The sequence below is a fragment of the Oncorhynchus nerka genome, linkage group LG27, assembly GCF_034236695.1.
Source record: "Oncorhynchus nerka isolate Pitt River linkage group LG27, Oner_Uvic_2.0, whole genome shotgun sequence".
In the NCBI taxonomy this organism is placed as follows: Eukaryota; Metazoa; Chordata; class Actinopteri; order Salmoniformes; family Salmonidae; genus Oncorhynchus; species Oncorhynchus nerka.
In genome coordinates this window covers 619,286-691,374 of record NC_088422.1, presented here as the reverse complement: position 1 = coordinate 691,374, position 72,089 = coordinate 619,286, and the positions used below count along the sequence as shown (strand labels likewise).

At 45.3% G+C, this 72,089-nt stretch overlaps 1 pseudogene; it reads left to right on the top strand.

Moving 5' to 3' along the window:
• Window positions 1–36,588: 36,588 nt before the first annotated feature.
• On the top strand, window positions 36,589–60,498 carry LOC115118631 (doublesex- and mab-3-related transcription factor 3-like; annotated as a pseudogene).
• The last annotated feature ends 11,591 nt before the right edge of the window (window positions 60,499–72,089 follow it).

Sequence of the window (72,089 nt, the reverse complement as noted above, 5' to 3'; positions counted from 1 at the left end):
GAACGGTGGGAACAGGCTACCTAAGTATGGTTCTCAATCAGAGACTACGAACGGTGGGAACAGGCTACCTAAGTATGGTTCTCAATCGGAGACTACGAACGGTGGGAACAGGCTACCTAAGTATGGTTCTCAATCGGAGACTACTAACGGTGGGAACAGGCTACCTAAATATGGTTCTCAATCGGAGACTACGAACGGTGGGAACAGGCTACCTAAGTATGGTTCTCAATCGGGGACTACGAACGGTGGGAACAGGCTACCTAAGTATGGTTCTCAATCGGAGACCACGAACGGTGGGAACAGGCTACCTCAGTATGATTCTCAATCAGAGACTACGAACGGTGGGAACAGGCTACCTAAGTATGGTTCTCAATCAGAGACTACGAACGGTGGGAACAGGCTACCTAAGTATGGTTCTCCATCAGAGACTACGAACGGTGGGAATAGGCTACCTCAGTATGGTTCTCAATCAGAGACTACGAACGGTGGGAACAGGCTACCTAAGTATGGTTCTCAATCAGAGACTACGAACGGTGGGAACAGGCTACCTAAGTATGGTTCTCCATCAGAGACTACGAACGGTGGGAACAGGCTACCTAAGTATGGTTCTCCATCAGAGACTACGAACGGTGGGAACAGGCTACCTAAGTATGGTTCTCCATCAGAGACTACGAACGGTGGGAACAGGCTACCTCAGTATGGTTCTCAATCAGAGACTACGAACGGTGGGAACAGGCTACCTAAGTATGGTTCTCAATCAGAGACTACGAACGGTGGGAACAGGCTACCTAAGTATGGTTCTCCATCAGAGACTACGAACGGTGGGAATAGGCTACCTCAGTATGGTTCTCAATCAGAGACTACGAACGGTGGGAACAGGCTACCTAAGTATGGTTCTCAATCAGAGACTACGAACGGTGGGAACAGGCTACCTCAGTATGGTTCTCAATCAGAGACTACGAACGGTGGGAACAGGCTACCTAAGTATGGTTCTCAATCAGAGACTACGAACGGTGGGAACAGGCTACCTAAGTGTGGTTCTCAATCAGAGACTACGAACGGTGGGAACAGGCTACCTCAGTATGGTTCTCAATAAGAGACTACGAACGGTGGGAACAGGCTACCTAAGTATGGTTCTCAATCAGAGACTACGAACGGTGGGAACAGGCTACCTAAGTATGGTTCTCAATCAGAGACTACGAACGGTGGGAACAGGCTACCTAAGTATGATTCTCAATCAGAGACTACGAACGATGGGAACAGGCTACCTAAGTGTGGTTCTCAATCAGAGACTACGAACGGTGGGAACAGGCTACCTCAGTATGGTTCTCAATCAGAGACTACGAATGGTGGGAACAGGCTACCTAAGTATGGTTCTCAATCAGAGACTACGAACGGTGGGAACAGGCTACCTAAGTATGGTTCTCAATCAGAGACTACGAACGGTGGGAACAGGCTACCTAAGTATGATTCTCAATCAGAGACTACGAACAATGGGAACAGGCTACCTAAGTGTGCTTCTCAATCAGAGACCACGAACGGTGGGAACAGGCTACCTCAGTATGATTCTCAATCAGAGACTACGAACGGTGGGAACAGGCTACCTAAGTATGGTTCTCAATCAGAGACTACGAACGGTGGGAACAGGCTACCTAAGTATGGTTCTCCATCAGAGACTACGAACGGTGGGAACAGGCTACCTAAGTATGGTTCTCCATCAGAGACTACGAACGGTGGGAACAGGCTACCTAAGTATGGTTCTCCATCAGAGACTATGAACGGTGGGAACAGGCTACCTAAGTATGGTTCTCAATCAGAGACTACGAACGGTGGGAACAGGCTACCTAAGTATGGTTCTCAATCAGAGACTACGAACGGTGGGAACAGGCTACCTAAGTATGGTTCTCAATCAGAGACTACGAACGGTGGGAACAGGCTACCTCAGTATGGTTCTCAATCAGAGACTACGAACGGTGGGAACAGGCTACCTAAGTATGGTTCTCAATCAGAGACTACGAACGGTGGGAACAGGCTACCTAAGTATGGTTCTCAATCAGAGACTACGAACGGTGGGAACAGGCTACCTCAGTATGGTTCTCAATCAGAGACTACGAACGGTGGGAACAGGCTACCTCAGTATGGTTCTCAATCAGAGACTACGAACGGTGGGAACAGGCTACCTAAGTATGGTTCTCAATCAGAGACTACGAACGGTGGGAACAGGCTACCTCAGTATGGTTCTCAATCAGAGACTACGAACGGTGGGAACAGGCTACCTAAGTATGGTTCTCAATCGGAGACTACGAACGGTGGGAACAGGCTACCTAAGTATGGTCCTACATCAGAGACTACGAACGGTGGGAACAGGCTACCTAAGTACGGTTCTCAATCAGAGACTACGAACGGTGGGAACAGGCTACCTAAGTACGGTTCTCAATCAGAGACTACGAACGGTGGGAACAGGCTACCTAAGTACGGTTCTCAATCAGAGACTACGAACGGTGGGAACAGGCTACCTAAGTACGGTTCTCAATCAGAGACTACGAACGGTGGGAACAGGCTACCTAAGTATGGTTCTCCATCAGAGACTACGAACGGTGGGAACAGGCTACCTCAGTATGGTTCTCAATCAGAGACTACGAACGGTGGGAACAGGCTACCTAAGTATGGTTCTCAATCAGAGACTACGAACGGTGGGAACAGGCTACCTAAGTATGGTTCTCAATCGGAGACTACTAACGGTGGGAACAGGCTACCTAAATATGGTTCTCAATCGGAGACTACGAACGGTGGGAACAGGCTACCTAAGTATGGTTCTCAATCGGGGACTACGAACGGTGGGAACAGGCTACCTAAGTATGGTTCTCAATCGGAGACCACGAACGGTGGGAACAGGCTACCTCAGTATGATTCTCAATCAGAGACTACGAACGGTGGGAACAGGCTACCTAAGTATGGTTCTCAATCAGAGACTACAAACGGTGGGAACAGGCTACCTAAGTATGGTTCTCCATCAGAGACTACGAACGGTGGGAATAGGCTACCTCAGTATGGTTCTCAATCAGAGACTACGAACGGTGGGAACAGGCTACCTAAGTATGGTTCTCAATCAGAGACTACGAACGGTGGGAACAGGCTACCTAAGTATGGTTCTCCATCAGAGACTACGAACGGTGGGAACAGGCTACCTAAGTATGGTTCTCCATCAGAGACTACGAACGGTGGGAACAGGCTACCTAAGTATGGTTCTCCATCAGAGACTACGAACGGTGGGAACAGGCTACCTCAGTATGGTTCTCAATCAGAGACTACGAACGGTGGGAACAGGCTACCTAAGTATGGTTCTCAATCAGAGACTACGAACGGTGGGAACAGGCTACCTAAGTATGGTTCTCCATCAGAGACTACGAACGGTGGGAATAGGCTACTTCAGTATGGGTCTCAATCAGAGACTACGAACGGTGGGAACAGGCTACCTAAGTATGGTTCTCAATCAGAGACTACGAACGGTGGGAACAGGCTACCTAAGTATGGTTCTCAATCAGAGACTACGAACGGTGGGAACAGGCTACCTAAGTATGGTTCTCAATCAGAGACTACGAACGGTGGGAACAGGCTACCTAAGTGTGGTTCTCAATCAGAGACTACGAACGGTGGGAACAGGCTACCTCAGTATGGTTCTCAATCAGAGACTACGAACGGTGGGAACAGGCTACCTAAGTATGGTTCTCAATCAGAGACTACGAACGGTGGGAACAGGCTACCTAAGTATGGTTCTCAATCAGAGACTACGAACGGTGGGAACAGGCTACCTAAGTATGGTTCTCAATCAGAGACTACGAACGGTGGGAACAGGCTACCTAAGTATGATTCTCAATCAGAGACTACGAACGATGGGAACAGGCTACCTAAGTGTGCTTCTCAATCAGAGACCACGAACGGTGGGAACAGGCTACCTCAGTATGATTCTCAATCAGAGACTACGAACGGTGGGAACAGGCTACCTAAGTATGGTTCTCAATCAGAGACTACGAACGGTGGGAACAGGCTACCTAAGTATGGTTCTCCATCAGAGACTACGAACGGTGGGAACAGGCTACCTAAGTATGGTTCTCCATCAGAGACTACGAACGGTGGGAACAGGCTACCTAAGTATGGTTCTCCATCAGAGACTACGAACGGTGGGAACAGGCTACCTCAGTATGGTTCTCAATCAGAGACTACGAATGGTGGGAACAGGCTACCTAAGTATGGTTCTCAATCAGAGACTACGAACGGTGGGAACAGGCTACCTAAGTATGGTTCTCCATCAGAGACTACGAACGGTGGGAATAGGCTACCTCAGTATGGTTCTCAATCAGAGACTACGAACGGTGGGAACAGGCTGACTAAGTATGGTTCTCAATCAGAGACTACGAACGGTGGGAACAGGCTACCTAAGTATGGTTCTCAATCAGAGACTACGAACGGTGGGAACAGGCTACCTCAGTATGGTTCTCAATCAGAGACTACGAACGGTGGGAACAGGCTACCTAAGTGTGGTTCTCAATCAGAGACTACGAACGGTGGGAACAGGCTACCTCAGTATGGTTCTCAATCAGAGACTACGAACGGTGGGAACAGGCTACCTAAGTATGGTTCTCAATCAGAGACTATGAACGGTGGGAACAGGCTACCTAAGTATGGTTCTCAATCAGAGACTACGAACGGTGGGAACAGGCTACCTAAGTATGATTCTCAATCAGAGACTACGAACGATGGGAACAGGCTACCTAAGTACAGTTCTCAATCAGAGACTACGAGCGGTGGGAACAGGCTACCTAAGTGTGGTTCTCAATCAGAGACTACGAACGGTGGGAACAGGCTACCTAAGTATGGTTCTCAATCAGAGATTACGAACGGTGGGAACAGGCTACCTAAGTATGGTTCTCAATCAGAGACTACGAACGGTGGGAACAGGCTACCTAAGTATGATTCTCAATCAGAGACTACGAACGATGGGAACAGGCTACCTAAGTGTGCTTCTCAATCAGAGACCACGAACGGTGGGAACAGGCTACCTCAGTATGATTCTCAATCAGAGACTACGAACGGTGGGAACAGGCTACCTAAGTATGGTTCTCAATCAGAGACTACGAACGGTGGGAACAGGCTACCTAAGTATGGTTCTCCATCAGAGACTACGAACGGTGGGAACAGGCTACCTAAGTATGGTTCTCCATCAGAGACTACGAACGGTGGGAACAGGCTACCTAAGTATGGTTCTCCATCAGAGACTACGAACGGTGGGAACAGGCTACCTAAGTATGGTTCTCCATCAGAGACTACGAACGGTGGGAACAGGCTACCTCAGTATGGTTCTCAATCAGAGACTACGAATGGTGGGAACAGGCTACCTAAGTATGGTTCTCAATCAGAGACTACGAACGGTGGGAACAGGCTACCTAAGTATGGTTCTCCATCAGAGACTACGAACGGTGGGAATAGGCTACCTCAGTATGGTTCTCAATCAGAGACTACGAATGGTGGGAACAGGCTGACTAAGTATGGTTCTCAATCAGAGACTACGAACGGTGGGAACAGGCTACCTAAGTATGGTTCTCAATCAGAGACTACGAACGGTGGGAACAGGCTACCTCAGTATGGTTCTCAATCAGAAACTACGAACGGTGGGAACAGGCTACCTAAGTGTGGTTCTCAATCAGAGACTACGAACGGTGGGAACAGGCTACCTCAGTATGGTTCTCAATCAGAGACTACGAACGGTGGGAACAGGCTACCTAAGTATGGTTCTCAATCAGAGACTATGAACGGTGGGAACAGGCTACCTAAGTATGGTTCTCAATCAGAGACTACGAACGGTGGGAACAGGCTACCTAAGTATGATTCTCAATCAGAGACTACGAACGATGGGAACAGGCTACCTAAGTACAGTTCTCAATCAGAGACTACGAACGGTGGGAACAGGCTACCTAAGTGGTTCTCAATCAGAGACTACGAACGGTGGGAACAGGCTACCTAAGTATGATTCTCAATCAGAGACTACGAACGATGGGAACAGGCTACCTAAGTATGGTTCTCAATCAGAGACTACGAACGGTGGGAACAGGCTACCTCAGTATGGTTCTCAATCAGAGACTACGAACGGTGGGAACAGGCTACCTAAGTATGGTTCTCAATCAGAGACTACGAACGGTGGGAACAGGCTACCTAAGTATGGTTCTCCATCAGAGACTACGAACGGTGGGAACAGGCTACCTAAGTATGGTTCTCCATCAGAGACTACGAACGGTGGGAACAGGCTACCTAAGTATGGTTCTCCATCAGAGACTACGAACGGTGGGAACAGGCTACCTAAGTATGGTTCTCCATCAGAGACTCAATGGGAACAGGCACCTCAGTATGGTTCTCAATCAGAGACTACGAACGGTGGGAACAGGCTACCTAAGTATGGTTCTCAATCAGAGACTACGAACGGTGGGAACAGGCTACCTAAGTATGGTTCTCAATCAGAGACTACGAACGGTGGGAATAGGCTACCTCAGTATGGTTCTCAATCAGAGACTACGAACGGTGGGAACAGGCTACCTAAGTATGGTTCTCAATCAGAGACTACGAACGGTGGGAACAGGCTACCTAAGTATGGTTCTCAATCAGAGACTACGAACGGTGGGAACAGGCTACCTCAGTATGGTTCTCAATCAGAGACTACGAACGGTGGGAACAGGCTACCTAAGTATGGTTCTCAATCAGAGACTACGAACGGTGGGAACAGGCTACCTAAGTGTGGTTCTCAATCAGAGACTACGAACGGTGGGTACAGGCTACCTCAGTATGGTTCTCAATCAGAGACTACGAACGGTGGGAACAGGCTACCTAAGTATGGTTCTCAATCAGAGACTACGAACGGTGGGAACAGGCTACCTAAGTATGGTTCTCAATCAGAGACTACGAACGGTGGGAACAGGCTACCTAAGTATGGTTCTCAATCAGAGACTACGAACGTGGGAACAGGCTACCTAAGTACAGTTCTCAATCAGAGACTACGAACGGTGGGAACAGGCTACCTAAGTACGGTTCTCCATCAGAGACTACGAACGGTGGGAACAGGCTACCTAAGTGCGGTTCTCAATCAGAGACTACGAACGGTGGGAACAGGCTACCTAAGTATGGTTCTCAATCAGAGACTACGAACGGTGGGAACAGGCTACCTAAGTACGGTTCTCAATCAGAGACTACGAACGGTGGGAACAGGCTACCTAAGTATGGTTCTCCATCAGAGACTACGAACGGTGGGAACAGGAAGTATGGTTCTCAATCAGAGACTACGAACGGTGGGAACAGGCTACCTAAGAATGGTTCTCAATCAGAGACTACGAACGGTGGGAACAGGCTACCTCAGTATGGTTCTCAATCAGAGACTACGAACGGTGGGAACAGGCTACCTAAGTATGGTTCTCAATCAGAGACTACGAACGGTGGGAACAGGCTACCTAAGTATGGTTCTCAATCAGAGACTATGAACGGTGGGAACAGGCTACCTAAGTACGGTTCTCCATCAGAGACTACGAACGGTGGGAACAGGCTACCTAAGTATGGTTCTCCATCAGAGACTACGAACGGTGGGAACAGGCTACCTCAGTATGGTTCTCAATCAGAGACTACGAACGGTGGGAACAGGCTACCTAAGTATGGTTCTCAATCAGAGACTACGAACGGTGGGAACAGGCTACCTAAGAATGGTTCTCAATCAGAGACTACGAACGGTGGGAACAGGCTACCTCAGTATGGTTCTCAATCAGAGACTACGAACGGTGGGAACAGTCTACCTAAGTATGGTTCTCAATCAGAGACTACGAACGGTGGGAACAGGCTACCTAAGTATGGTTCTCCATCAGAGACTACGAACGGTGGGAACAGGCTACTAAGTATGGTTCTCAATCAGAGACTACGAACGGTGGGAACAGGCTACCTAAGTACGGTTCTCCATCAGAGACTACGAACGGTGGGAACAGGCTACCTAAGTATGGTTCTCAATCAGAGACTACGAACGGTGGGAACAGGCTACTAAGTATGGTTCTCAATCAGAGACTACGAACGGTGGGAACAGGCTACCTAAGTATGGTTCTCAATCAGAGACTACGAACGGTGGGAACAGGCTACCTAAGTATGGTTCTCAATCAGAGACTACGAACGGTGGGAACAGGCTACCTAAGTATGGTTCTCCATCAGAGACTACGAACGGTGGGAACAGGCTACCTAAGTATGGTTCTCCATCAGAGACTACGAACGGTGGGAACAGGCTACCTAAGTATGGTTCTCCATCAGAGACTACGAACGGTGGGAACAGGCTACCTCAGTATGGTTCTCAATCAGAGACTACGAACGGTGGGAACAGGCTACCTAAGTATGGTTCTCAATCAGAGACTACGAACGGTGGGAACAGGCTACCTAAGTATGGTTCTCCATCAGAGACTACGAACGGTGGGAATAGGCTACTTCAGTATGGTTCTCAATCAGAGACTACGAACGGTGGGAACAGGCTACCTAAGTATGGTTCTCAATCAGAGACTACGAACGGTGGGAACAGGCTACCTAAGTATGGTTCTCAATCAGAGACTACGAACGGTGGGAACAGGCTACCTAAGTATGGTTCTCAATCAGAGACTACGAACGGTGGGAACAGGCTACCTAAGTATGGTTCTCAATCAGAGACTACGAACGGTGGGAACAGGCTACCTCAGTATGGTTCTCAATCAGAGACTACGAACGGTGGGAACAGGCTACCTAAGTATGGTTCTCAATCAGAGACTACGAACGGTGGGAACAGGCTACCTAAGTATGGTTCTCAATCAGAGACTACGAACGGTGGGAACAGGCTACCTAAGTATGGTTCTCAATCAGAGACTACGAACGATGGGAACAGGCTACCTAAGTGTGCTTCTCAATCAGAGACCACGAACGGTGGGAACAGGCTACCTCAGTATGGTTCTCAATCAGAGACTACGAACGGTGGGAACAGGCTACCTAAGTATGGTTCTCAATCAGAGACTACGAACGGTGGGAACAGGCTACCTAAGTATGGTTCTCCATCAGAGACTACGAACGGTGGGAACAGGCTACCTAAGTATGGTTCTCCATCAGAGACTACGAACGGTGGGAACAGGCTACCTAAGTATGGTTCTCCATCAGAGACTACGAACGGTGGGAACAGGCTACCTCAGTATGGTTCTCAATCAGAGACTACGAACGGTGGGAACAGGCTACCTAAGTATGGTTCTCAATCAGAGACTACGAACGGTGGGAACAGGCTACCTAAGTATGGTTCTCCATCAGAGACTACGAACGGTGGGAATAGGCTACCTCAGTATGGTTCTCAATCAGAGACTACGAACGGTGGGAACAGGCTGACTAAGTATGGTTCTCAATCAGAGACTACGAACGGTGGGAACAGGCTACCTAAGTATGGTTCTCAATCAGAGACTACGAACGGTGGGAACAGGCTACCTAAGTATGATTCTCAATCAGAGACTACGAACGATGGGAACAGGCTACCTAAGTACAGTTCTCAATCAGAGACTACGAACGGTGGGAACAGGCTACCTAAGTGTGGTTCTCAATCAGAGACTACGAACGGTGGGAACAGGCTACCTAAGTATGGTTCTCAATCAGAGATTACGAACGGTGGGAACAGGCTACCTAAGTATGGTTCTCAATCAGAGACTACGAACGGTGGGAACAGGCTACCTAAGTATGATTCTCAATCAGAGACTACGAACGATGGGAACAGGCTACCTAAGTGTGCTTCTCAATCAGAGACCACGAACGGTGGGAACAGGCTACCTCAGTATGATTCTCAATCAGAGACTACGAACGGTGGGAACAGGCTACCTAAGTATGGTTCTCAATCAGAGACTACGAACGGTGGGAACAGGCTACCTAAGTATGGTTCTCCATCAGAGACTACGAACGGTGGGAACAGGCTACCTAAGTATGGTTCTCCATCAGAGACTACGAACGGTGGGAACAGGCTACCTAAGTATGGTTCTCCATCAGAGACTACGAACGGTGGGAACAGGCTACCTCAGTATGGTTCTCAATCAGAGACTACGAACGGTGGGAACAGGCTACCTAAGTATGGTTCTCAATCAGAGACTACGAACGGTGGGAACAGGCTACCTAAGTATGGTTCTCCATCAGAGACTACGAACGGTGGGAATAGGCTACCTCAGTATGGTTCTCAATCAGAGACTACGAACGGTGGGAACAGGCTACCTAAGTATGGTTCTCAATCAGAGACTACGACGGTGGGAACAGGCTACCTAAGTATGGTTCTCAATCAGAGACTACGAACGGTGGGAACAGGCTACCTCAGTATGGTTCTCAATCAGAGACTACGAACGGTGGGAACAGGCTACCTAAGTATGGTTCTCAATCAGAGACTACGAACGGTGGGAACAGGCTACCTAAGTGTGGTTCTCAATCAGAGACTACGAACGGTGGGAACAGGCTACCTCAGTATGGTTCTCAATCAGAGACTACGAACGGTGGGAACAGGCTACCTAAGTATGGTTCTCAATCAGAGACTACGAACGGTGGGAACAGGCTACCTAAGTATGGTTCTCAATCAGAGACTACGAACGGTGGGAACAGGCTACCTAAGTATGATTCTCAATCAGAGACTACGAACGATGGGAACAGGCTACCTAAGTACAGTTCTCAATCAGAGACTACGAACGGTGGGAACAGGCTACCTAAGTACGGTTCTCCATCAGAGACTACGAACGGTGGGAACAGGCTACCTAAGTACGGTTCTCAATCAGAGACTACGAACGGTGGGAACAGGCTACCTAAGTACGGTTCTCAATCAGAGACTACGAACGGTGGGAACAGGCTACCTAAGTATGGTTCTCCATCAGAGACTACGAACGGTGGGAACAGGCTACCTAAGTATGGTTCTCAATCAGAGACTACGAACGGTGGGAACAGGCTACCTAAGAATGGTTCTCAATCAGAGACTACGAACGGTGGGAACAGGCTACCTCAGTATGGTTCTCAATCAGAGACTACGAACGGTGGGAACAGGCTACCTAAGTACGGTTCTCAATCAGAGACTACGAACGGTGGGAACAGGCTACCTAAGTACGGTTCTCAATCAGAGACTATGAACGGTGGGAACAGGCTACCTAAGTACGGTTCTCCATCAGAGACTACGAACGGTGGGAACAGGCTACCTAAGTATGGTTCTCCATCAGAGACTACGAACGGTGGGAACAGGCTACCTCAGTATGGTTCTCAATCAGAGACTACGAACGGTGGGAACAGGCTACCTAAGTATGGTTCTCAATCAGAGACTACGAACGGTGGGAACAGGCTACCTAAGAATGGTTCTCAATCAGAGACTACGAACGGTGGGAACAGGCTACCTCAGTATGGTTCTCAATCAGAGACTACGAACGGTGGGAACAGTCTACCTAAGTATGGTTCTCAATCAGAGACTACGAACGGTGGGAACAGGCTACCTAAGTATGGTTCTCCATCAGAGACTACGAACGGTGGGAACAGGCTACCTAAGTATGGTTCTCAATCAGAGACTACGAACGGTGGGAACAGGCTACCTAAGTACGGTTCTCCATCAGAGACTACGAACGGTGGGAACAGGCTACCTAAGTACGGTTCTCAATCAGAGACTACGAACGGTGGGAACAGGCTACCTAAGTATGGTTCTCAATCAGAGACTACGAACGGTGGGAACAGGCTACCTAAGTATGGTTCTCAATCAGAGACTACGAACGGTGGGAACAGGCTACCTCAGTATGGTTCTCAATCAGAGACTACGAACGGTGGGAACAGGCTACCTAAGTATGGTTCTCAATCAGAGACTACGAACGGTGGGAACAGGCTACCTAAGTGTGGTTCTCAATCAGAGACTACGAACGGTGGGTACAGGCTACCTCAGTATGGTTCTCAATCAGAGACTACGAACGGTGGGAACAGGCTACCTAAGTATGGTTCTCAATCAGAGACTACGAACGGTGGGAACAGGCTACCTAAGTATGGTTCTCAATCAGAGACTACGAACGGTGGGAACAGGCTACCTAAGTATGATTCTCAATCAGAGACTACGAACGGTGGGAACAGGCTACCTAAGTATGGTTCTCAATCAGAGACTACGAACGGTGGGAACAGGCTACCTAAGAATGGTTCTCAATCAGAGACTACGAACGGTGGGAACAGGCTACCTCAGTATGGTTCTCAATCAGAGACTACGAACGGTGGGAACAGGCTACCTAAGTACGGTTCTCAATCAGAGACTACGAACGGTGGGAACAGGCTACCTAAGTACGGTTCTCAATCAGAGACTATGAACGGTGGGAACAGGCTACCTAAGTACGGTTCTCCATCAGAGACTACGAACGGTGGGAACAGGCTACCTAAGTATGGTTCTCCATCAGAGACTACGAACGGTGGGAACAGGCTACCTCAGTATGGTTCTCAATCAGAGACTACGAACGGTGGGAACAGGCTACCTAAGTATGGTTCTCAATCAGAGACTACGAACGGTGGGAACAGGCTACCTAAGAATGGTTCTCAATCAGAGACTACGAACGGTGGGAACAGGCTACCTCAGTATGGTTCTCAATCAGAGACTACGAACGGTGGGAACAGTCTACCTAAGTATGGTTCTCAATCAGAGACTACGAACGGTGGGAACAGGCTACCTAAGTATGGTTCTCCATCAGAGACTACGAACGGTGGGAACAGGCTACCTAAGTATGGTTCTCAATCAGAGACTACGAACGGTGGGAACAGGCTACCTAAGTACGGTTCTCCATCAGAGACTACGAACGGTGGGAACAGGCTACCTAAGTACGGTTCTCAATCAGAGACTACGAACGGTGGGAACAGGCTACCTAAGTATGGTTCTCAATCAGAGACTACGAACGGTGGGAACAGGCTACCTAAGTATGGTTCTCAATCAGAGACTACGAACGGTGGGAACAGGCTACCTCAGTATGGTTCTCAATCAGAGACTACGAACGGTGGGAACAGGCTACCTAAGTATGGTTCTCAATCAGAGACTACGAACGGTGGGAACAGGCTACCTAAGTGTGGTTCTCAATCAGAGACTACGAACGGTGGGTACAGGCTACCTCAGTATGGTTCTCAATCAGAGACTACGAACGGTGGGAACAGGCTACCTAAGTATGGTTCTCAATCAGAGACTACGAACGGTGGGAACAGGCTACCTAAGTATGGTTCTCAATCAGAGACTACGAACGGTGGGAACAGGCTACCTAAGTATGATTCTCAATCAGAGACTACGAACGATGGGAACAGGCTACCTAAGTACAGTTCTCAATCAGAGACTACGAACGGTGGGAACAGGCTACCTAAGTACGGTTCTCCATCAGAGACTACGAACGGTGGGAACAGGCTACCTAAGTACGGTTCTCAATCAGAGCCTACGAACGGTGGGAACAGGCTACCTAAGTACGGTTCTCAATCAGAGACTACGAACGGTGGGAACAGGCTACCTAAGTACGGTTCTCAATCAGAGACTACGAACGGTGGGAACAGGCTACCTAAGTATGGTTCTCCATCAGAGACTACGAACGGTGGGAACAGGCTACCTAAGTATGGTTCTCAATCAGAGACTACGAACGGTGGGAACAGGCTACCTAAGAATGGTTCTCAATCAGAGACTACGAACGGTGGGAACAGGCTACCTCAGTATGGTTCTCAATCAGAGACTACGAACGGTGGGCACAGGCTACCTAAGTATAGTTCTCAATCAGAGACTACGAACGGTGGGAACAGGCTACCTAAGTACGGTTCTCCATCAGAGACTACGAACGGTGGGAACAGGCTACCTAAGTATGGTTCTCCATCAGAGACTACGAACGGTGGGAACAGGCTACCTAAGTATGGTTCTCAATCAGAGACTACGAACGGTGGGAACAGGCTACCTAAGTATGGTTCTCAATCAGAGACTACGAACGGTGGGAACAGGCTACCTAAGTATGGTTCTCAATCAGAGACTACGAACGGTGGGAACAGGCTACCTAAGTATGGTTCTCAATCAGAGACTACGAACGGTGGGAACAGGCTACCTAAGAATGGTTCTCAATCAGAGACTACGAACGGTGGGAACAGGCTACCTCAGTATGGTTCTCAATCAGAGACTACGAACGGTGGGAACAGTCTACCTAAGTATTGTTCTCAATCAGAGACTACGAACGGTGGGAACAGGCTACCTAAGTATGGTTCTCCATCAGAGACTACGAACGGTGGGAACAGGCTACCTAAGTATGGTTCTCAATCAGAGACTACGAACGGTGGGAACAGGCTACCTAAGTACGGTTCTCCATCAGAGACTACGAACGGTGGGAACAGGCTTCCTAAGTACGGTTCTCAATCAGAGACTACGAACGGTGGGAACAGGCTACCTAAGTACGGTTCTCCATCAGAGACTACGAACGGTGGGAACAGGCTACCTAAGTATGGTTCTCCATCAGAGACTATGAACGGTGGGAACGGTTTTAATCTCTTTATCTCTGTTGTAATCTTTCATCTCTATTTGAATCTCTTTATCTCTGTTTTAATCTCTGTTTTAATCTCTTTATCTCTGTTTTAATCTCTCATCTCTATTTTAATCTCTTTATCTCTGTTTTAATCTCTTTATCTATGTTTTAATCTCTTTAATCTGTTTTAATCTCTTTAATCTCTGTTTTGATCTCTTTATTTCTGTTATAATCTCTTTATCTCTGTTTTGATCTCTTTAATCTCGGGTTTAATCTCTTTAATCTCGGTTTTAATCTCTTTATCTCTGTTTTAATCTCTCATCTCTGTTTTAATCTCTTTATCTCGGTTTTAATCTCTATTTTAATCTCTTTATCTCTGTTTTAATCTCTTTATCTCTGTTTTAATATCTTTAATCTGTTTTAATCTCTTTAATCTCTGTTTTAAACTCTTTAATCTCTGTTTTAATCTCTTTATCTCTGTTTTAATCTCTTTAATCTGTTTGAATCTCTTTATCTCTGTTTTTATCTCTTTAATCTCTGTTTTGATCTCTTTAATCTGTTTTAATCTGTTTATCTCTGTTTTAATCTCTTTAATCTCTGTATTAATCTCTTTAATCTCTGTATTAATCTCTTTAATCTCTGTTTTAATCTCTTTAATCTCTGTTTTGATCTCTTTAATCTCTGTTTTAATCTCTTTCATCTCTGTTTTGATCCTGTTGTTGATGTTTACTACGTCAATTCTGATGTTGGCATTTTGCAGACATTACAAATAGTCTATAATTTTGAAGTATGTTAGTAGTGCTCTCACTTTCTCCCTCACTCAGTAATAATCAGGTAGATTTGGGAACACATGAGATACAGCAGAAAAGAAGAGGCGAAGCGAGAGGGTTTACTCCGCCCCAAATCTGTCCACGTCAAGCAGATCATTAATTATTAAGCAAGTGAGGATTTTTTGTATGAGCGCAATGAGAGTGTTGAATTTAGTCAAGATATACATGAATTGCTATTTTGATATGTGAGGCTTTTTTTAATCTAATAGATGTTCCGTAGTGGTGAGGTTGTTATGGTTGTACTGATATACATCCCTGCAACGTTTAAAAAAAAACACTTTATCAGAGTTGTCCCTGTTGCAATTCCAGACGGTATATAAATATTCATGAGGCTAGCGTAGCATCTCTTTCCATTGAATACAGGCGGTTGACGTCAACACCCCTCATCGAATATTCAAAAAATTATTCAAATAATGAGATGTATCCACCAATCCAAAGAGAGGTATATGCAGGAGCTGGACAACAAATCCCATTGTCAGGGAGGAGACACAAGCATCTCATCATTATATACATATGCCTGGCTACAGTCCTCTGTCAGTTTGAAAGATATTTGGAAGACAAGTGAGGTTAACGTTCTCCACGTGGTTTAGTATGGAATGCCAGCACCAGCAGGGTTTCATTAATAAGTGAATGGGTGCTCATAGATGTGTGATTATAGAGGGAGTTGAGGAATCTCCCCACCTGCAGTGTTTTCCTGTGTTTGTTTCAATCCTTTTTGTTTCCTTTTTGTTTACTAAGATTCGTCACTATCTATGAACGTTGCAACCTGGCTGCTCCACAACCGAGCTTAACTACGACCCCTGGTTAGTACATCCAACACATTCTCACACGATTAAGAAAAATGTTCTGCGAGTTGACTCAGTGAGTTGTTTCTGTAAAGTAGTAATGTCCAGTACCCCGATAGGGCTGTGGGTTAGGTGTGTTGTGTTCAGTAGACCAGGAGGGTTGTAGGTCAGTAAAGTAGACCAAGAGGAGGGTTGTAGGTCAGTAAAGTAGACCAATAAGAGGGTCGTAGGTCAGTAAAGTAGACCAATAAGAGGGTCTTAGGTCAGTAAAGTAGACCAATAAGAGGGTTGTAGGTCAGTCAGTAGACCAATAAGAGGGTTGTAGGTCAGTAAAGTAGACCAATAAGAGGGTTGTAGGTCAGTCAGCAGACCAATAAGAGGGTTGTAGGTCAGTAAAGTAGACCAATAAGAGGGTTGTAGGTCAGTCAGCAGACCAATAAGAGCGTTGTAGGCCAGTAAAGTAGACCAATAAGAGGGTTGTAGGTCAGCAAAGTAGACCAATAAGAGGGTTGTAGGTCAGTAAAGTAGACCAATAAGAGGGTTGTAGGTCAGTAAAGTAGACCAATAAGAGAGTTGTAGGTCAGTAAAGTAGACCAATAAGAGGGTTGTAGGTCAGTAAAGTAGACCAATAAGAGGGTTGTAGGTCAGTAAAGTAGACCAATAAGAGGGTTGTAGGTCAGCAAAGTAGACCAATAAGAGGGTTGTAGGTCAGTAAAGTAGACCAATAAGAGGGTTGTAGGTCAGTAAAGGAGACCAATAAGAGGGTTGTAGGTCAGTCAGTAGACCAATAGGAGGGTTTTAGGTCAGTAAAGTAGACCGATAAGAGGGTTATAGGTCAGTAAAGGAGACCAATAAGAGGGTTGTAGGTCAGTCAGTAGACCAATAGGAGGGTCTTAGGTCAGTAAAGTAGACCAATAAGAGGGTTGTAGGTCAGTCAGTAGACCAATAAGAGGGTTGTAGGTCAGTCAGTAGACCAATAAGAGGGTTGTAGGTCAGTCAGTAGACAGTGGTTTATCAGGCTAGCTCCGCTCGCTGCTCGACGGCTGTGTTGGTTTGCAGGACATAAAACCAGAGTGCCAAGTACCAATAAGCAGTACGAGACAGACTAAACCAATTTATAGCTGTCTCGAACATTGTCCATCATCTGCCATCTCTTCCTCTCCTCCTCCCCTTATCTCCTCTCCTTCTCTTCCTCTCTTCCTCTCCTTCTCTTCCTCTCATCCTACCCTTCTCTTCCTCTCCTCCTCCTCCCCTTATCTCCTCTCCTTCTCTTCCTCTCATCCTACCCTTCTTTTCCTCTTACAAAACTAGAGCCTCCAGGGCTTTTTGGAGTGCTGTGTCAAAAGAGCAGAGCATCTCTTTATTATGGACAGACTTTTCTCCATCTTGTTTCTCCCCATCTTCTCCCCAAGACAGTTTACAATCTAAGGTAACACTAAGTAATTTAGTCTCCTCAGCTTGTTCAACAGCCACACCATTCATTACCCCATTCAGTTGAGGTTTAGAACTTAGGGAATGATTTGTACCAAATGCAATGCTCTTAGTTTTAGAGATGTGTATTACTGACCACCCATTCCATAACAGACTGCAACTCTTTGTTAAGGGTTTCAGTGACATCATTAGCTGTGGTTGCGGATGCGTATATGGTTGAACCATCAGCATACATGGACCCACATGCTTTGTTTAATGCCAGTGACAGGTCATTGGTAAAAATAGAAAAGAGTAGAGGGCCTATAGAGATGCCCTGCGGTACACCACAGTTTACATGTTTGACATTAGAGAAGCTTCCATTAACTTGTTAGAGAAGTGGTCCCGCTTTGGGGATCAAATCAGCGGAAATTTCAAGTGCGCCAAAGTGCGCCACGTATAGTTTTTGATAAAACTCAAACTTTCATTAATACACACATACAACGTACTGAATTAAAGCTACACTCGTTGTGAATCTATCAACCAAGTCAGATTTGTAAAATGCTTTTCGGGGAAAGCATGAGAGGTTTTTATCTGATACCATGCACCCTCAAATACAGCAACTTCACCTAAAACGACAGATTTTGCGTTATCTGTCGCTACCCAAAACGCTGGAATAAAATATAAAACATTCATTACCGTTGACGAGCTTCTTTCTTGGCACTCCTATATATCCCATAAACATCCCAGTTGGGTCTTTTTCCCGATTAAATCCGTCATTGTATAGCCAAAATGTCATTTTCTGAAGACCGGTCTGATGCTGTAACGGTTTTCTAATGGTGAAGGAGAGTCGGACCAAAATGCAGCGTGTATATTTACGATCCATGTTTTATTAAACAAACGTAACACGAATCTAAATACAATTACTACAAAAAACAATAAACGTAATGAAAACCAAAACAGCCTATACTGATGTAACCTAACCTAGACAGGACCAAGGACATCAAGACACTAAGGACAATCACCCACAATACAACCAAAGAATATGGCTGCCTAAATATGGTTCCCAATCAGAGACAACGATAACCACCTGCCTCTGATTGAGAACCACTCCAGACAGCCATATACTTTCCTAGAACACCCTACTAAGCTACAATCCCACTAACATACACACCAAAACCCCCAGACAAAACACACCACAATACAAAAACTCCATGCCACACCCTGGCCTGACCCAATACATAAAGATAAACACAAAATACTTAGACCAGGGCGTGACAGAACCACCCCCCTAAGGTGCGGACTCCCGAACGCACCTCAACACAATAGGGAGGGTCCGGGTGGGCGTCTGTCCATGGTGGCGGTTCCGGCGCGGGACGTGGACCCCACTCAGTTAATGTCTTAGTCCCTCTTCCTCGCGTCCCTGGATAGTCCACCCTCGCCGCCGACCATGGCCTAGTAGTCCTCACCCAGAACCCCACTGGACTGAGGAGCAGATCGGGACTGAAGGACAGCTCGGGACTGAGGCAGCTCGGGACTGAGGGGAAGCTCGGGAGTGAGAGGAAGCTCGGGAGTGAGAGGAAGCTCGGGAGTGAGAGGAAGCTCAGGAGTGAGAGGAAGCTCAGGAGTGAGAGGAAGCTCAGGCAGGTAGATAGATCTACCAGATCCTGGCTGGCTGGTGGTCTCAGCAGATCCTGGCTGACTGGCAAAATCCTGGCTGACTGGCGGATCCTGGCCGACTGGCGGATCCTGGCCGACTGGCAGATCTGGCAGATCTGGAAGAGTCTGGTTGACTGGCAGATCTGGAAGAACCTGGTTGACTGGCAGATCTGGAAGAACCTGGTTGACTGGCAGATCTGGAAGAACCTGGTTGACTGGCAGATCTGGAAGAATCTGGTTGACTGGCAGATCTGGAAGAATCTGGTTGACTGGCAGATCTGGAAGAGTCTGGTTGACTGGCAGATCTGGAAGAGTCTGGTTGACTGGCAGATCTGGAAGAGTCTGGTTGACTGGCAGATCTGGAAGAGTCTGGCTGACTGGCAGATCTGGAAGTGTCTGGCTGACTGGCAGATCTGGAAGAGTCTGGCTGACTGGTGCTACTGGCAGATCCTGGCCGACTGGCACTTCTGGCGGATCCTGGCTGACTGGCACTTCTGGCGGATCCTGGCAGACTGGTGGATCCTGGCTGACTGGTGCTACTGGCAGATCCTGGCCGACTGGCACTTCTGGCGGATCCTGGCAGACTGGTGGCGCTGGGCAGACTGGAGACTCCGGCAGCGCAGGAGAAGAGAAAGGCTCCGACAGCGCTAAACAGGCGGAAGACTCCGGCAGCGCAGGAGAGGAGACAGGCTCTGGCTGCGCTAAACAGGCGGGAGACTCCGGCAGCGCAGGAGAGGAGACAGGCTCTGGCCGCGCTAAACAGGCGGGAGACTCCGACAGCGCAGGAGAGGAGACAGGCTCTGGCTGCGCTGAACAGGCGAGGCGCACTGAAGGCCTGGTGCGTGGTGCTGGAACTGGTGGTACTGGATCGAGGACACGCACAGGAAGCCTGGTGCGGGGAGCTGCTACCGGAGGACTGGGGTGTGGAGGTGGTACTGGATAGACCGGACCGTGCAGGCGCACTGGAGCTCTTGAGCACCGAGCCTGCCCAACCTTACATGGCTCGATGCCCACTCTAGCCCGGCCGATCCGAGGAGCTGGAATATACCTCACCGGGCTATGCACCCGCACTGGGGACACCGTGCGCACCACTGCATAACACGGTGCCTGCCCGGTCTCTCTAGCCCCCCGGTAAGCACAGGGAGTTTGCACAGGTCTCCTACCTGGCGTAGGCCTACTCCCTGTGAGCCCCCCCCAAGAAATTTTTGGGGCTGACTCTCGGGCTTCCTTGCCAACCGTGTTCCCTCATATCGCCGGCTCCTCTCTCCAGCTGCCTCTGCTCTCCTTGCTGCCTCCACCTGTTCCCATGGAAGGTGATCCCTTCCCGCCAGGATCTCCTCCCATGTGTAGCAACCCTTGCCATCCAATATCTCGTCCCATGTCCAATCCTCATTGCGCCGCTGTTGCTGCCTTTGTTTCTTCTCCTGTGGCTCCTGCCTGTTGACACGCTGCTTGGTCCGTTTGTGGTGGGTGATTCTGTAACGGTTTTCTAATGGTGAAGGAGAGTCGGACCAAAATGCAGCGTGTATATTTACGATCCATGTTTTAATAAACAAACGTAACACGAATCTAAATACAATTACTACAAAAAACAATAAACGTAATGAAAACCGAAACAGCCTATACTGATGTAACCTAACATAGACAGGACCAAGGACATCAAGACACTAAGGACAATCACCCACAATACAACCAAAGAATATGGCTGCCTAAATATGGTTCCCAATCAGAGACAACGATAACCACCTGCCTCTGATTGAGAACCACTCCAGACAGCCATATACTTTCCTAGAACACCCTACTAAGCTACAATCCCACTAACATACACACCAAAACCCCCAGACAAAACACACCACAATACAAAAACTCCATGCCACACCCTGGCCTGACCCAATACATAAAGATAAACACAAAATACTTAGACCAGGGCGTGACAGATGCAGGAATATTCTGTTTTCCAAGACGCAACGTCACTTTTTAAAATGACAAAAGGTGCCTATATACTTTTACAAAACACTTCAAATTACTTTTCTAACCCAACTTTAGGTATTAATAAACGTTAATTAGCTATACAATTCATCACGGGGCGATTTGTATTCGATAGGAGCTAGTCTGGAAATGAACGGCCATCTTCGTCATTTTAATAACTTCCTGTTGACAAACTGAAACCGGAAAGGCTAAAACGTAATAGAACAAAGGATTAAGATTACGCCAGCACTGGCGACATCGTGTGGAAGCTGTAGGCGTTTACATTACGGCTGGATATATTTCCGTTCGTCTTTAACAATACATTGACTGGCGTAGTAATATATTTTTTGTGTTTTTGGAGAACAGTTTTTCGAGGGATTTTTACTGCTAAACACGTTGTGTTATAGCCACAGACATGATTTAACCAGTTTTGGAAACCTCTGAGTGTTTTCTATCCACAGATACTATCCATATGCATGTACTATATTCCTGGCATGAATAGCAGGGCGCTGAAATGTTGCGCGATTTTTAACAAAAAGCTAAGAAAATTCGCAACATCCTTAACAAGAAAACCCTCTGAGTTCTATTTGATAGATAGCTCTGAATCCACAATATGGCAGAGGTTGAAAAGCCATAACACATTCTTTTTTTCAACAACAGGTTATGGTCAATAATATCAAAAGCTGCACTGAAATCTAACAGTACAGCTCCCACAATCTTATTGTCAATTTCTTTCAACCAATCATCAGTCATTTGTGTTAGTGCAGTACATATTGAGTGCCTTTCTCTATAAGCATGTTAATTTGTTAACAGAGAAATAGCGTTGTATTAAGTCAAACACAATTTTTTCCTAAGAGCTGTCAGCAAGCTGATTGGTCTGCTGTTAGAACCAGTAAAGGCCGCTTTACCACTCTTGGGTTGAGAAATGACTTTGGCTTCCCTCCAGGCCTGAGGACAAAGACTTCCCTCCAGGCTGGAGGACAAAGACTCCCCTCCAGGCCTGAGGACAAAGACTCCCCTCCAGGCCTGAGGACAAAGACTTCCCTCCAGGCCTGAGGACAAAGACTTTCCTCTAGGCCTGAGGACAAAGACTTCCCTCCAGGCCGGAGGACAAAGACTTCCCTCCATGCCTGAGGACAAAGACTTTCCTCTAGGCCTGAGGACAAAGACTTCCCTCCAGGCCTGAGGACAGACTCCCCTCCAGGCCTGAGGACAGACTCCCCTCCAGGCCTGAGGACAGACTCCCCTCCAGGCCTGAGGACAGACTCCCCTCCAGGCCTGAGGACAAAGACTTCCCTCCAGGCCGGAGGACAAAGACTCCCCTCCAGGCCTGAGGACAAAGACTTCCCTCCAGGCCTGAGGACAAAGACTCCCCTCCAGGCCTGAGGACAAAGACTTCCCTCCAGGCCGGAGGACAAAGACTTCCCTCCAGGCCTGAGGACAAAGACTTCCCTCCAGGCCGGAGGACAAAGACTTCCCTCCAGGCCGGAGGACAAAGACTTCCCTCCAGGCCTGAGGACAAAGACTTCCCTCCAGGCCTGAGGACAAAGACTTCCCTCCAGGCCTGAGGACAAAGACTTCCCTCCAGGCCGGAGGACAAAGACTTCCCTCCAGGCCGGAGGACAAAGACTTCCCTCCAGGACTGAGGACAAAGACTTTCCTCCAGGACTGAGGACAAAGACTTTCCTCTAGTCTCAGATTAAAGATATGACAGATACTGTAGGAGTGGCTATAGTTGTCAATGCCAGGAGGTTTGTCATTATTGATCGATAACAATAATTTCTCCACCTCTCCCACACTAACTTTACAAAAAATTCAAACGTGCAATGATTTTCTTTAATTATTACTTTTTTTATGCATGAATATGATGTCTCACTGTTCGTTGTAGGAATTTCCTACCTAAGTTTGCACACTTTGCCAATGAAGTAATATTTAAAATAATTGGCAACATCAAATGGTTTTGTGATGAATAAGCCATCTGATTGGATGAACGATAGAGTTGAATTTGAGTTGAAAGTTGTTTTCCCATCATTCTTTATATCATTGGTCTTGGCTTCATAATACAGTTTCTTATTTTTGTTGAGTTTAGTCTCCTCATTTCTCAATTTGCTGTAAGTCATTCAGTCAGATGTGCATCCAAACTTATTAGCCACTTGTAAAGGCAGATTTTCTCCTCTTCGTCTGATGAGGAGGTGTAGCAGGGATCGCACCAAAACGCAGCGTGATAACTGTTCATATGGTTTATTATAAAACATAAACTGAACACTAAGAAGTACAAAACAATAAATGTGAACATGAACGAAAACCAAACCGAAACAGTCCCGTGTGGTGACAAACACAGACACGGAAACAAACACCCACAAACCGAGACGAGCTTCAATGCCATTACAACTCTCCTTCCGTGGCCTCCAACTGCTCTTAAACGCAAGTAAAACTAAATGCATGCTTTTCAATCGATCGCTGCCCGCACCTGCTCGCCCGTCCAGCATCACTACTCTGGACGGCTCTGACTTAGAATACGTGGACAACTACAAATACCTGGGTGTCTGGTTAGACTGTAAACTCTCCTTCCAGACTCACATTAAGCATCTCCAATCCAAAATTAAATCTAGAATCGGCTTCCCCTATCGCAACAAAGCATCCTTCACTCATGCTGCCAAACATACCCTCATAAAACTGACCATCTTACCGATCCTCGACTTCGGTGATGTCATCTATAAAATAGCCTCCAACACTCTACTCAACAAACTGATGCAGTCTATCACAGTGCCATCCGTTTTGTCTCCCTCTCCATCTCTCTCTCTCTCTCTCTCTCTCCTCCCACTCCCTCTCTCTCCCTCTCCCACTCCCTCCCTCTCTTTCTCTCCTCTCTCTCTCTCTCTCTCTCTCTCTCTCTCTCTCCTCCCTCTCTCTCCCCTCTCCCTCTCCCTCTCTCTCCCTCTCCCTCTCCCTCTCCCTCTCCCCTCTCCCTCTCCAGTTGAGACTGCAGCCCTGCGCTGCGTTCTATCCGTCACCTTGAGATTCTATTCCCTCGGCTCTGATCGTTTGAATTAAAAGCTTAATAGCCCTTGAGACAGGGTCCATGCAGTGAATTTACCAGGGCCTCCGTTTTCAGAGCCGCGTGCCTCGGTCATATTATTTGCTTGAATAACCATTTTTAGGGCCCGAAATGTGACACGGGGGTGTCCGGTGTTGTGTTTCTATGGCCTGCTGCTATAAGCCGAGGCTAGGGGGGGACATCAGATCAGCAGAGAGACTTTAATACCCCACATCATTAAGTCCATATAGCACTAGATTGTGTTTAATGGTGAGAACAGAACGGATGTCCATTATATTTGGTGATTAAATATAATTATGAAGATTATTGCTCAGAATTCCATTAGATAAATAGTGACAAGTGGAAAGCGGTGAAATAGCCAAATAACCGTGCATGGGTAGGCTATGAACAGCGGTGAAATAGCCTAATAACCGTGCATGGGTAGGCTATGAACAGCGGTGAAATAGCCAAATAACCGTGCATGGGTAGGCTATGAACAGCGGTGAAATAGCCAAATAACCGTGCATGGGTATGCTATGAACAGGAGAGAGTTTTAGGTCTGTGAGCTTTGAGTGTGTATTACTATTTATCCCACCTGGAGTGCACCAGGGCACTGTGACTGGGGTGGGGGTAGGAGGGGACCAAAGTGGGGTAGAAAACAGGGGGTTAGGGCGTAACCAGGGGACTAGGGCATAACCAGGGGGCTAGGGGAAACCAGGGGGCTAGGGGAAAACAGGGGGACTAGGGGTAACCCGGGGCTATGGGGTAACCAGGGGGCTAGGGGTAACCCAGGGGCTATGGGGTAACCAGGGGGCTAGGGGGTAATCAGGGGGCTAGGAAAAACCAGGGGGCTAGGAGGAAACCAGGGGCTAGGGGGTAATCAGGGGGCTAGGGAAAAACCAGGGGGCTAGGAGGAAACCAGGGGGCTAGGGGATAACCAGGGGGTAAGCAGGGGGCTAGGGGGTAACCAGGGGGCTATAATTCAGGGGGGCTAGAGAGAAACCAGGGGGCTAGGGGAAACCAGGGGGCTAGGGGGTAACCAGGGGAGCTAGGGGGTAACCAGGGGGCTAGAAATCAGGGGGCTAGGGAGAAACCAGGGGGCTAGGAGGAAACCAGGGGGCTAGGGAGAAACCAGGGGGCTAGGGGAAACCAGGGGGCTAGGGGTAACCAGGGGGTCTAGAGGGAAACCAGTGGGTCTAGGATTCAGGGGGCTAGGGTTAACCAGGGGGCTAGGGGAAAACCAGGGGGACTAGGAGGAAACCAGGGGGCTAGGGGTAACCAGGGGGCTAGGGGGTAACCGGTGGAGCTAGGGGAAACCAGGGGGCTAGGGAGAAACCAGGGGGCTAGTGGGAAACCAGGGGAGCTAGGGGGAAACCAGGGGGGCTAGGGGTTAACCAGTGGGTCTAGAAACCAGGGGAGCTAGCGGTTAACCAGTGTGTCTGAAACCAGGGGAGCTAGGGGTTAACCAGTGGGTCTAGAAACGAGGGGGGCTAGAGGGAAACCAGTGGGTCTATAAACCAGTGGGGCTAGGGGGAAACCAGGGGAGCTAGCGGTTAACCAGTGTGTCTGAAACCAGGGGAGCTAGGGGTTAACCAGTGTGTCTGAAACCAGGGGAGCTAGGGGTTAACCAGTGGGTCTAGAAACGAGGGGGGCTAGAGGGAAACCAGCGGGTCCAGAAACCAGTGGGTCTGAAACGAGGGTAGCAAGAGATAAACCAGGGGGGCTAGAAACCAGTGGGGCTAGGGGGTAACCAGGGGGACTAGGGATTAACCAGTGGGTCTAGAAACCAGGGGAGCTAGGGGTTAACCCCTGGGTCTAGAAACCAGGGGAGCTAGGGGGAAACCAGTGGTTCTAGGAATCAGGGGGGCTAGGGTTAACCTGTGGGTCGAATTTGTGGAATGGTATCAAATACATCAAACACATGGTTTCCATGTGTTTGTTACCATTTAATTCGCTTAGCCATTATTAGGAGGTGTCCTCCCCTCAGCAGCCTCCACTGAGCCCTACATACGTATACATATTACCTCAACTATGTCAAACCCCCTGCACATTGATAACAGTAGCTCAGGTGGGGAGAAGTATGTTCATGATAAGGCACTGCTCTACCTTCTTAAAACCTCTCTGCGCACCGAACCCGGTAGCGGGATGAAATTCCACAACAAACGGTGATCGCTACATAAAGAGTCATATTAAACATTCATGAAAATACAAGTGTCTCACATGTTTTGAAAGCCTAGAATCTTGCTAATCCAACTGCGTTGACAGATTTATAAAAGGATTTACTGTGAAAGAATACAATGCGATTATCTGATGATAGAGCACCATAAAAAACATCTATTTCAACTAGCACAGGCGTAACATAATCACAAACTGCAATAAAATAAATTGTTTACCTTTGCCGATCTTCCTCTTTTTGCAATCCCAATGCTCATTGTTACACAATGAATGGTCTTTTGTTTGATCAAATCCATTTTTATAGCCTAACACAAAACATTTTGTGAACCGCTTGTGTCGTGAATTCCGTCTCATTCCATTTTCGACGACACATTCGATGGTAAATACCCACACAAAACGTTGTTTGGTTTCATTGCAATCAACTGGTTTGTTTGTAACACAACCAAACCTGATGGGTCATTTCACGGGACGTATTGACTGAAAGAAACCGATTTGAAGACAACAAGTAATGACATCATTGTGCACCAATGATTTGCCCGCTGTTTCGTTGATTGACTGTATTTTAATGCAATGACCACTGATCGTCTTGAAATCTAGCTGGGTAGATAGCCAATGAGCTGAGGTAAACGGCAATATGTAATGTTTATGTGTTGGAAGACCAACCCGTGTAGTAAACTCCGGCGTAAAGAGGTTCAGTCGCCATTGACGATTCATACCGGAAGGAGCAACGCATGTTGCGCACAGCATTGTTTTGGTAAAGCGCATATTCAGCTGTTTATATATCAATCAGTATGGCGACTAAGTCAGGGCAAGCTAAATCTAAGTCTAGATATACAGATGTACACACCATTTTAGAAGAAATTGATAGAGGACGATTCATTTGGCGATTCCCAAATGGAGGAATATTTTTTGAACGGAGATGAAATCGTTTTGGACTGGTAAGTTCTTCTCATGCTAATGCCGTTGTTTGAAATTAATAATATAAAATATTATTTATGAAATTAAATAGCCTATTTGAGGCTGTTGAGGGGAGGGCAGGCCCACAACAATGGCCAAAGTGAAATGGAGACAGTAGATACAGCTGGTCTGTTGTAATATAATAAAGACAGTAGATCTAGCTGGTCTGTCATAATATAATAGAGACAGTAGATCTAGTTGGTCTGTCATAATATAATAGAGACAGTAGATCTAGCTGAAATGTCATAATATAAATGAGACAGTAGATCTAGCAGGTCTATAATAATATATTCAACCTTATGTTCCCTGTACTGTATATATATCTGTTTATTATACCTGTTGATACAGGGCTCATATGTAAGACTATTCTAACTGAACATTTTCTTTCACAGTGACACTGACTCCGAATGGGAGCCCCCAGGGCCAAGGTGTCCATCCCCCACCGAAGCTGGTTCATCCTGCCACAAGTGGTGTTCATCTGCCCAAATGTATTTCTGCAGGCATGGATGTGCCTCAGGGCCAAAAGGGCACAGCATGGATGTGCCTCAGGGCCAAAAGGGCACAGCATGGAGGCGTCGCTGTGTTCTTTGCTAAATGAAGTCCCCCATCACCTGCACCACATGCTTGGTGACCCTCTGTTTTACAGCAGAAAGAGACTGCTATGGTACCTGGCATCAGCAGCACAATATTGTGTAGAGGACTGAGGGTCTTCCAAATATGGAAAGTGTTATTTTGTAAATGTACATATATATTTTTTCATGTTTTATCTAAATTTTTGGGGTGTGTGTGTTAGAATACCATTTTGGTATTTTGTATATAGTTTTTCCATTCAAAATGTATAACTTCACCAATTTGGCCACTTGGGTACATTTGGGCTACTTGTGTGGGACACCTGGGTGACTTCATGATAAATGTCATGTAGCACACTCATTTTGGAAGTTATCATTCTGAAACTTTGCACAAGTACTGTTGCCCTCTTATGTTCTTCACTGAAATTGTCCCCATCATCCTATCTGAATGTTTGTTTTGTTCATTATGTTTTGTTAATTTCTTGTTCATTTTAAAGATGATGATACAACAACTGTATTATCTAAACCAGATATATTGTGTTATATTCTCCTACATTCAATTCACATTTACACAAACTTCAGAGTGGTTTCTTTCAAATGGTACCAAGAATATGCATATCCTTGGTTCTGTGCCTGAGCTACAGGCAGTTAGATTTGGGTATGTCTTCAGGCAGAAATTGAAAAAAGTATTGGGGTAGCTTCAACACTATCAACAAGGCAGGTCCTACAGGCCCTAGTTTCTACCTTCTTAACAAAACGATCAACAAGGCAGGTCCTACAGGCCCTAGTTTCTACTTTCTTAACAAAACTATCAACAAGGCAGGTCCTATAGGCCCTAGTTTTGTCACACCTGGACTACTGTTCAGTCGTGTGGTCAGGTGCCACAAAAAAAGGAAAATTAGGAAAATTGCAATCGGCTCAGAACAGGGCAGCACGGCTGGCACTTGGATGTACACAGAGAGCTAATATTAATAATATGCATGTCAATCTCTCCTGGCTGAAAGTGGAGTGACTTCATCACCACTTGTTCTGTATTTATGAGAGGTATTGACAGGTTGAATGCACCGAGCTGTCTGTCTAAATGTTATGGGATTTTTAATATGAATAATGACTAAATGATGTATACATTGAAATGATGTATAGAGTTAAATTATGTTTGTTCATTAGGAAGGGGTTATGTAGCATAGATCTAGGAAGAAAGGAATGTTTGTGGGTGTAGAAAGAGAATGAAGAAGGGCATTAACCTATGTTTGAACCGACCTGGCTGTAACTCTGGAGAGATAAGATAGGACAGGGAGAGCCCCTCCAGGGTTCCCTTATCTGGGGGGGACTGGAACTTTCAGCTGAGTGGTTATAAACTGTGGTTAGACTCATGAGAAAATCCCTATGTTAGTGTGTATGTATGTGCATAGGTTAGAATGGTATAAAAGGAATGTATTTGTGTATGCACGGCAGAGCTCTCGCAAATAAACCTGGATCTGATCAATTGTGAGCTGGGAATTCTGTCTGTTTTATTTAAGACCAGAACATTACAACCTCTGGGTATCAGACGGATAAAGATCATTGGAATTTATTAACATTGATTACAAAATTACTGAACACTAAACTACTGGCACACAGCTCAGACACCCATACATACCCCACAAGACATGCCACCAGGGGTCTCTTCACAGTCCCCAAGTCCAGAACAGACTATGGGAGGTGTACAGTACTACATAGAGCCATGACTACATGGAACTCTATTCCACAGTACTACATAGAGCCATGACTACATGGAACTCTATTCCACAGTACTACATAGAGCCATGACTACATGGAACTCTATTCCACAGTACTACATAGAGACATGACTACATGGAACTCTATTCCACAGTACTACATAGAGCCATGACTACATGGAACTCTATTCCACAGTACTACATAGAGCCATGACTACATGGAACTCTGTTCCACAGTACTACATAGAGCCATGACTACATGGAACTCTATTCCACAGTACTACATAGAGCCATGACTACATGGAACTCTATTCCACAGTACTACATAGAGCCATGACTACATGGAACTCTATTCCACAGTACTACATAGAGCCATGACTACATGGAACTCTATTCCACAGTACTACATAGAGCCATGACTACATGGAACTCTATTCCACAGTACTACATAGAGACATGACTACATGGAACTCTATTCCACAGTACTACATAGAGCCATGACTACATGGAACTCTATTCCACAGTACCACATAGAGCCATGACTACATGGAACTCTATTCCACATCAAGTAACTGACGCAAGAGGTAACATTTTATTTAAACCACAGATTTAAAAAACACCTGGAACAGCGGGGACTGTGAAGCAACACAAACATAGGCACAGACACATGCAAACACACAGACGATAAAATACGCACTATACACACACTGACACATGGATTTTGTACTGTATATATATGGCTGAGTAGGGGCCTGAGAGCACACAGTCTGAATGTATTGTAATGTTTTTAAAATGGTAAAAACTGCCTTCATTTTTCTGGACCCCAGGAAGAGTAGCTGCTGCCTTGGCAGGAACTAATGGGGATCCATAATAAACCCCAGGAAGAGTAGCTGCTGCCTTGTCAGGTACTAATGAGGATCCATAATAAACCACAGGAAGATTAGTTGCTTCCTTGTCAGGAACTAATGGGGATCCATAATAAACCCCAGGAAGAGTAGCTGCTGCCTTGGCAGGAACTAATGGGGATCCATAATAAACCCCAGGAAGAGTAGCTGCTGCCTTGTCAGGAACTAATGGGGATCCATAATAAACCTCAGGAAGAGTAGCTGCTGCCTTGGCAGGAACTAATGGGGATCCATAATAAACCCCAGGAAGAGTAGCTGCTGCCTTGGCAGGAACTAATGGGGATCCATAATAACCCCAGGAAGAGTAGCTGCTGCCTTGGCAGGAACTAATGGGGATCCATAATAAATCCCAGGAAGAGTAGCTGCTGCCTTGGCAGGAACTAATGGGGATCCATAATAAACCCCAGGAAGAGTAGCTGCTGCCTTGGCAGGAACTAATGGGGATCCATAATAAACCCCAGGAAGAGTAGCTGCTGCCTTGGCAGGAACTAATGGGGATCCATAATAACCCCAGGAAGAGTAGCTGCTTCCTTGTCAGGAACTAATGGGGATCTGTAATAAATGTAATAAATACAAATACAAAAACATTGACTCGATACTGGTACTCCTTGTATATAGCCTCATTACTACCTGGTAACCCTAGACATTGACTCGATACTGGTACTCCTTGTATATAGCCTCATTACTACCTGGTAACCCTAGACATTGACTCGATACTGGTACTCCTTGTATATAGCCTCATTACTACCTGGTAACCCTAGACATTGACTCGATACTGGTACTCCTTGTATATAGTCTCATTACTACCTGGTAACCCTAGACATTGACTCGATACTGGTACTCCTTGTATATAGCCTCATTACTACCTGGTAACCCTAGACATTGACTCGATACTGGTACTCCTTGTATATAGCCTCATTACTACCTGGTAACCCTAGACATTGACTCGATACTGGTACTCCTTGTATATAGCCTCATTACTACCTAGTAACCCTAGACATTGACTCGATACTGGTACTCCTTGTATATAGTCTCATTACTACCTGGTAACCCTAGACATTGACTCGATACTGGTACTCCTTGTATATAGCCTCATTACTACCCGGTAACCCTAGACATTGACTCGATACTGGTACTCCTTGTATATAGCCTCATTACTACCTGGTAACCCTAGACATTGACTCGATACTGGTACTCCTTGTATATAGCCTCATTACTACCTGGTAACCCTAGACATTGACTCGATACTGGTACTCCTTGTATATAGCCTCATTACTACCCGGTAACCCTAGACATTGACTCGATACTGGTACTCCTTGTATTGTATATAGCCTCATTACTACCTGGTAACCCTAGACATTGACTCGATACTGGTACTCCTTGTATATAGCCTCATTACTACCCGGTAACCCTAGACATTGACTCGATACTGGTACTCCTTGTATATAGCCTCATTACTACCCGGTAACCCTAGACATTGACTCGATACTGGTACTCCTTGTATATAGCCTCATTACTACCTGGTAACCCTAGACATTGACTCGATACTGGTACTCCTTGTATATAGCCTCATTACTACCCGGTAACCCTAGACATTGACTCGATACTGGTACTCCTTGTATATAGCCTCATTACTACCCGGTAACCCTAGACATTGACTCGATACTGGTACTCCTTGTATATAGCCTCATTACTACCCGGTAACCCTAGACATTGACTCGATACTGGTACTCCTTGTATATAGCCTCATTACTACCTGGTAACCCTAGACATTGACTCGATACTGGTACTCCTTGTATATAGCCTCATTACTACCCGGTAACCCTAGACATTGACTCGATACTGGTACTCCTTGTATATAGCCTCATTACTACCTGGTAACCTAGACATTGACTCGATACTGGTACTCCTTGTATATAGTCTCATTACTACCTGGTAACCCTAGACATTGACTCGATACTGGTACTCCTTGTATATAGCCTCATTACTACCCGGTAACCCTAGACATTGACTCGATACTGGTACTCCTTGTATATAGCCTCATTACTACCTGGTAACCCTAGACATTGACTCGATACTGGTACTCCTTGTATATAGTCTAGACATTCCGACTGGTACTCCTTGTATATAGACTCACCCTAAGACATTGACTCGATACTGGTACTCCTTGTATATAGCCTCATTACTACCCGGTAACCCTAGACATTGACTCGATACTGGTACTCCTTGTATATAGCCTCATTACTACCTGGTAACCCTAGACATTGACTCGATACTGGTACTCCTTGTATATAGCCTCATTACTACCTGGTAACCCTAGACATTGACTCGATACTGGTACTCCTTGTATATAGCCTCATTACTACCTGGTAACCCTAGACATTGACTCGATACTGGTACTCCTTGTATATAGCCTCATTACTACCTGGTAACCCTAGACATTGACTCGATACTGGTACTCCTTGTATATAGCCTCATTACTACCTGGTAACCCTAGACATTGACTCGATACTGGTACTCCTTGTATATAGCCTCATTACTACCTGGTAACCCTAGACATTGACTCGATACTGGTACTCCTTGTATATAGCCTCATTACTACCTGGTAACCCTAGACATTGACTCGATACTGGTACTCCTTGTATATAGCCTCATTACTACCTGGTAACCCTAGACATTGACTCGATACTGGTACTCCTTGTATATAGCCTCATTACTACCTGGTAACCCTAGACATTATTTGACTCGATACTGGTACTCCTTGTATATAGCCTCATTACTAACCTAGACATTGACTAATAGACTGACTCGATACTGGTACTCCTTGTATATAGCCTCATTACTACCTGGTAACCCTAGACATTGACTCGATACTGGTACTCCTTGTATATAGTCTCATTACTACCTGGTAACCCTAGACATTGACTCGATACTGGTACTCCTTGTATATAGCCTCATTACTACCCGGTAACCCTAGACATTGACTCGATACTGGTACTCCTTGTATATAGCCTCATTACTACCTGGTAACCCTAGACATTGACTCGATACTGGTACTCCTTGTATATAGCCTCATTACTACCTGGTAACCCTAGACATTGACTCGATACTGGTACTCCTTGTATATAGCCTCATTACTACCGGTAACCCTAGACATTGACTCGATACTGGTACTCCTTGTATATAGCCTCATTACTACCTGGTAACCCTAGACATTGACTCGATACTGGTACTCCTTGTATATAGTCTCATTACTACCTGGTAACCCTAGACATTGACTCGATACTGGTACTCCTTGTATATAGCCTCATTACTACCCGGTAACCCTAGACATTGACTCGATACTGGTACTCCTTGTATATAGCCTCATTACTACCTGGTAACCCTAGACATTGACTCGATACTGGTACTCCTTGTATATAGCCTCATTACTACCTGGTAACCCTAGACATTGACTCGATACTGGTACTCCTTGTATATAGCCTCATTACTACCTGGTAACCCTAGACATTGACTCGATACTGGTACTCCTTGTATATAGCCTCATTACTACCTGGTAACCCTAGACATTGACTCGATATTGGTACTCCTTGTATATAGCCTCATTACTACCTGGTAACCCTAGACATTGACTCGATACTGGTACTCCTTGTATATAGCCTCATTACTACCCTGGTAACCCTAGACATTGACTCGATACTGGTACTCCTTGTATATAGCCTCATTACTACCTGGTAACCCTAGACATTGACTCGATACTGGTACTCCTTGTATATAGCCTCATTACTACCTGGTAACCCTAGACATTGACTCGATACTGGTACTCCTTGCCTCATATAGCCTCATTACTACCTGGTAACCCTAGACATTGACTCGATACTGGTACTCGATACTTGTATATAGCCTCATTACTACCCGGTAACCCTAGACATTGACTCGATACTGGTACTCCTTGTATATAGCCTCATTACTACCTGGTAACCCTAGACATTGACTCGATACTGGTACTCCTTGTATATAGTCTCATTACTACCTGGTAACCCTAGACATTGACTCGATACTGGTACTCCTTGTATATAGCCTCATTACTACCCGGTAACCCTAGACATTGACTCGATACTGGTACTCCTTGTATATAGCCTCATTACTACCTGGTAACCCTAGACATTGACTCGATACTGGTACTCCTTGTATATAGCCTCATTACTACCTGGTAACCCTAGACATTGACTCGATACTGGTACTCCTTGTATATAGCCTCATTACTACCTGGTAACCCTAGACATTGACTCGATACTGGTACTCCTTGTATATAGCCTCATTACTACCTGGTAACCCTAGACATTGACTCGATACTGGTACTCCTTGTATATAGCCTCATTACTACCTGGTAACCCTAGACATTGACTCGATACTGGTACTTTTGTATATAGCCTCATTACTACCTGGTAACCCTAGACATTGACTCGATACTGGTACTCCTTGTATATAGCCTCATTACTACCTGGTAACCCTAGACATTGACTCGATACTGGTACTACTTGTATATAGCCTCATTACTACCCGGTAACCCTAGACATTGACTCGATACTGGTACTCCTTGTATATAGCCTCATTACTACCTGGTAACCCTAGACATTGACTCGATACTGGTACTCCTTGTATATAGCCTCATTACTACCTGGTAACCCTAGACATTGACTCGATACTGGTACTCCTTGTATATAGCCTCATTACTACCCGGTAACCCTAGACATTGACTCGATACTGGTACTCCTTGTATATAGCCTCATTACTACCTGGTAACCCTAGACATTGACTCGATACCGGTACTCCTTGTATATAGTCTCATTACTACCTGGTAACCCTAGACATTGACTCGATACTGGTACTCCTTGTATATAGCCTCATTACTACCCGGTAACCCTAGACATTGACTCGATACTGGTACTCCTTGTATATAGCCTCATTACTACCTGGTAACCCTAGACATTGACTCGATACTGGTATAGCCCTTGTATATAGTCTCATTACTACCTGGTAACCCTAGACATTGACTCGATACTGGTACTCCTTGTATATAGCCTCATTACTACCTGGTAACCCTAGACATTGACTCGATACTGGTACTCCTTGTATATAGCCTCATTACTACCCGGTAACCCTAGACATTGACTCGATACTGGTACTCCTTGTATATAGCCTCATTACTACCTGGTAACCCTAGACATTGACTCAATACTGGTACTCCTTGTATATAGCCTCATTACTACCCGGTAACCCTAGACATTGACTCGATACTGGTACTCCTTGATTAGCGTCCTTATTGTTATTTTGTTGTCTTACTATTTAGGCGCATGTGACAACTACTTTTTTTTTTGTCAAGGCACTGTAGCCTTTAATATACAAACAAACTGCAGCATTGCTTTATTGTGGTTAAATAAGCCTTATTCTACAGACTTCAACACGTTGCTGTCCGTTTTATGAACTCAAGTACTCATTTTCCCATCCGAGTAACTCTTCAATGTAAACCTTTAATTGGGAGTGTGTCCTTCATTGTCCTGGTAGATTTATGGCTGTATGGGACCCTGGATGGAACGTATCTCTCTCCCCGGAGATTGGCTGAGGTCTCTCTCTCCCCGGGGATTGGCTGAGGTCTCTCTCTCTACGGGGATTGGCTGAGGTCTCTCTCTCCACAGGGATTGGCTGAGGTCTCTCTCTCCATGGGGATTAGCTGATCGGGTGCCAGTGATGCACAAAACAGTATTTAGTTTCTCGCCTTTATGACCACGTGTCAGGGGGCTGATGGGGGCTGATGCACGTCTTTATTGCCAGGGAGGCAGGAGAGGTAGAGGTGGATCCAACCAGCACCTCCTATCATCTCATGACTTTCAATGCTCTCTACTCTGTCTGGCCCGGGCCGCGCGCATGCGCCCTTATCAGATGCACCTCGCGCCTCCAACGCTTTGGGGAGACAAAGTGGCGAGACTGTTTGTGTGAGACTAACTGACTGACTGACTGGCTGGCTGGCTGACTGGCTGACGGTGTGAGAAATGAATGGTTACAGATCTCCCTACCTGTACATAGGGGGTCTGGTGACACAGGTCCGAGCACCGCTCCAGAGGACCCCCAAGTGCGCGCGGTGCCGTAACCACGGCGTCCTGTCCTGGCTGAAGGGCCACAAGCGATACTGCTGCTTCAAGGACTGCACCTGTGAGAAATGCATCCTGATCATCGAGAGGCAGCGGGTCATGGCGGCGCAGGTGGCGCTCCGCAAACAGCAGGCCAACGAGAGTCTGGAGAGCAGAGCCCTGCCCGGCATCACGGTGCCTGGATGGGGGGAGAGCATTATCCCTGAGTCTCTGAGAGCCCTGCCCGGCATCACGGTGCCTGGATGGGGGGAGAGCATTATCCCTGAGTCTCTGAGAGCCCTGCCCGGCATCACGGTGCCTGGATGGGGGGAGAGCATTATCCCTGAGTCTCTGAGAGCCCTGCCCGGCATCACGGTGCCTGGATGGGGGGAGAGCATTATCCCTGAGTCTCTGAGAGCCCTGCCCGGCATCACGGTGCCTGAATGGGGGGCGGGGAACCGGGCCTGCCGCCCCACTCTGGGGACATGGACCGCCAATGGACATCGAAACAGACTGCCAACACACAGGGTAAGCCAATAATAATGGTAATTATAAAAAAAATAATAATAATAACAACAATACAACATTATGTTTTTACTTTTATTGATAAAACACATGTCATTACAAAAATATATCTTAAATGTGCTGTTTACATATGGGTAATAACTTAGCAACAAGAGAGTGGGCGTTTGGACACTTAGAAGTGGCTGCATTTATTGGTTGAAAAAATGTATGCTAATATCAACATAGCAAAAAACATTGCACTAGACTTAAAATACAAATCATTACTGTCTTTATCCCAAATATGGAAGAGATTTAAAAACTGCAAGCGTCACTGCATTAATGCAGTCATTATTTCCCCAGAGTTACACCAACGGTGGTCTGACTTTACAGACACATTATATGCATAGTCTTCTACATATAATAGTCTTCACATTTGTGGCAGGGAACAAATAGAGATCATTTAAATAAGTTACAAAACATTTAATTAATAAACAGTAAATGTACATTGTTAAATTCCAGGGTTTTCTCGTGCATTATAAGGACTGCTGCACATCTTGATAAACTTTTATTTTCAGAAATGATTTGGGAGCAGATATGGGAGAGTATGGGGGAGTATGGGAGAGTATGGGAGAGTATGGGAGAGTATGGGGGAGTATGGGGGAGTATGGGAGAGTATGGGAGAGTGTGGGAGAGTGTGGGAGAGTGTGGGGGAGTATGGGAGAGTATGGGAGAGTATGGGAGAGTATGGGGAGTATGGGGGAGTATGGGAGAGTATGGGAGAGTATGGGGGAGTATGGGAGAGTATGGGAGAGTGTGGGGAGTATGGGAGAGTATGGGAGAGTATGGGAGAGTATGGGGAGTATGGGGGAGTATGGGAGAGTATGGGAGAGTATGGGGAGTATGGGAGAGTATGGGAGAGTATGGGAGAGTATGGGAGAGTATGTGGGAGTATGGGAGAGTATGGGAGAGTATGGGGGAGTATGGGAGAGTATGGGAGAGTATGGGAGAGTATGGGAGGGTATGGGGGGTATGGGGGAGTATGGGGGAGTATGGGGGAGTATGGGAGAGTATAGGGGAGTATGGGAGAGTATGGGGAGTATGGGGAGAGTATGGGAGAGTATGGGAGAGTATGGGAGAGTGTGGGAGAGTGTGGGAGAGTATGGGAGAGTATGGGGGGTATGGGGGAGTATGGGGAGTATGGGGGAGTATGGGAGAGTATGGGAGAGTATGGGGGGTATGGGAGAGTATGGGGAGTATGGGGAGAGTATGGGAGAGTATGGGGAGTATGGGGAGTATGGGAGAGTATGGGGGAGTATGGGAGAGTATGGGAGAGTATGGGAGAGTATGTGGGAGTATGGGAGAGTATGGGAGAGTATGGGGGAGTATGGGAGAGTATGGGAGAGTATGGGAGAGTATGGGGGGTATGGGGGAGTATGGGGGAGTATGGGGGAGTATGGGAGAGTATAGGGGACAGAATGCAGGGGGTGCAGGTGAAATTGGTATTGACTTTACAGCAGATCCATTTCAGTGTGAGGGATGAAGGCATGTCATTAGAAAGATTACAGTACTCCAGACTGGACAGGTTCTAATCCAACATAATCGCCATCACTTCTGCATGAGGTCAACTCTCAGTGAAATGTTACCAAGCAAGAGCCAATCTGTTTACAAGATGTGGTCAATGACCATGGAAGACCAATCCTGCTAACAGCATTTCATAGACAAAACAGTTCATGTTCATAAATTGCGGAGTTGTAGACAAGTTGATCGTCTGTGTAGCGGCAGAATCTACAAAAGCTCTATGTTGCTATTAGTCTCTACTAGACCACTATGTGGCTGTGTAGTCTCTACTAGACCACTATGTTGCTGTGTAGTCTCTACTAGACCACTATGTTTCTGTGTAGTCTCTACTAGACCTCTATGGTGCTGTGTGGTCTCTACTAGACCACTATGTTTCTGTGTAGTCTCTACTAGACCACTATGTTGCTGTGTAGTCTCTACTAGACCACTATGTTTCTGTGTAGTCTCTACTAGACCTCCATGTTTCTGTGTAGTCTCTACTAGACCACTATGTGGCTGTGTAGTCTCTACTAGACCACTATGTGGCTGTGTAGTCTCTACTAGACCACTATGTGGCTGTGTAGTCTCTACTAGACCACTATGTGGCTGTGTAGTCTCTACTAGACCACTATGTGGCTGTGTAGTCTCTACTAGACCACTATGTGGCTGTGTAGTCTCTACTAGACCACTATGTGGCTGTGTAGTCTCTACTAGACCACTATGTGGCTGTGTAGTCTCTACTAGACCACTATGTGGCTGTGTAGTCTCTACTAGACCACTATGTGGCTGTGTAGTCTCTACTAGACCACTATGTTGCTGTGTAGTCTCTACTAGACCACTATGTTGCTATTAGTCTCTACTAGACCACTATGTGGCTGTGTAGTCTCTACTAGACCACTATGTTGCTGTGTAGTCTCTACTAGACCACTATGTTGCTATTAGTCTCTACTAGACCACTATGTGGCTGTGTAGTCTCTACTAGACCTCTATGGTGCTGTGTGGTCTCTACTAGACCACTATGTTGCTGTGTAGTCTCTACTAGACCACTATGTTGCTGTGTAGTCTCTACTAGACCACTATGGTGCTGTGTAGTCTCTACTAGACCACTATGTTGCTGTGTAGTCTCTACTAGACCACTATGTTGCTATTAGTCTCTAATAGACCACTATGTTGCTATTAGTCTCTACTAGACCACTATGTTGCTATTAGTCTCTACTAGACCACTATGTTGCTATTAGTCTCTACTAGACCACTATGTGACTGTGTAGTCTCTACTAGACCACTATGTGGCTGTGTAGTCTCTACTAGACTACTATGTTGCTATTAGTCTCTACTAGACCACTATGTGGTTGTGTAGTCTCTACTAGACCACTATGTGGCTGTGTAGTCTCTACTAGACCACTATGTTGCTGTGTAGTCTCTACTACACCACTATGTTGTTATTAGTCTCTACTAGACCACTATGTTGCTGTGTAGTCTCTACTAGACCACTATGTTGCTATTAGTCTCTACTAGACCACTATGTTGCTGTGTAGTCTCTACTAGACCACTATGTTGCTGTGTAGTCTCTACTAGACCACTATGTTGCTATTAGTCTATACTAGACCACTATGTGGCTGTGTAGTCTCTACTAGACCACTATGTTGCTGTGTAGTCTCTACTAGACCTCCATGTTTCTGTGTAGTCTCTACTAGACCTCTGTGTAGTCTCTACTAGACATCTATGTTGCTGTGTCGTCTCTACTAGACCACTATGTTGCTGTGTCGTCTCTACTACACCACTATGTTGCTATTAGTCTCTACTAGACCACTATGTTGCTGTGTCGTCTCTACTACACCACTATGTTGCTATTAGTCTCTACTAGACCACTATGGTGCTGTGTAGTCTCTACTAGACCACTATGTTGCTATTAGTCTCTACTAGACCACTATGTTGCTGTGTAGTCTCTACTAGACCACTATGTTGCTGTGTAGTCTCTACTAGACCTCCATGTTTCTGTGTAGTCTCTACTAGACCTCTGTGTAGTCTCTACTAGACATCTATGTTGCTGTGTAGTCTCTACTAGACCACTATGTTGCTGTGTCGTCTCTACTACACCACTATGTTGCTATTAGTCTCTACTAGACCACTATGTTGCTGTGTAGTCTCTACTAGACCACTATGTTGCTATTAGTCTCTACTAGACCACTATGTGGCTGTGTAGTCTCTACTAGACCTCCATGTTTCTGTGTAGTCTCTACTAGACCACTATGTGGCTGTGTAGTCTCTACTAGACCACTATGTTGCTGTGTACTCTCTACTAGACCACTATGTTGCTGTGTAGTCTCTACTAGACCACTATGTTGCTGTGTAGTCTCTACTAGACCTCCATGTTTCTGTGTAGTCTCTACTAGACCTCTGTGTAGTCTCTACTAGACATCTATGGTGCTGTGTAGTCTCTACTAGACATCTATGGTGCTGTGTAGTCTTTACTAGACCTCCATGTTTCTGTGTAGTCTCTACTAGACCACTATGTTGCTGTGTAGTCTCTACTAGACCACTATGTTGCTGTGTAGTCTCTACTAGACCTCCATGTTTCTGTGTAGTCTCTACTAGACCTCTGTGTAGTCTCTACTAGACATCTATGGTGCTGTGTAGTCTCTACTAGACATCTATGGTGCTGTGTAGTCTCTACTAGACCTCCATGTTTCTGTGTAGTCTCTACTAGACCACTATGTTGCTGTGTAGTCTCCACTAGAACTCCATGTTTCTGTGTAGTCTCTACTATACATCTATGGTGCTGTGTAGTCTCTACTAGACCTCTATGGTGCGGTGTAGTCTCTACTAGACCTCTGGGTTGTCTCTACTAGACCTCTGTGTAGTCTCTACTAGACCTCGGTGTAGTCTCTACTAGACCTCGGTGTAGTCTCTACTAGACCTCTGTGTATTCTCTACTAGACCTCTGTGTATTCTCTACTAGACCTCTATGTAGTCTCTACTAGAACAGTGTGTTGTCTCTACTAGACCTCTGTGAATTCTCTACTAGACCTATGTGTAGTCTCTACTAGACCTCTGTGTAGTCTCTACTAGAACTCTGTGTAGTCTCTTCTAGACCCCTGTGTATTCTCTACTATTCCTCTATGTAGTCTCATCTAGACCTCTGTGTATTCTCTACTATACCTCTTTGTAGTCTTTTCTCAACCTCTTCTAGACCTCTGTGTAGTCTCTACTAGACCTCTGTGTATTCTCTACTAGACGTCTGTATAGTCTCTTCTAGACCTCTGTGTATTCTCTACTATACCTCTGTGTAGTCTCAACTAGACCTCTTCTAGAACTCTGTGTAGTCTCTTCTAGACCCCTGTGTATTCTCTACTATTCCTCTATGTAGTCTCATCTAGAACTCTGTGTATTCTCTACTATACCTCTTTGTAGTCTTTTCTCAACCTCTTCTAGACCTCTGTGTAGTCTCTACTAGACCTCTGTGTATTCTCTACTAGACGTCTGTATAGTCTCTTCTAGACCTCTGTGTATTCTCTACTAGACGTCTGTATAGTCTCTTCTAGACCTCTGTGTATTCTCTACTAGACCTCTGTGTAGTCTCAACTAGACCTCTTCTAGACCTCTGTGTAGTATCTACTAGACCTCTGTGTAGTCTCTACTAGACCTCTGTGTAGTCGCAACTAGACCTCTTCTAGACCTCTGTATAGTATCTACTAGACCTCTGTGTATTCTCTACTGGACCTCTACTAGACCTCTGTGTATTCTCTACTAGACCTCTGTGTAGTCTCTACTAGTCATCTGTGTATTCTCCACTAGACCTCTGTGTAGTCTCTACTAGACCTCTGTGTATTCTCTACTAGACCTCTATGTAGTCTCTACTAGAACAATGTGTAGTCTCTACTATACCTCTGTGTATTCTCTTCTAGACCTCTGCGTAGTCTCTACTAGACTTCTTCTTGATCTATGTTTAGTCTCTCCTAGACTTCTGTGTAGTCTCTTCTAGACCCCTGTGTATTCTCTACTATTCCTCTATGTAGTACCATCTAGACCTCTGTGTATTCTCTACTAGACCTCTATGTAGTCTCTACTAGAACAATGTGTTGTCTCTACTAGACCTCTGTGAATTCTCTACTAGACCTCTGTGTAGTCTCTACTATACCTCTGTGTATTCTCTTCTAGACCTCTGTGTCGTCTCTTCAAGACCTCTGTGTAGTCTCTACTAGACTTCTTCTTGATCTATGTTTAGTCTCTCCTAGACTTCTGTGTATCTTCTAGACCCCTGTGTATTCTCTACTATTCCTCTATGTAGTCTCATCTAGACCTCTGTGTATTCTCTACTAGACCTCTTTGTAGTCTTTTCTCAGCCTCTTCTAGACCTCTGTGTAGTCTCTACTAGACCTCTGTGTATTCTCTACTAGAATTCTGTATAGTCTCTTCTAGACCTCTGTGTAGTCTCTTCTAGACCTCTGTGTATTCTCTACTAGACCTCTGTGTATTCTCTACTAGAGCTCTGTGTAGTCTCAACTAGACCTCTTCTAGACCTCTGTGTAGTATCTACTAGAACTCTGTGTAGTCTCTACTAGACCTCTGTGTAGTCGCAACTATACCTCTTCTAGACCTCTGTATAGTATCTACTAGACCTCTGTGTATTCTCTACTGGACCTCTACTAGACCTCTGTGTATTCTCTACTAGACCTCTGTGTAGTCTCTACTAGTCCTCTGTGTAGTCTCTACTAGACCTCTGTGTAGTCTCTACTAGACCTCTGTGTATTCTCTACAAGACCTCTATGTAGTCTCTACTAGAACAGTGTGTTGTCTCTACTAGACCTCTGTGAATTCTCTACTAGACCTCTGTGTAGTCTCTACTAGACCTCTGTTTATTCTCTATTAGACCTCTGTGTATTCTCTTCTAGACCTCTGTGTAGTCTCTACTAGACCTCTGTGTATTCTCTACTAGACCTCTGTGTTTTCTCTACTAGACGTCTGTATAGTCTCTTCTAGACCTCTGTGTAGTCTCTACTAGACCTCTGTGTATTCTCTACTAGACGTCTGTATAGTCTCTTCTAGACCTCTGTGTATTCTCTACTAGACCTCTGTGTAGTCTCAACTAGACCTCTTCTAGACCTCTGTGTAGTATCTACTAGAACTCTGTGTAGTCTCTACTATACCTCTGTGTAGTCGCAACTATACCTCTTCTAGACCTCTGTATAGTATCTACTAGACCTCTGTGTATTCTCTACTGGATCTCTACTAGACCTCTGTGTATTCTCTACTAGACGCCTGTGTAGTCTCTACTAGACCTCTGTGTCGTCTCTTCAAGACCTCTTCTAGACCTCTGTGTAGTGTCTACTATACTTCTTCTTGATCTATGTTTAGTCTCATCTAGACCTCTTTGTAGTCTTTTCTCGGCCTCTTCTAGACCTCTGTGTAGTCTCTACTAGACCTCTGTGTATTCTCTTCTAGACCTCTGTGTAGTCTTTACTAGAACTCTGTGAATTCTCTACTCGACCTCTGTGTAGTCTCTACTATACCTCTGTGTATTCTCTACTAGACCTCTTATAGACATCTGTGTATTCTCTACTAGACCTCTTATAGACCTCTGTGTAGTCTGTTCTAGACCTCTGTGTATTCTCTACTAGACCTCTTCTTGATCTATGTTTAGTCTCTACTAGACCTCTGTGTATTCTCTACTAGACCTCTGTGTCGTCTCTTCAAGACATCTTCTAGACCTCTGTGTAGTCTCTACTAGACCTCTTCTTGATCTATGTTTAGTCTCTACTAGACCTCTGTGTATTCTCTACTAGACCTCTGTGTCGTCTCTTCAAGACATCTTCTAGACCTCTGTGTAGTCTCTACTAGACCTCTTCTTGATCTATGTTTAGTCTCTACTAGACCTCTGTGTAGTCTCTTCTAGTCCTCTGTGTTTTATCTTCTACACCTGTGTGTAGTCTCTTCTACACCTCTGTGTAGTCTCTTCTAGACCCCTGTGTGTTCTCTCTATAGAGACTACCTTTTCTTGATCTCTATGTAGTCTTTGCTATACCTCTATGTGCTGTGTAGTCTCTACTAGACCTCTGTGTAGTCTCTACTAGACCTCTGTGTATTCTCTTCTAGACCTCTGTGTCGTCTCTTCAAGACCTCTTCTAGACCTCTGTGTAGTCTCTACTAGAACTCTGTGTAGTCTCTTCTAGACCCCTGTGTATTCTCTACTATTCCTCTATGTAGTCTCATCTAGACCTCTGTGTATTCTCTACTATACCTCTTTGTAGTCTTTTCTCAACCTCTTCTAGACCTCTGTGTAGTCTCTACTAGACCTCTGTGTATTCTCTACTAGACGTCTGTATAGTCTCTTCTAGACCTCTGTGTATTCTCTACTATACCTCTGTGTAGTCTCAACTAGACCTCTTCTAGAACTCTGTGTAGTCTCTTCTAGACCCCTGTGTATTCTCTACTATTCCTCTATGTAGTCTCATCTAGAACTCTGTGTATTCTCTACTATACCTCTTTGTAGTCTTTTCTCAACCTCTTCTAGACCTCTGTGTAGTCTCTACTAGACCTCTGTGTATTCTCTACTAGACGTCTGTATAGTCTCTTCTAGACCTCTGTGTATTCTCTACTAGACGTCTGTATAGTCTCTTCTAGACCTCTGTGTATTCTCTACTAGACCTCTGTGTAGTCTCAACTAGACCTCTTCTAGACCTCTGTGTAGTATCTACTAGACCTCTGTGTAGTCTCTACTAGACCTCTGTGTAGTCGCAACTAGACCTCCTCTAGACCTCTGTATAGTATCTACTAGACCTCTGTGTATTCTCTACTGGACCTCTACTAGACCTCTGTGTATTCTCTACTAGACCTCTGTGTAGTCTCTACTAGTCATCTGTGTATTCTCCACTAGACCTCTGTGTAGTCTCTACTAGACCTCTGTGTATTCTCTACTAGACCTCTATGTAGTCTCTACTAGAACAATGTGTAGTCTCTACTATACCTCTGTGTATTCTCTTCTAGACCTCTGCGTAGTCTCTACTAGACTTCTTCTTGATCTATGTTTAGTCTCTCCTAGACTTCTGTGTAGTCTCTTCTAGACCCTGTGTATTCTCTACTATTCCTCTATGTAGTACCATCTAGACCTCTGTGTATTCTCTACTAGACCTCTATGTAGTCTCTACTAGAACAATGTGTTGTCTCTACTAGACCTCTGTGAATTCTCTACTAGACCTCTGTGTAGTCTCTACTATACCTCTGTGTATTCTCTTCTAGACCTCTGTGTCGTCTCTTCAAGACCTCTGTGTAGTCTCTACTAGACTTCTTCTTGATCTATGTTTAGTCTCTCCTAGACTTCTGTGTATCTTCTAGACCCCTGTGTATTCTCTACTATTCCTCTATGTAGTCTCATCTAGACCTCTGTGTATTCTCTACTAGACCTCTTTGTAGTCTTTTCTCAGCCTCTTCTAGACCTCTGTGTAGTCTCTACTAGACCTCTGTGTATTCTCTACTAGAATTCTGTATAGTCTCTTCTAGACCTCTGTGTAGTCTCTTCTAGACCTCTGTGTATTCTCTACTAGACCTCTGTGTATTCTCTACTAGAGCTCTGTGTAGTCTCAACTAGACCTCTTCTAGACCTCTGTGTAGTATCTACTAGAACTCTGTGTAGTCTCTACTAGACCTCTGTGTAGTCGCAACTATACCTCTTCTAGACCTCTGTATAGTATCTACTAGACCTCTGTGTATTCTCTACTGGACCTCTACTAGACCTCTGTGTATTCTCTACTAGACCTCTGTGTAGTCTCTACTAGTCCTCTGTGTAGTCTCTACTAGACCTCTGTGTAGTCTCTACTAGACCTCTGTGTATTCTCTACAAGACCTCTATGTAGTCTCTACTAGAACAGTGTGTTGTCTCTACTAGACCTCTGTGAATTCTCTACTAGACCTCTGTGTAGTCTCTACTAGACCTCTGTTTATTCTCTATTAGACCTCTGTGTATTCTCTTCTAGACCTCTGTGTAGTCTCTACTAGACCTCTGTGTATTCTCTACTAGACGTCTGTATAGTCTCTTCTAGACCTCTGTGTAGTCTCTTCTAGACCTCTGTGTTTTCTCTACTAGACGTCTGTATAGTCTCTTCTAGACCTCTGTGTAGTCTCTACTAGACCTCTGTGTATTCTCTACTAGACCTCTTCTAGACCTCTGTGTAGTATCTACTAGAACTCTGTGTAGTCTCTACTATACCTCTGTGTAGTCGCAACTATACCTCTTCTAGACCTCTGTATAGTATCTACTAGACCTCTGTGTATTCTCTACTGGATCTCTTCTAGACCTCTGTGTATTCTCTACTAGACGCCTGTGTAGTCTCTACTAGACCTCTGTGTCGTCTCTTCAAGACCTCTTCTAGACCTCTGTGTAGTGTCTACTATACTTCTTCTTGATCTATGTTTAGTCTCATCTAGACCTCTTTGTAGTCTTTTCTCGGCCTCTTCTAGACCTCTGTGTAGTCTCTACTAGACCTCTGTGTATTCTCTTCTAGACCTCTGTGTAGTCTTTACTAGAACTCTGTGAATTCTCTACTCGACCTCTGTGTAGTCTCTACTATACCTCTGTGTATTCTCTACTAGACCTCTTATAGACATCTGTGTATTCTCTACTAGACCTCTTATAGACCTCTGTGTAGTCTGTTCTAGACCTCTGTGTATTCTCTACTAGACCTCTTCTTGATCTATTGATAGTCTCTCTGTTTATTCTCTACTAGACCTCTGTGTATTCTCTACTAGACCTCTGTGTAGTCTCTTCAAGACCTCTTCTTGATCATCTTCTAGACCTCTGTGTAGTCTCTACTAGACCTCTTCTGTGATCTCTTTAGTCTCTTCTAGACCTCTGTGTAGTCTCTTCTAGTCCTCTGTGTTTAGTCTCTTCTACACCTCTGTGTAGTCTCTTCTACACCTCTGTGTAGTCTCTTCTAGACCCCTGTGTAGTTCTCTCTATAGAGACTACCTGTTTTCTTGATCTCTATGTAGTCTTTGCTATACCTCTATGTGCTGTGTAGTCTCTACTAGACCTCTGTGTAGTCTCTACTAGACCTCTGTGTATTCTCTTCTAGACCTCTGTGTCGTCTCTTCAAGACCTCTTCTAGACCTCTGTGTAGTCTCTACTAGAACTCTGTGTAGTCTCTTCTAGACCCCTGTGTATTCTCTACTATTCCTCTATGTAGTCTCATCTAGACCTCTGTGTATTCTCTACTATACCTCTTTGTAGTCTTTTCTCTAGATGTCTGTATACCTCTTCTAGACCTCTGTGTAGTCTCTACTAGACCTCTGTGTATAGTCTCTACTAGACTCTGTCTGTATAGTCTCTTCTAGACCTCTGTGTATTCTCTACTATACCTCTGTGTAGTCTCAACCTCTGTGTAGTCTCTCTTCTAGAACTCTGTGTAGTCTCTTCTAGACCCCTGTGTATTCTCTACTATTCCTCTATGTAGTCTCTATCTAGAACTCTGTGTAGTCTCTACTATACCTCTTTGTAGTCTTTTCTCAACCTCTTCTAGACCTCTGTGTAGTCTCTACTAGACCTCTGTGTATTCTCTACTAGACTGTGTCTGTATAGTCTCTTCTAGACCTCTGTGTATTCTCTACTAGACGTCTGTGTAGTCTCTTCTAGACCTCTGTGTATTCTCTACTAGACCTCTGTGTAGTCTCAACTAGACCTCTTCTAGACCTCTGTGTAGTATCTACTAGACCTCTGTGTAGTCTCTACTAGACCTCTGTGTAGTCGCAACTAGACCTCTTCTAGACCTCTGTATAGTATCTACTAGACCTCTGTGTATTCTCTACTGGACCTCTACTAGACCTCTGTGTATTCTCTACTAGACCTCTGTGTAGTCTCTACTAGTCCTCTGTGTATTCTCTACTAGACCTCTGTGTAGTCTCTACTATACCTCTGTGTATTCTCTACTAGACCTCTATGTAGTCTCTACTAGAACAATGTGTTGTCTCTACTAGACCTCTGTGAATTCTCTACTAGACCTCTGTGTAGTCTCTACTAGACCTTCTTGTAGTCTCTACTAGACCTCTGTTTATTCTCTATTAGACCTCTGTGTATTCTCTTCTAGACCTCTGTGTAGTCTCTACTAGACCTCTGTTTATTCTCTATTAGACCTCTGTGTATTCTCTACTAGACCTCTGTGTATTCTCTACTAGACGTCTGTATAGTCTCTTCTAGACCTCTGTGTAGTCTCTTCTAGACCTCTGTGTAGTCTCTACTAGACCTCTTCTTGATCTATGTTTAGTCTCTACTAGACCTCTGTGTAGTCTCTTCTAGTCCTCTGTGTTTTATCTTCTACACCTGTGTGTAGTCTCTTCTACACCTCTGTGTAGTCTCTTCTAGACCCCTGTGTGTTCTCTCTATAGAGACTACCTTTTCTTGATCTCTATGTAGTCTTTGCTATACCTCTATGTGCTGTGTAGTCTCTACTAGACCTCTGTGTAGTCTCTACTAGACCTCTGTGTATTCTCTTCTAGACCTCTGTGTCGTCTCTTCAAGACCTCTTCTAGACCTCTGTGTAGTCTCTACTAGACCTCTGTGTAGTCTCTACTAGACCTCTGTGTAGTCTCTACTATACCTCTGTGTCGTCTCTTCAAGACCTCTTCTAGACCTCTGTGTAGTGTCTACTATACTTCTTCTTGATCTATGTTTAGTCTCATCTAGACCTCTGTGTATTCTCTACTAGACCTCTTTGTAGTCTTTTCTCGGCCTCTTCTAGACCTCTGTGTAGTCTCTACTAGACCTCTGTGTATTCTCTACTAGATGTCTGTATAGTCTCTTCTAGACCTCTGTGTATTCTCTACCAGACCTCTGTGTCGTCTCTTCAAGACCTCTTCTAGACCTCTGTGTAGTATCTACTAGACCTCTGTGTAGTCGCAACTAGACCTCTTCTAGACCTCTGTGTAGTATCTACTAGACCTCTGTGTATTCTCTACTAGACCTCTGTGTAGTCTCTACTAGTCATCTGTGTATTCTCCACTAGACCTCTGTGTAGTCTCTACTAGACCTCTGTGTATTCTCTACTAGACCTCTATGTAGTCTCTAGTAGAACAATGTGTAGTCTCTACTAGTCATCTGTGTATTCTCCACTAGACCTCTGTGTAGTCTCTACTAGAACAATGTGTAGTCTCTACTAGACTTCTGCGTAGTCTCTACTAGACTTCTTCTTGATCTATGTTTAGTCTCTCCTAGACTTCTGTGTAGTCTCTTCTAGACCCCTGTGTATTCTCTACTATTCCTCTATGTAGTACCATCTAGACCTCTGTGTATTCTCTACTAGACCTCTATGTAGTCTCTACTAGAACAATGTGTTGTCTCTACTAGACCTCTGTGAATTCTCTACTAGACCTCTGTGTAGTCTCTACTATACCTCTGTGTATTCTCTTCTAGACCTCTGTGTCGTCTCTTCAAGACCTCTGTGTAGTCTCTACTAGACTTCTTCTTGATCTATGTTTAGTCTCATCTAGACCTCTTTGTAGTCTTTTCTCAGCCTCTTCTAGACCTCTGTGTAGTCTCTACTAGACCTCTGTGTATTCTCTACTAGAATTCTGTATAGTCTCTTCTAGACCTCTGTGTAGTCTCTTCTAGACCTCTGTGTATTCTCTACTAGACCTCTGTGTATTCTCTACTAGAGCTCTGTGTAGTCTCAACTAGACCTCTTCTAGACCTCTGTGTAGTATCTACTAGAACTCTGTGTAGTCTCTACTAGACCTCTGTGTAGTCGCAACTATACCTCTTCTAGACCTCTGTATAGTATCTACTAGACCTCTGTGTATTCTCTACTGGACCTCTACTAGACCTCTGTGTATTCTCTACTAGACCTCTGTGTAGTCTCTACTAGTCCTCTGTGTAGTCTCTACTAGACCTCTGTGTAGTCTCTACTAGACCTCTGTGTATTCTCTACAAGACCTCTATGTAGTCTCTACTAGAACAGTGTGTTGTCTCTACTAGACCTCTGTGAATTCTCTACTAGACCTCTGTGTAGTCTCTACTAGACCTCTGTGTAGTCTCTACTAGACCTCTGTTTATTCTCTATTAGACCTCTGTGTATTCTCTTCTAGACCTCTGTGTAGTCTCTACTAGACCTCTGTGTATTCTCTACTAGACGTCTGTATAGTCTCTTCTAGACCTCTGTGTAGTCTCTTCTAGACCTCTGTGTTTTCTCTACTAGACGTCTGTATAGTCTCTTCTAGACCTCTGTGTAGTCTCTACTAGACCTCTGTGTATTCTCTACTAGACGTCTGTATAGTCTCTTCTAGACCTCTGTGTATTCTCTACTAGACCTCTGTGTAGTCTCAACTAGACCTCTTCTAGACCTCTGTGTAGTATCTACTAGAACTCTGTGTAGTCTCTACTATACCTCTTCTAGACCTCTGTATAGTATCTACTAGACCTCTGTGTATTCTCTACTGGATCTCTACTAGACCTCTGTGTATTCTCTACTAGACGCCTGTGTAGTCTCTACTAGACCTCTGTGTACTATCTCGTCTCTTCAAGACCTCTTCTAGACCTCTGTGTAGTGTCTACTATACTTCTTCTTGATCTATGTTTAGTCTCATCTAGACCTCTTTGTAGTCTTTCTCGGCCTCTTCTAGACCTCTGTGTAGTCTCTACTAGACCTCTGTGTATTCTCTTCTAGACCTCTGTGTAGTCTTTACTAGAACTCTGTGAATTCTCTACTCGACCTCTGTGTAGTCTCTACTATACCTCTGTGTATTCTCTACTAGACCTCTTATAGACATCTGTGTATTCTCTACTAGACCTCTTATAGACCTCTGTGTAGTCTGTTCTAGACCTCTGTGTATTCTCTACTAGACCTCTTCTTGATCTATGTTTAGTCTCTACTAGACCTCTGTGTATTCTCTACTAGACCTCTGTGTATTCTCTTCAAGACATCTTCTAGACCTCTGTGTAGTCTCTACTAGACCTCTTCTTGATCTATGTTTAGTCTCTACTAGACCTCTGTGTATTCTCTACTAGACCTCTGTGTCGTCTCTTCAAGACATCTTCTAGACCTCTGTGTAGTCTCTACTAGACCTCTTCTTGATCTATGTTTAGTCTCTTCTAGACCTCTGTGTAGTCTCTTCTAGTCCTCTGTGTTTTATCTTCTACACCTGTGTGTAGTCTCTTCTACACCTCTGTGTAGTCTCTTCTAGACCTCTGTGTGTTCTCTCTATAGAGACTACCTGTTTCTTGATCTCTATGTAGTCTTTGCTATACCTACTAGACCTCTGTGCTGTGTAGTCTCTACTAGAGTCTCTGTGTAGTCTCTACTAGACCTCTGTGTATTCTCTACTAGACCTCTGTGTCTGTGTAGTCTTCAAGACCTCTTCTAGACCTCTGTGTAGTCTCTACTAGACCTCTGTGTAGTCTCTACTAGACCTCTGTGTAGTCTCTACTATACCTCTGTGTCGTCTCTTCAAGACCTCTTCTAGACCTCTGTGTAGTGTCTACTATACTCTCTAGTCTCTGATCTATGTTTAGTCTCATCTAGACCTCTGTGTATTCTCTACTAGACCTCTTTGTAGTCTTTTCTCGGCCTCTTCTAGACCTCTGTGTAGTCTCTACTAGACCTCTGTGTATTCTCTACTAGATGTCTGTATAGTCTCTTCTAGACCTCTGTGTATTCTCTACTAGACGTCTGTATAGTCTCTTCTAGACCTCTGTGTAGTCTCTACTAGACCTCTGTGTATTCTCTTCTAGACCTCTGTGTATTCTCTACCAGACCTCTGTGTCGTCTCTTCAAGACCTCTTCTAGACCTCTGTGTAGTATCTACTAGACCTCTGTGTAGTCGCAACTAGACCTCTTCTAGACCTCTGTGTAGTATCTACTAGACCTCTGTGTAGTCTCTACTAGACCTCTGTGTAGTCGCAACTAGACCTCTTCTAGACCTCTGTATAGTATCTACTAGACCTCTGTGTATTCTCTACTGGACCTCTACTAGACCTCTGTGTATTCTCTACTAGACCTCTGTGTAGTCTCTACTAGTCATCTGTGTATTCTCCACTAGACCTCTGTGCAGTCTCTACTAGACCTCTGTGTATTCTCTACTAGACCTCTATGTAGTCTCTAGTAGAACAATGTGTTGTCTCTACTAGACCTCTGTGAATTCTCTACTAGACCTCTGTGTAGTCTCTACTAGACCTCTGTGTAGTGTCTACTTGACCTCTGTGTAGTGTCTACTTGACCTCTGTGTAGTGTCTACTAGACCTCTGTGTAGTGTCTACTAGACCTCTGTGTAGTGTCTACTAGACCTCTGTGTAGTCTCTACTAGACCTCTTCTTGATCTATGTGTAGTCTCTACTAGACCTCTGTGTAGTGTCTACTTGACCTCTGTGTAGTGTTTACTAGACCTCTGTGTAGTCTCTACTAGACCTCTGTGTAGTCTCTACTAGACCTCTGTGTAGTCTCTACTAGACCTCTTCTTGATCTATGTGTAGTCTCTACTAGACCTCTGTGTAGTGTCTACTTGACCTCTGTGTAGTGTTTACTTGACCTCTGTGTAGTGTTTACTAGACCTCTGTGTATTCTCTACTAGACCTCTGTGTAGTCTCTACTAGACCTCTGTAGTCTCTACTAGACCTCTGTGTAGTCTCTACTAGACCTCTGTGTAGTCTCTACTAGACCTCTGTGTAGTCTCTACTAGACCTCTGTGTAGTGTCTACTAGACCTCTGTGTATTCTCTACTAGACCTCTGTGTAGTCTCTACTATACCTCTGTAGTCTCTACTAGACCTCTGTAGTCTCTACTAGACCTATGTGTAGTCTTTACTAAACCTCTGTGTAGTCTTTACTAGACCTCTGTATAGACTCTACTAGTAGTAGAGGGTTGGGGGCCCTGGCAGTCAGGAGGAGAAGGCTGAGCTTTTCTCCAGCTATAGATAATCTAGATGCATGTTCTCTCATTGAACTCATCAGAACTCCAGGTTGTTGTATTTCACTGGTCCCAAGTTAATATGACTGTGTAGCAAGTCAAATTATTTTCATAGGATGTAGTATGCAGTGTTCTGTGTTGTCTGAGTAGCTGTCTGAGTGAGGTTGTTTCTCTGTAGATCTAACTGAGAATGTGTGTGTGTCTGTGTTCTGTGTAGTGCTGAATGAGGATGTGTTTCTGTGTTCTCTGTAGTGCTGAATGAGGATGTGTTTCTGTGTTCTCTGTAGTGCTGAATGAGGATGTGTTTCTGTGTTCTGTGTAGTGCTGAATGAGGATGTGTTTCTGTGTTCTCTGTAGTGCTGAATGAGGATGTGTTTCTGTGTTCTCTGTAGTGCTGAATGAGGATGTGTTTCTGTGTTCTGTGTAGTGCTGAATGAGGATGTGTTTCTGTGTTCTCTGTAGTGCTGAATGAGGATGTGTTTCTGTGTTCTGTGTAGTGCTGAATGAGGATGTGTTTCTGTGTTCTCTGTAGTGCTGAATGAGGATGTGTTTCTGAATGAGGTTCTCTGTAGTCTGTCTCTGTAGTGCTAGTGCTGAATGAGGATGTGTTTCTGTGTTCTCTGTAGTGCTGAATGAGGATGTGTTTCTGTGTTCTCTGTAGTGCTGAATGAGGATGTGTTTCTGTGTTCTCTGTAGTGCTGAATGAGGATGTGTTTCTGTGTTCTCTGTAGTGCTGAATGAGGATGTGTTTCTGTGTTCTCTGTAGTGCTGAATGAGGATGTGTTTCTGTGTTCTGTAGTGCTGAATGAGGATGTGTTTCTGTGTTCTCTGTAGTGCTGAATGAGGATGTGTTTCTGTGTTCTCTGTAGTGCTGAATGAGGATGTGTTTCTGTGTTCTCTGTAGTGCTGAATGAGGATGTGTTTCTGTGTTCTCTGTGTAGTGCTGAATGAGGATGTGTTTCTGTGTTCTCTGTAGTGCTGAATGAGGATGTGTTTCTGTGTTCTCTGTAGTGCTGAATGAGGATGTGTTTCTGTGTTCTGTGTAGTGCTGAATGAGGATGTGTTTCTGTGTTCTCTGCTGAATGAGGATGTGTTTCTGTGTTCTCTGAATGAGGATGTGTTTCTGTGTTCTCTGTAGTGCTGAATGAGGATGTGTTTCTGTGTTCTGTAGTGCTGAATGAGGATGTGTTTCTGTGTTCTCTGTAGTGCTGAATGAGGATGTGTTTCTGTGTTCTCTGTAGTGCTGAATGAGGATGTGTGTTTCTGTTCTCTGTAGTGCTGAATGAGGATGTGTTTCTGTGTTCTCTGTAGTGCTGAATGAGGATGTGTGTTTCTGTGTTTCTCTGTAGTGCTGAATGAGGATGTGTTTCTGTGTTCTCTGTAGTGCTGAATGAGGATGTGTTTCTGTGTTCTCTGTAGTGCTGAATGAGGATGTGTTTCTGTGTTCTCTGTAGTGCTGAATGAGGATGTGTTTCTGTGTTCTCTGTAGTGCTGAATGAGGATGTGTTTCTGTGTTCTCTGTAGTGCTGAATGAGGATGTGTTTCTGTGTTCTGTGTAGTGCTGAATGAGGATGTGTTTCTGTGTTCTCTGTAGTGCTGAATGAGGATGTGTTTCTGTGTTCTCTGTAGTGCTGAATGAGGATGTGTTTCTGTGTTCTCTGTAGTGCTGAATGAGGATGTGTTTCTGTGTTCTCTGTAGTGCTGAATGAGGATGTGTTTCTGTGTTCTCTGTAGTGCTGAATGAGGATGTGTTTCTGTGTTCTCTGTAGTGCTGAATGAGGATGTGTTTCTGTGTTCTGTGATGAATGATGTGTTTCTGTGTTCTCTGTAGTGCTGAATGAGGATGTGTTTCTGTGTTCTCTGTAGTGAATGAGGATGTGTTTCTGTGTTCTCTGTGTGCTGAATGAGGATGTGTTTCTGTGTTCTCTGTAGTGCTGAATGAGGATGTGTTTCTGTGTTCTCTGTAGTGCTGAATGAGGATGTGTTTCTGTGTTCTCTGTAGTGCTGAATGAGGATGTGTTTCTGTGTTCTCTGTAGTGCTGAATGAGGATGTGTTTCTGTGTTCTCTGTAGTGCTGAATGAGGATGTGTTTCTGTGTTCTCTGTAGTGCTGAATGAGGATGTGTTTCTGTGTTCTCTGTAGTGCTGAATGAGGATGTGTTTCTGTGTTCTCTGTAGTGCTGAATGAGGATGTGTTTCTGTGTTCTCTGTAGTGCTGAATTAGGATGTGTTTCTGTGTTCTCTGTAGTGCTGAATGAGGATGTGTTTCTGTGTTCTCTGTAGTGCTGAATGAGGATGTGTTTCTGTGTTCTCTGTAGTGCTGAATGAGGATGTGTTTCTGTGTTCTCTGTAGTGCTGAATGAGGATGTGTTTCTGTGTTCTCTGTAGTGCTGAATGAGGATGTGTTTCTGTGTTCTCTGTAGTGCTGAATGAGGATGTGTTTCTGTGTTCTCTGTAGTGCTGAATGAGGATGTGTTTCTGTGTTCTCTGTAGTGCTGAATGAGGATGTGTTTCTGTGTTCTCTGTAGTGCTGAATGAGGATGTGTTTCTGTGTTCTCTGTAGTGCTGAATGAGGATGTGTTTCTGTGTTCTCTGTAGTGCTGAATGAGGATGTGTTTCTGTGTTCTCTGTAGTGCTGAATGAGGATGTGTTTCTGTGTTCTCTGTAGTGCTGAATGAGGATGTGTTTCTGTGTTCTCTGTAGTGCTGAATGAGGATGTGTTTCTGTGTTCTCTGTAGTGCTGAATGAGGATGTGTTTCTGTGTTCTCTGTAGTGCTGAATGAGGATGTGTTTCTGTGTTCTCTGTAGTGCTGAATGAGGATGTGTTTCTGTGTTCTCTGTAGTGCTGAATGAGGATGTGTTTCTGTGTTTCTGAATGAGGATGTGTTTCTGTGGTGAGGATGTGTTTCTGTGTTCTCTGAATGAGGATGTGTTTCTGTGTTCTCTGTAGTGCTGAATGAGGATGTGTTTCTGTGTTCTCTGTAGTGCTGAATGAGGATGTGTTTCTGTGTTCTCTGTAGTGCTGAATGAGGATGTGTTTCTGTGTTCTCTGTAGTGCTGAATGAGGATGTGTTTCTGTGTTCTCTGTAGTGCTGAATGAGGATGTGTTTCTGTGTTCTCTGTAGTGCTGAATGAGGATGTGTTTCTGTGTTCTCTGTAGTGCTGAATGAGGATGTGTTTCTGTGTTCTCTGTAGTGCTGAATGAGGATGTGTTTCTGTGTTCTCTGTAGTGCTGAATGAGGATGTGTTTCTGTGGCTGTATGTGTTTCTGCTGAATGAGGATGTGTTCTCTTTCTGAATGAGGATGTGTTTCTGTGTTCTCTGTAGTGCTGAATGAGGATGTGTTTCTGTGTTCTCTGTAGTGCTGAATGAGGATGTGTTTCTGTGTTTCTGTGTTCTCTGTAGTGCTGAATGAGGATGTGTTTCTGTGTTCTCTGTAGTGCTGAATGAGGATGTGTTTCTGTGTTCTCTGTAGTGCTGAATGAGGATGTGTTTCTGTGTTCTCTGTAGTGCTGAATGAGGATGTGTTTCTGTGTTCTCTGTAGTGCTGAATGAGGATGTGTTTCTGTTTCTGTAGTGCTGAATGAGGATGTGTTTCTGTGTTCTCTGTAGTGCTGAATGAGGATGTGTTTTCTGTGTTTCTGGGTGCTGAATGAGGATGTGTTTCTGTGTTCTCTGTAGTGCTGAATGAGGATGTGTTTCTGTGTTCTGTGGGCTGAATGAGGATGTGTTTCTGTGTTCTGTGTAGTGCTGAATGAGGATGTGTTTCTGTGTTCTCTGTAGTGCTGAATGAGGATGTGTTTCTGTGTTCTCTGTAGTGCTGAATGAGGATGTGTTTCTGTGTTCTCTGTAGTGCTGAATGAGGATGTGTTTCTGTGTTCTGTGTAGTGCTGAATGAGGATGTGTTTCTGTGTTCTCTGTAGTGCTGAATGAGGATGTGTTTCTGTGTTCTCTGTAGTGCTGAATGAGGATGTGTTTCTGTGTTCTCTGCAGTGCTGAATGAGGATGTGTTTCTGTGTTCTCTGTAGTGCTGAATGAGGATGTGTTTCTGTGTTCTCTGTAGTGCTGAATGAGGATGTGTTTCTGTGTTCTCTGTAGTGCTGAATGAGGATGTGTTTCTGTGTTCTCTGTAGTGCTGAATGAGGATGTGTTTCTGTGTTCTCTGTAGTGCTGAATGAGGATGTGTTTCTGTGTTCTCTGTAGTGCTGAATGAGGATGTGTTTCTGTGTTCTCTGTAGTGCTGAATGAGGATGTGTTTCTGTGTTCTCTGTAGTGCTGAATGAGGATGTGTTTCTGTGTTCTCTGTAGTGCTGAATGAGGATGTGTTTCTGTGTTCTCTGTAGTGCTGAATGAGGATGTGTTTCTGTGTTTCTCTGTAGTGCTGAATGAGGATGTGTTTCTGTGTTCTCTGTAGTGCTGAATGAGGATGTGTTTCTGTGTTCTCTGTAGTGCTGAATGAGGATGTGTTTCTGTGTTCTCTGTTGTGCTGAATGAGGATGTGTTTCTGTGTTCTCTGTAGTGCTGAATGAGGATGTGTTTCCTGTTCTGCTGTCCTCTGAATGAGGATGTGTTTCTGTGTTCTCTGTAGTGCTGAATGAGGATGTGTTTCTCCCCTCTCTGAATGAGGAGTGCTGAATGAGGATGTGTTTCTGTGTTCTCCCAGTGCTGAATGAGGATGTGTCTCTGTGTTCTCTGTAGTGCTGAATGAGGATGTGTTTCTGTGTTCTCTGTAGTGCTGAATGAGGATGTGTTTCTGTGTTCTCTGTAGTGCTGAATGAGGATGTGTTTCTGTGTTCTCTGTAGTGCTGAATGAGGATGTGTTTCTGTGTTCTCTGTAGTGCTGAATGAGGATGTGTTTCTGTGTTCTCTGTAGTGCTGAATGAGGATGTGTTTCTGTGTTCTCTGTAGTGCTGAATGAGGATGTGTTTCTGTGTTCTCTGTAGTGCTGAATGAGGATGTGTTTCTGTGTTCTCTGTAGTGCTGAATGAGGATGTTCTCTTCTACAAGACCCTGCTAGGTAAAGTCCCCCCTTATCTCAGCTCGCTGGTCACCATAGCATCTCCCACCTGTAGCACACGCTCCAGCAGGTATATCTCTCTAGTCACCCCCAAAACCAATTCTTTCTTTGGCCGCCTCTCCTTCCAGTTCTCTGCTGCCAATGACTGGAATACTACAAAAATCTCTTAAATTGGAAACACTTATCTCCTCACTAGCTTTAAGCACCAACTGTCAGAGCATCTTACAGATTACTGCACCTGTACATAGCCCACCTATAATTTAGCCCAAACAACTACCTCTTTCCCAACTGTATTTAATTTATTTATTTATTTTGCTCCTTTGCACCCCATTATTTTTATTTCTACTTTGCACATTCTTCCATTGCAAAACTACCATTCCAGTGTTTTACTTGCTATATTGTATTTACTTTGCCACCATGGCCTTTTTTGCCTTTACCTCCCTTCTCACCTAATTTGCTCACATTGTATATAGACTTGTTTATACTGTATTATTGACTGTATGTTTGTTTTACTCCATGTGTAACTCTGTGTCGTTGTATGTGTCGAACTGCTTTGCTTTATCTTGGCCAGGTCGCAATTGTAAATGAGAACTTGTTCTCAACTTGCTTACCTGGTTAAATAAAGGTGAAATAAATAAAAATAAAAATGTGTTTCTGTGTTCTCTGTAGTGCTGAATGAGGATGCGTCGGGGGACCACTCCGGTGGGGAGAATAGTGGTGGTAGCGGCAGTGAGAAGGACCAGGTCCATAGCTACTCCCCTGAGGGCTCCAAAACCTCATACTACCCTCCATCCCAGACCAACGAGGGTCGCTGTAGCCTCCCTCTCCCCCTCCCTAGCCCCCCTCTCCCCCTGGCCCTCCCTAAGACCTGCAGCACCTCTCCAGAGCTGAAGGCAGACAGGCCCCCTAGGGGCTACCCCGGGGTTGGGGAGGGGGGCTGCCAGGGGACCACAGCCTGGTGATTGAGGGCCTGTCTGGGTCTGTCTCCCTTCCCTTCAACCTGCGAGCCAACCGGCCACCCCTGGAGGTGCTGAAGAAGATCTTCCCGTCCCACAAGCCCCCGGTGCTGGAGTTGATCCTGCAGGGGTGTGGAGAGGACCTGGTGGGGGCCGTCGAGGTGCTGCTGTCCAGCCGGGCCCAGGAGGCCAGGGGGGGTAACCCCCACAGTCAGGACCTCAACCCTGACACCCTGATCCTGCCCTCCATCAGCCATCTCCTGGACCACTCCCTGGTGTCCTACCACCCTCTGTCCACCTCTGCCAAGTGGTCTGTGGACTCTGCTTTCAGGGTGCCTGAGTCCCTGTGCTTCTCATTTGATTCGTCGTCCAGTCCCCTGACCCTGCAGCCAGGGTCATTCCCCCATCCACCCCGCCACCCTCTGAGGCTGAGGAACTCTCTGACACGCGGTGGTGGGACCGGACCCTTCTGCAATGACTTGACCCTATGGAACACCATGATGCTGCAGCGGCACCAGCTACGGTCAGCTCAGTACGTCTCTCCTTTTTCCTCCGCTGAGGTCTTCCAACGCTCTCCGCTTCTCTCCTCTCCTCTCCTCTCCTCATCTCCTCTCTTCTTCTCTCCTCCTCCTCTCCTCTCCTCCTCCTCTTCTCCTCCTCCCCACTCCATCTCTCCTCCTCCCCACTCCTCCTCCTCCCCACTCCCTCTCCTCCTCTCTCCTCTCCTCCTCTCTTCTCCTCTCCTCCTCCTCCCCACTCCTCTCCTCCTCCCGCCCCCAGAAGGTGCATTGTCTCTCCCAGCTAGAGGACTGTCCCCCTGCACCCATCTCCCCCAGGTTGCTATACAGACTCTCTACACCCCAGAGGAGGACTACGAGGACCGCTCAGACTCCTTCGACACACGAATCCCCACCTGAACCAATATGAACAAATTAACCAATATTTAAGCAGAATTCATGTGTGAATAAGTCTTGACTAAGTTCTTAGAACAGAGGTGAAGCCAAGGGGAACTGCCCTTATGAGGGTGTTATTCTAGATCATTCCCAGGTTCCAGAGCCTTATTGCTTTTTTAAAACGGTTACCAACATATTAAAAAAGATTATCTGCATGTTTTTGAAAACTTTATTATGTTTTATGTTATCCTTCCATCATACTAAATAGTTGCTAGCCAAATGAGAGGGTCATTCATTCTGAGGTTGTGAAGTTGCTAGCCAAATGAGAGGGTCATTCATTCTGAGGTTGTGAAGTCGCTAGCCAAATGAGAAGGTCATTCATTCTGAGGTTGTGAAGTTGCTAGCCAAATGAGAAGGTCATTCATTCTGAGGTTGTGAAGTTGCTAGCCAAATGAGAGGGTCATCCATTCTGAGGTTGTGAAGTTGCTAGCCAAATGAGAGGGTCATTCATTCTGAGGTTGTGAAGTTGCTAGCCAAATGAGAAGGTCATTCATTCTGAGGTTGTGAAGTTGCTAGCCAAATGAGAGGGTCATCCATTCTGAGGTTGTGAAGTTGCTAGCCAAATGAGAAGGTCATTCATTCTGAGGTTGTGAAGTTGCTAGCCAAATGAGAAGGTCATTCATTCTGAGGTTGTGAAGTTGCTAGCCAAATGAGAAGGTCATTCATTCTGAGGTTGTGAAGTTGCTAGCCAAATGAGAAGGTCATTCATTCTGAGGTTGTGAAGTTGCTAGCCAAATGAGAAGGCCATTCATTCTGTCCATTCTATTTTTAATGATTGCTATGTTAACCAAATCATTGGCGTGTAGCTGGTGGTGACTAGATGGAGTACAGCTACGACCAAAAGTTACTTTTCATAGCAGGTTAGGAGGGCATTATAGCTAACCCTAACCCTTTGCCTAACCTTAATAACCTAATTCTCTTAACCTGCCACAGTAATTCTCCTAACCTGCCACGGTAATTCTCTTAACCTGCCACGGTAATTCTCTTAACCTGCCACGGTAATTCTCTTAACCTGCCACGGTAATTCTCTTAACCTGCCACGGTAATTCTCCTAACCTGCCACGGTAATTCTCTTAACCTGCCACGGTAATTCTCTTAACCTGCCACGGTAATTCTCCTAACCTGCAACGTAAGTTCCCCTAACGACAAACTCAGTTCCGGTCGTAGCTGTTTTCCACCTAGTCAGAACCCATGTAGCTATGCAGGCTAGCTACTTGTCCTTTGCTACATACGTAGCCAACTAAAGCTAACAAACAATCACGTCAAGCACTGACAGCAAACTATGAACTGACAGCAAACTATGAACTGACAGCAAACTATGACCTGACAGCAAACTATGAACTGACAGCAAACTATGACCTGACAGCAAACTATGACCTGACAGCAAACTATGACCTGACAGCAAACTATGAACTGACAGCAAACTATGACCTGACAGCAAACTATGAACTGACATCAAACTATGACCTGACAGCAAACTATGAACTGACAGCAAACTATGACCTGACAGCAAACTATGAACTGACAGCAAACTATGAACTGACAGCAAACTATGACCTGACAGCAAACTATGACCTGACAGCAAACTATGAACTGACAGCAAACTATGAACTGACAGCAAACTATGACCTCACAGCAAACTATGACCTGACAGCAAACTATGAACTGACAGCAAACTATGACCTGACAGCAAACTATGACCTGACAGCAAACTATGACCTGACAGCAAACTATGAACTGACAGCAAACTATGAACTGACAGCAAACTATGACCTGACAGCAAACTATGACCTGACAGCAAACTATGAACTGACAGCAAACTATGACCTGACAGCAAACTATGAACTGACAGCAAACTATGACCTGACAGCAAACTATGACCTGACAGCAAACTATGAACTGACAGCAAACTATGTGTTGATTTGACCTGTATTTCTATTGCCATTTCATTGGATTTATCCTTTATAATGCTAATATATCCATTATAATGAACCTGATAAATACATTTGCCTGGCTCAGAGAAGCTGTCAGTCTCGTCATGTTAATATGCATAGCACAGTGGAGATCGCAAAAAAACTGCAACACCACAGGTCAGAGAGGCAGACAAACCCCAACTGTTGGACACTAAATGCTAGCCTAGTAGCATAGGGAAATATTGTCTAGATGCTTTTTTCCAAGGGAGATTAAGTTTATAAATGAACTTGCTGAGCTATGGGACAGTGGATGCGTCATAGAGATTCTATTAAATTACAATATAGCCTAATTATAATTAGTGTTATAATTCAAATTCAAATTCTATGGGATGCATTCATACATCTAATGGAACTGTTAACAGGCATTACCCGTGGAATGTGGGGATTGTGTTGTTATAACTCCCTTCTATCAACCAATTAGCATCCAGGATCCAACCAACCTGTTTTATAAGAACCAATATGAACATATTAACCAATGAAACATATGAACTATGATGCCGCACTGGCTACTGAAACACCAATGAACCACTGGTTATTGAAATTAAGCACCAAAAATGTCTTGTGACCAGTTCAGGGCCCGGTTTCCCGATAGCGATGGAATTTAGGCTTAAAAGTGTTTTAAATAATGATGTATCTTTGCTACAATGGCCGAAGATGTAACTGGTGTTTCCCAAAACACCACGCAGAGAGAACGTTCGCTTAGTACATCATTGAGGTATGGGTCAATACTGATATGATGGAAAGAAACAAAGCACTGCTTTCGGATCAGCATTCTCCCTTTCCAATCTTACCTTAACATTAGAGTTATTCCACAATACTGATGATGAGTCAGCTCCTGGAGACATATTATTACCTACGGCTGTAAATATCCAGGCGGCTTATTCTAACGCTTACCCTACAATAATGTACCAAGTCGAGACTTGGCACTTCATTGTGATGTTACACATCATGAAATATATCGAGGCAAAATATGAGCGTCAGACAGCAGCGTACAAATAGCTAAATAAAACTATTGAATTAACATGAACTTGATGCTATTATCATTCCAATACATAGATCTATGTAGTCTATGCTATATCTTTAATACAGTCATCTGGGTTTTCATTTAAAGAGTCTTTATACAGTGCCTTCGGGAAGGTAATTCAGACCCCTTGACTTTTTCTACATTTTTGCTACGTTACAGCCTTATTCTGAAATTGATTAAATATTATTGTTTTCTCAGCATTCTACACACAATACCCCATAATGGCAAAGTGAAAATGGGTTATGTAGAAATGTTTGCACATTTATAAAAAATTGAAAACAGAAATACGTTATTTACATAAGTATGCTATGAGACTCGACATTTAGCTCTGGTGCATCCTGTTTCCATTGATCATCCTTGAGATGTTTCTACAACTTGATTGGAGTCCACCTATTGTAAATGCAATTGATTGGACATGATTTGGAAAGGTACACACCTGTCTTTAGAAGGTTCCACAGTTGACAGTGTATGTCAGAGCAAAAACCAAGCCATGAGGTCGAAGGAATTGACCGTAGAGCTCCAAGACACATTTGTGTCGAGGCACAGATCTGGGGAAGGGTACCAAAAAATGTCCGCAGCATTGAAGGTCCCCAAGAACACAGATGCCTCCATCATTCTTAAATGGAAGAAGTTTGGAACCACCAAGACTCTTCCTAGAGCTGGCCGCCCGGCCAAACTGAGCAATCGGGGGGGAAGGGGCCTTGGTCAATCTCTGCAGCACTCCACCAATCAGGCCTTTAAGGTAGAGTGGCCAGAAGCCACTCCTCAGTAAAAGGCACATGACATCCAGCTTGTAGTTTGCCAAAAGTCACATAAATCACTCTCAAACCATGGGAAACATGCTGTGGGGATGTTTTCAGTGGCAGGTATTGGGAGACTAGTCAGGATCGAGGCAAAGATGAACGGAGCAAAGTACAGAAAGATCCTTGATGAAAACCTGCTCCAGAGCGCTCAGGACCTCAGACTACGGCAAAGGTTTACCTTCCAACAGGACAACGACCCTAGCACACAGCCAAGACAACGCAGGAGTGGCTTCGGGACAAGTCTCTGAATATCCTTGAGTGGCCCAGCCAGAGACCGGACTTGAACCCGTTCGAACATCTCTGGAGAGACCTGAAAGTAGCTGTGCAGCGACGCTCCCCATCCAACCTGACAGAGCTTGAGAGGATCTGCAGAGAGGAATGGGAGAAACTCCCCAAATACAGCTGTGCTAAGCATGTATTGTCATACCCAAGAAGACTCAAGGCTGTAATCGCTACTGAAGGTTCTTCAACAAAGTACTAAGTAAAGCGTCTGAATACTTATGTAAATTTGTTTTTTCTGTTTTTAATTTTTAATAATTTTGCAAAAATGTATTAAAACCTTTTTTTGCTTTGCCGTTATGGGGTATTGCGTGTAGATTGATGAGTATATATTTTTTGGCTGTAAGGCTGTAATGTAACAAAATGTGGAAAAAGTCATGGGGTCTGAATACTTTCCGAATGCACTGTATCCGTCTATTGTTATGTAAAGGCATGGGCAGCTTTAGTCACTCACTTTCGTTTCGGTGGTCAGAAAGACAGATAAACATCTTCAAAAAAGCATCTAACGACGTACTTATTCTACGAGGGGTCTGAGGCAGTTGTTAAATAGCGTTTTCAAGAGCAAGTTTAGTAACGATCGTTTTCGGAAACAGCTCAGAGATCTAACGATGCTCCTACAAAGGTTCTAACGATGAACATACCCTAACCCTAACCTTAATCCTGACCCTAACCTTAATCCTAACCCTAACCTTAATCCTAACCCTAACCACAACCTTAATCATAATCTTAATCTTAACCCTAACCCTAATCCTAACCTTAATCCTAATCCTAACCTTAATCCTAACCCTAACCTTAATCCTAGCCCTAACCTTAATCCTAACCCTTTGGGAAACCGGCCCTGGAAACCGGCCCTGGAATGTGAATAATGCAGGAACGGGTATCAAGAGGTATGTCTTGTTGTCTGATTTGAACTGAAAATTGTTGGGCAGCCATCGGGCCTCTAAAGGTAATGTAGCTGAATGTTAGGCTGTAACATGAGCTCTCTACAGGTAATGTAGCTGAATGTTAGGCTGTAACATTATCTCATGGCATTATCTCATGGATATGACCAGAAATAATCCATGTAAAAGAATGTGACAGATTAGACGTTTGTGGAAATCCCTCTTTCCAGACAGATGCATGTAATGTACTGTGAATATTCTGTCGTTGATATTGTAACGCCTTGCAGCATGTCAAGATTATGCCAAATAAACATAGGTGATAATAGTACATTGTGTCATTCATGTTAATTGACAAGATGTAGACAAATTCATTCCAAATGTATTAGGTACAGAATGTCTGTCATGCTATTTTGATGTAGTTGTTCTGAAAATGTTTTAAGCCACACTCATTCAATTTGTGCTTAAAACCACAAAAATAAATGAAGCAATGGAGCAAATGAAGAGCTTCAGTCTAAAACTCTATACATTCACATTTTCAAACATTTTTGTAAATGAGTTTTTGAAAGAGACAAACATGTATAGGTTTGAAACCTATCACTTCATGGTTTCATTTCAGAGAGACAATAATTGTTATGCAGGTGAGTGAGGACCCAAAAGCGCTTTAACAGAAACAGAGTCTTTTAATGTCAAAACACAGGGAAGACATAGATCTTCTTCAGATGTAACGATTGACAACATAGACAACCCGCAGAGAGGGCGACAAATAAATCATAAAGTCCTCTGATCTTAACAGGAGAGTCCCCTTCTAGCAGCAGAGGAGAATAGCAGGGTTAGCGGCGATAGACTGCTGGTCTCTCCGGGTAGGCGCGGGTTGTAGAGGACAGAGGTACCTGATCACACGTAGCATCTGACGAAGAGGCAGATTACGACAGGACAGGACAAGGGTGAAGCAAACGAGAATCTGACAAAGACAGAAGCAGAAACAGAGAGAGAAATAGAGACCTAATCAGAGGGAAAAAAGGGAACAGGTGGGAGAGGGTAAACGAGGTAGTTAGAGGAGATGAGGAACAGCTGGGGGAAGGAAAGGAAGGTAACCTAATACGACCAGCAGGGGGAAACGAAGTGAAGAGAAGGAACAGGAACAAGACATAACATGACAATAATCATGTTATTTTGCTAAATTCTATATATCGGGCTCACTCGCAGATAAATAAGTAGTACTGCTAGGTTTTACACAGTCAAATGTAACAAATAACTGCATTTTTTATAATGAAATGTAAAAATCCTACATTTTTATTGAAGAATTATAAACTGGGTGGTTTGAGCCCTGAATGCTGATTGGCTGACAGCCGTGGTACTGTATATCAGACCGTATACCACAGGTATGACAAAACATTTATTTTGAATGTTCTAATTACGTTGGTAACCAGTTTATAACAGTAATAAGGCACCTCGGGGGTTTGTGGTCTATGGCCAATATAACACGGCTAAGGGCTGTGTCCAGGTACTCCACAATGCGTCGTGAAGAACATCCCTTAGTCGTGGTATATTGGCCATATACCACGGCTAAGGGCTGTGTCCAGGTACTCCACAATGCGTCGTGAAGAACATCCCTTAGTCGTGGTATATTGGCCATATACCACGGCTAAGGGCTGTGTCCAGGTACTCCACAATGCGTCGTGAAGAACATCCCTTAGTCGTGGTATATTGGCCATATACCACGGCTAATAATGAGACTATATACAAGGAGTACCGGTAAAGAGAACAATGTGCAGGGGTACGAGGTAATAATGAGACTGTATACAAGGAGTACCGGTAAAGAGTCAATGTGCAGTACTCCATATACCACACCACCTCTTGAGGTAATAATGAGACTATATACAAGGAGTACCGGTAAAGAGAACAATGTGCAGGGATACATCTGAGGTAATAATGAGACTGTATACAAAAAGGAGTACCGGTAAAAGTCAATGTGCAGGGGTACGAGGTAATAATGAGACTATATACAAGGAGTACCGGTAAAGAGAACAATGTGCAGGGGTACGAGGTAATAATGAGACTGTATACAAGGAGTACCGGTAAAGAGTCAATGTGCAGGGGTACGAGGTAATAATGAGACTATATACAAGGAGTACCGGTAAAGAGAACAATGTGCAGGGGTACGAGGTAATAATGAGACTGTATACAAGGAGTACCGGTAAAGAGTCAATGTGCAGGGGTACGAGGTAATAATGAGACTATATACAAGGAGTACCGGTAAAGAGAACAATGTGCAGGGGTACGAGGTAATAATGAGACTGTATACAAGGAGTACCGGTAACGAGTCAATGTGCAGGGGTACGAGGTAATAATGAGACTATATACAAGGAGTACCGGTAACGAGTCAATGTGCAGGGGTACGAGGTAATAATGAGACTGTATACAAGGAGTACCGGTAAAGAGTCAATGTGCAGGGGTACGAAGTAATAATGAGACTGTATACAAGGAGTACCGGTAAAGAGTCAATGTGCAGAGGTACGAGGTAATAATGAGACTGTATACAAGGAGTACCGGTCACGAGAACAATGTGCAGGGCTACGAGGTAATAATGAGACTATATACAAGGAGTACCGGTAACTGTAACGGTTTTCTAATGGAGAAGGAGAGTCGGACCAAACTGCAGCGTGTAGATTTCGATCCATGTTTAATAAAACAACGTAACACGAATCAAAATAGAAACTCAACAAAACAATAAACGTAATGAAAACCAAAACAGCCTAAACTGGTGCAAACTAACACAGACTCAGGACATCAAGACACTAAGGACAATCACCCACAATACAACCAAAGAATATGGCTGCCTAAATATGGTTCCCAATCAGAGACAACGATAACCACCTGCCTCTGATTGAGAACCACTCCAGACAGCCATAGACTTTCCTAGAACACCCTACTAAGCTACAATCCCACTAACATACACACCAAAACCCCCAGACAAAACACACCACAATACAAAAACTCCATGCCACACCCTGGCCTGACCCAATACATAAAGATAAACACAAAATACTTAGACCAGGGCGTGACAGAACGCCCCCTAAGGTGCGGACTCCCGAACGCACCTCAAAACAAATAGGGAGGGTCCGGGTGGGCGTCTGTCCATGGTGGCGGTTCCGGTGCGGGACGTGGACCCCACTCAATAAATGTCTTAGTCCCCTCTCCTCGCGTCCCTGGATAGTCCACCCTCGCCGCCGACCATGGCCTAGTAGTCCTCACCCAGAACCCCACTGGACTGAGGAGCAGATCGGGAGTGAGAGAAAGCTCGGGAGTGAGAGAAAGCTCGGGAGTGAGAGAAAGCTCGGGAGTGAGAGAAAGCTCGGGAGTGAGAGAAAGCTCAGGAGTGAGAGAAAGCTCAGGCAGGTAGATAGATCTACCAGATCCTGGCTGGCTGGTGGTCTCAGCAGATCCTGGCTGACTGGTGCTACTGGCAGATCCTGGCCGACTGGCACATCTTGAAGATCCTGGCTGACTGGCAGATCTGGAAGAGTCTGGCAGATCTGGAAGAGTCTGGCTGACTGGCAGATCTGGAAGAGTCTGGTTGACTGGCAGATCTGGAAGAGTCTGGCTGACTGGCAGATCTGGAAGAGTCTGGCTGACTGGCAGATCTGGAAGAGTCTGGCTGACTGGCAGATCTGGAAGAGTCTGCTGACTGGCAGATCTGGAAGATCCTGGCAGATCCTGGCCGACTGGCGGATCCTGGCCGACTGGTGCTACTGGCAGATCCTGGCGCTACTGGCAGATCCTGGCCGACTGGCACTTCTGGCGGATCCTGGCTGACTGGCACTTCTGGCGGATCCTTGCTGACTGGCACTTCTGGCGGATCCTGGCTGACTGGTGGATCTAACTGATCCTGACAGACTGGCGGCGCTGGGCAGACTGGCGGCGCTGGGCAGACTGGCGGCGCTGGGCAGACTGGCGGCGCTGGGCAGACTGGGAGCACTGGCGACGCTGGGCAGACTGGAGACTCCGGCAGCGCAGGAGAAGAGAAAGGCTCCGACAGTGCTAAACAGGCGGGAGACTCCGGCAGCGCAGGAGAGGAGACAGGCTCTGGCTGCGCTGAACAGGCGAGGCGCACTGAAGGCCTGGTGCGTGGTGCTGGAACTGGTGGTACTGGATCGAGGACACGCACAGGAAGCCTGGTGCGGGGAGGTGCTACCGGAGGACTAGAGTGTGGAGGTGGCACAGGATGGGCTAGACCGTGAAGGCGTACTGGAGATCTTGAGAGCAGTGTTGGCACAGGACGTGCAAGGCTAGGGATGTGCACAGGAGGCCTGGTGCGTGAGGCTGGCACCAACTTCACCAGCCGACTAACACGCACCTCAGGACGAGTATGGAGCGCTAACCCAGGTGCCATCAAATCCCCGACACGTTCCGTCGGTCGAATTCCATGCAAAAAGCACCAACACAGCAACTCCCTCATTTCTCTCTCCTCCAATTTCCCCATTAACTCCTTCACAGTCTCTGTTTCGCTCACCTCCAACACCGGCTCTGGTTCTGGTCTCCTCCTTGGCTCCTCACGATAAACAGGGAGAGTTGGCTCAGGTCTGACTCCTGACTCTGCCACACTCTCCCTGAGCCCCCCAATACATTTTTGGGGCTGATTCTCAGGCTTCCGTCCGCTTCGCCGTGCTGCCTCCTCATATCTGCGCCTCTCAGCTTTCGCCGCCTCCAGTTCTTCCTTGGGGCGGCGATATTCTCCAGCCTGAGCCCAGGGTCCTTCTCCGTTTAGGATTTCCTCCCATGTCCAGAAATCCTTATAGCGCTTCTCCTCTTTGGGCTGCTCCTGCCTGTTGACACGCTGCTTGGTCCGTTGGTGGTGGGTGATTCTGTAACGGTTTTCTAATGGAGAAGGAGAGTCGGACCAAACTGCAGCGTGTAGATTTCGATCCATGTTTAATAAAACAACGTAACACGAATCAAAATATAAACTCAACAAAACAATAAACGTAATGAAAACCAAAACAGCCTAAACTGGTGCAAACTAACACAGACTCAGGACATCAAGACACTAAGGACAATCACCCACAATACAACCAAAGAATATGGCTGCCTAAATATGGTTCCCAATCAGAGACAACGATAACCACCTGCCTCTGATTGAGAACCACTCCAGACAGCCATAGACTTTCCTAGAACACCCTACTAAGCTACAATCCCACTAACATACACACCAAAACCCCCAGACAAAACACACCACAATACAAAAACTCCATGCCACACCCTGGCCTGACCCAATACATAAAGATAAACACAAAATACTTAGACCAGGGCGTGACAGTAACGAGTCAATGTGCAGGGACATGAGGTAATAATGAGACTGTATACAAGGAGTACCGGTAACGAGTCAATATGCAGGGATACGAGGTAATAATGAGACTGTATACAAGGAGTACCGGTAACGAGTCAATATGCAGGGATACGAGGTAATAATGAGACTGTATACAAGGAGTACCGGTAACGAGTCAATGTGCAGGGGTACGAGGTAATAATGAGACTGTATACAAGGAGTACCGGTAACGAGTCAATGTGCAGTGGTATGATGTATGTGGGGAGACTAACAGTGTGTGTGTATGTGAGGAGACTAACAGTGTGTGTGTGTGTGTGGGGAGAGTGTGTGTGTGTGTGTGGGGTGTGTAACAGTGTGTGTGTGTGTGGGGAGAGTAACAGTGTGTGTGTGTGTGGGGAGAGTAACAGTGTGTGTGTGTATGTGGGGAGAGTAACAGTGTGTGTGTGTGTGGGGAGAGTAACAGTGTGTGTGTATGTGAGGAGAGTGACAGTGTGTGTGTATGTGGGAGAGTAACAGTGTGTGTGTGTGTGTGATGGGGGAGTAACAGTGTGTGTGTATGTGGGGGAGTAACAGTGTGTGTGTGTATGTGGGGGAGTAACAGTGTGTGTGTGTATGTGGGGGAGTAACAGTGTGTGTGTGTATGTGGGGGAGTAACAGTGTGTGTGTGTGGGGAGACTAACAGTGTGTGTGTGTGGGGAGACTAACAGTGTGTGTGTGTGTGGGGAGAGTAACAGTGTGTGTGTATGTGGGGAGAGTAACAGTGTGTGTGTGTGTGGGGAGAGTAACAGTGTGTGTGTATGTGGGGAGAGTAACAGTGTGTGTGTGTGTGTGGGGAGAGTAACAGTGTGTGTGTGTGGGGAGAGTAACAGTGTGTGTGTGTGTGGGGAGAGTAACAGTGTGTGTGTGTGGGGAGAGTAACAGTGTGTGTGTGTGTGAGGAGAGTAACAGTGTGTGTGTGTGTGGGAGAGTAACAGTGTGTGTGTGGGGAGAGTAACAGTGTGTGTGTGTGTGTGAGGAGAGTAACAGTGTGTGTGTGAGGAGAGTAACAGTGTGTGTGTGGGGAGAGTAACAGTGTGTGTGTGTGTGGGGAGAGTAACAGTGTGTATGTGAGGAGAGTAACAGTGTGTGTGTGTGAGGAGAGTAACAGTGTGTGTGAGGAGAGTAACAGTGTGTGTGTGTGAGGAGAGTAACAGTGTGTATGTGAGGAGAGTAACAGTGTGTGTGTGTGAGGAGAGTAACAGTGTGTATGTGAGGAGAGTAACAGTGTGT